Source organism: Centroberyx gerrardi, chromosome 11 (assembly GCF_048128805.1).
Source record: "Centroberyx gerrardi isolate f3 chromosome 11, fCenGer3.hap1.cur.20231027, whole genome shotgun sequence".
Taxonomy (NCBI): Eukaryota; Metazoa; Chordata; class Actinopteri; order Beryciformes; family Berycidae; genus Centroberyx; species Centroberyx gerrardi.
In genome coordinates this window covers 8,392,743-8,464,831 of record NC_136007.1, presented here as the reverse complement: position 1 = coordinate 8,464,831, position 72,089 = coordinate 8,392,743, and the positions used below count along the sequence as shown (strand labels likewise).

The 72,089-nt window shown below is 41.3% G+C and overlaps 2 protein-coding genes across 3 annotated transcripts in view; one reads left to right on the top strand and one right to left on the bottom strand.

Annotated features, from left to right (window-relative positions):
* stk32a (serine/threonine kinase 32A) overlaps positions 1-3,581 on the top strand; it is an 82,855-nt gene extending 79,274 nt beyond the window's left edge. The window contains exons 10-11 of the mRNA XM_071916322.2: positions 1,680-1,744; positions 3,464-3,581. Of these exons, the coding sequence (XP_071772423.1) occupies positions 1,680-1,744; positions 3,464-3,581 (183 nt within the window). The remainder of the gene's footprint in view (positions 1-1,679; positions 1,745-3,463) is intronic.
* Positions 3,582-20,661: 17,080 nt separating this feature from the next.
* Positions 20,662-67,566, bottom strand: dpysl3 (dihydropyrimidinase like 3). 2 transcript variants are annotated; one of them, XM_071916339.2, is made up of 14 exons: positions 67,413-67,566; positions 54,501-54,589; positions 52,396-52,580; positions 49,276-49,440; positions 48,360-48,421; positions 47,428-47,508; positions 46,180-46,248; positions 44,880-45,000; positions 42,740-42,896; positions 42,041-42,182; positions 40,397-40,567; positions 32,005-32,184; positions 27,489-27,663; positions 20,662-22,657 (listed from the first exon to the last, which is right to left on the bottom strand). In XM_071916339.2, the coding sequence occupies exons 1-14, from the start codon at positions 67,449-67,451 to the stop codon at positions 22,563-22,565; spliced, it is 1,731 nt and encodes a 576-aa protein (XP_071772440.1). In that variant the 5' UTR covers positions 67,452-67,566; the 3' UTR covers positions 20,662-22,562. The 2 variants fall into 2 exon arrangements, with proteins under 2 accessions (XP_071772440.1, XP_078142632.1); XM_078286506.1 differs by having other exon boundaries at positions 27,507-27,663.
* Between the last annotated feature and the right edge of the window lie 4,523 nt (positions 67,567-72,089).

Below are 72,089 nucleotides of genomic sequence, written 5' to 3'. Positions count from 1 at the left end.
AATGACAAGGACAGAAATAAAAAAAGGGGGTTGATGAAAGACTGTTTGAAGTACGACTAATCAAGTACGACCACTCAAAGAAGCTGTACGCTAAATTCAAAAAGTCATAAAAGGCACAATAAAACACAGTAAAAGTAGCACAGTGTAACATAATAAGAAAGTCATGAGCAAAGTCAGTGCTACTACATAGTTTCACCTCACAAAGAGAAGAAACATTATTTATAGTTATTCCACCAGATTCCAAAGTTGCCAAAGGTTATAGCGGAAGACCAGCCTCTGCAGTCACATTTTTAAGGTGAATGCAGGTGGAAAGACTCCTACTGGAGATGTCCCTTTATAATTACTACCTTCCTGGTACAGTGCCATCTGTTGTAATGCTGCACTAGGCAAGATTTTTATGTAAAAGCACACAAAATGGGGCTGCAACAGAGCTGAGCGTCCCATCCCCATCATTAGGACAGTGTAGACTCACCATATTTGCCTAAATAGATTTCAGTTGTTTTCAGTTTTCAGTTGCAGGTTTGGTCACTGGCAGGAAATCTTCTGGGCGCACGGGAAGTGACAAATCAAAACTTAAATGCTAAATATAAAGATCATTTTCTGAAGATCACTGAGCAAGCGCTCTGTCCAGACAAAGCTGGACTCACCAACCATGGTTGAACTAGCAGGGAATTTTTTTTTCCCACCATCTCCACCTCTATCAACCACAAAAAAGAAGAAATTTAGGCCTGAGGAGTGTGCAGTTTATTGATGTCACTTTATATGATTTTTGTGCCATTGAGACCTTCTAATTTTCAAAATTTCAAACAGTTACTTCTCTCTGCCAGTCACGAAAGGGTCATGTGAAGGAGGCACGACTAAAAACAGAAAGTTGCCTGACATTGAAAATGCTGTTGTGAAATAGTGGTCATTGTGGTGGAGGATGAGTTTATGCATTTGCCTTCAATGCTGATGACCTGGGTTCAATTCCCAGTTTGTACGTAGAAGATTTCTGTGAGAAATGTGAGGCAAGTTTTATTTTTTAGCAAAAAAGTAAAACTTTCACCCAAAGCCATCCTTTAGGTGAAAATGCTTTGTCCAATTCATCTTCACACAATTCATGTCCACAGCACGTAATCTGAGTTTCAGACTTTGTGCTCATTTCATAAAAGATTTATGAGATCATGTTGGTTTTTTTAAAGTAACTTCCAGCCTTAGCCAAAAAATAACAAAAAAAAAACGTGCCTGCTATGCTCCCTCTGATGTAACTACAATATGTGCGATGCACCACAATGTGTTTCTAGTGTCCACATGGGAACGCTCTAGCTAGGAAACATACTGTGCAGAATGTTCTTCTTTGTTCTCCATCAGCTTGTCCCTGGTTTCCAGGAGTGAGCAACTGATACAAGGAGAGTAGTGTATAGTCTACTGCTTATTGTACATCTTCCACTGTTCCTTTGCACTGTGTGTGAGGTCCTGTTGGCTCTGTGCGATGTCTGCCAGCATGTACTGTGAAATTCTGTAAGTTGTCGATATACTGTATTTCTGCACCAGTGTCACCAAAACAAATTCCTGTGTATTCGACGAATTAAGTGATTCTGATTCTGTAGCTGGAGATATGACGACTAAAGATCCTCCCTGATCTTGTTGCTTTTTCAGATGTTGCTGATGTTGTTCTGTCTGTGTTTTTGTTCCTCCAGAACGGCCAACTGCAGCAGCGTCTGGACAACGTTCAGAGAGACTTCATCGTCTTCAACAGAGAAAAGTGAGAACCTCCATTACCCGTCCCACACATGTCCCTTACACCCAATACATCTCATGTTATACTTTAACAAAGGGCATGGTAATGTGAAGTTACACCAAATATCATAACCGTGGAACGACTGCCCTTTCAGAAATGATCCCTCAGTTTGTCATCAGAATCAAACCGTTTTAAAAATGCAGTGCACTTCCTGGTGAAAATAATGTCAAATACTGTATACCCACATTTTAAAGAATGCTATGATTGGTCGACTCTATGCATGGTTAATGAGGTATCCTGTAGTCTGTTAGACAGAAGCCAGGGACAGTGTGGAAGTAAGAGAGGTGATGGCTGGCGAGAGCAACATAGTCTGGTGTAAAATGATAACAATGTGATTATATGCGGATTCTCACTTCTCTTGAACAGGCATATTATTTTTCATTAGACTAGTAAAGTGGAGAAGATCTGGTCTGTGTGTGTGTGGGTGTGTGATTAACTGTGACAGAAGGAGGGAGAGAGCGAGAGAGAGACCTCTGTGTCGATAATCCTTGGCTTATACTGGGTTGACATGTGGCATTTAAAATATTTCGGGATTTTCACAGTAGAATTTACTTTAGCGCTGCTTGTGCCTTGAGCATTAGATGTTGCCACTTTGTACAATTGCCCAAAAAAAAGGGGTGGTGCTCAGTATGTTCACACAGCCACACCCTTCAACCTGCTGAGAATTGGCTGAGCATAGAGAGAGAGACGTAAAGCAGTTATAACAAATTAGATGAACCATCAAAAACGGACTCCTTGCATTAGAAGTCTGAGAAGGCTTTTCTGTAAGTAATTAGAATTACAATAATTTAACTTAATCAAACGACATTACGGGAACGGCAGGGTGTCCCGGTGGTTAGAGAGGCTGTTCCATAACTGAAAGGTCCCAGGTTTGCGCTCAGTTAGTGTATGTCGCTCCAGATAAGAGCATCAGCTAAACGTCTAAAACATGAAGGTATTCAGTACATTGAATGATTCAAATAAGACTTATTTGAGTCAAGTAGTAATATCTCAGTTTAGGTCATTTAGTAACTGGCTTATTAATTTGTCCAGGACTTCTTACATGCTGCAATTCTTCTCTTATCTTACCTATGGCTCTTACAAAGTCCAATATGTTTTGCTGAAAAGCTTTCTGTACCATTCGTAAAAGTTCAACAGGGAAGTTAAGCAGTTTCTTGATCGACTGATGTAACAGCATCAACCCAGTGGCAACATCTTACATTTGCAGCTAAAGGTCTGAAAAATAATTAATCCAAAAAAAAGGTCTCCCCATATTGCATTTTTTTGGCATTTACAATGTACACAAACAATTATGTAAAATACCTTATCAGTTTCCTTCAAGGGTAATATGTGAAAATTACATTTTGTAAATAACTTAATAAATATAAAAATAAAAAAATAAATAATCACTGTGCCATGTCTTAGAAAACCTTTTAATTGTTGCATATTCAAATTACACTTTGTTTAAATTGTAGCAGTGTGTGATTATACACAAATTTGAATTGACTTTGCCATGCAGAGAGTACACAAGTAGATTGAGAATAAACAGAAGATAATGAAAAGAAAAATTGTCGACTGCCTGGGATATACTCCTTTCATTACAACTTTCACAGTGTTTTTATGGAGTTGTCATGGGCTTGTTATGTTCACTTTAGGCATTACATTCTCTTCAACCAAAGTAAGAGCATGTTTTTCACCCAACAGGTCAAGGAAAGCAGCAGTGGACTCCGAGTCTTCTGAGCTGTCGATGACTGAGAAGAACAAGGCTATCGAGGACGGGCAGAACAACAACGTCGAGCCGGCTGCCTACATATCAGGATAGGCCTAATGACTGTAGATCCCTACCTGCTCCAAAGTCACCTGCGCCAGCCCACAGCTTGTAGATCAGCACTTGACACCCAGTCTATCACTTTACACCTATTGTTCTATCAGCACAGGCACTCAGACTGATCACACACACACACGCACACACACAAAACACACAACTGTACACACCCATGCATCACCGCTCACCCACAATTACCACCTTATCCAGCGCTGCAGGGGTAAAAATGGATTCTTGGAGCAGCAGCCAAGCCACAACCCAGGCTTTCACCCCTCCCCTCTCACCCAGAAGAATGACTCTCAGTGGGGCATCGCTCATATCACGCTCCCCTGCATTGCTCTGGTGCTCCATAGTCGGCTGAACCTCCTCTCTCCCTGGGCAGTGAGCTGCAAACAGCAAACAGGAAGTCGCTCCGCTGCCAAAATTGAAGACAATGACACGGCCGCTCAGCTCTGACATGAGAAATGACAAATGAAGCTTGGCTGCAAATATGAGACTGATTCTCCAGCGCTGCGGCGAAGCGGACTTGTTGTGAATCGGCTGAGGGAGTCGGGATGGCGTTAACTTATTGGAAAACAAACACTTGGGTGGATGGTTCTGCATTTATGCGCGGATCTAGCTGACTTGAGATTAGAGCACGACACTAAGAGTAGACAACGTTAAAACTGAGAGGTTAGACATAAAATGAGATTAAAATGAGGCCTTTGTTTTTAAGACAGCAACCACAGATTCCTCTACTGAGATAGAAAATAAAGAGCTGAACTGTAGGCTTGAGCGTGAATGGCTCACTTTATCATAGCAGCAGAAACATGGTTGTAGTGGTCATTATGCTTAGCTTTGCTAGTCAAGCTAACAAAGATGATAGGATTGCAGCATTTTGTACTTTGTCCCAGCTCCGTCAGTTGCAGACTTAGGCGAACCATGCTGCAGGTTTTCTTCAAATGTGTATGCTTTAAGTTGGAGTTTACATTTACTGTCAAGTCGCACAGTAGATTGAGTTATAGTTAAACGATCAACAGCTTAAAACTCCTTTAAAAATCGATTTGTGGCATAACCTCAACGCTGTTTGCCTCAATCTGCAAATGATTGGCTATAGGGCTTCAAATAAAGGTTTATGGCTCTGAAACTGTAGGAAAGGTAGATAGATGGTAGATGTTATATGTTCTGCACTGAACCTTGCTTTGCACACGCTTCTTCATTAATTGTAGCATTTATGCACAGAGAGACAAAAAATTATAAAGCTGTGAGTGAATACTTTCTCCCGTAGGGATGGTTTCACAGACGTGGATTAAGCCGAGCCTCGGACGAGACAAGATTCATTTTTCAATTAAAGTCCGGATCGAAATTTGTCTTGCCTGATAATAATGCCAGTTCCCTTACTCTAATGTGTTGAATCCAACCAATTATATAGATGTGCCGCCAGAAAAGTCTGTACATTTGCATTTGCAGCAAATTACTCCCATAGAAGAAGAGGAGATTTGCATTCTGCTTCTGCTGCCACGTACTTGTGCAGATGGCATTCAAACAATAATGGGAAACTGTGCACCAGCTGGATGACACAGTGGAAAACTTTCTTCCTTATATCGATTTTCACTTTTTTTTTTCTCACTACATCTGGTTAAAAATTGTTAACGACCCAATTACGGTGGAAGTTATGGAGCTATATTTCCCCCAAAACAAATCATATGTAAACCGATGATTGTGAAATGGTTCAATCGTAAAAAAAACAACTAATTTGAACACCGGAAGTCAGTTCTGTAAATCTATAAACAGGATTGTAACCCATCGTTTACAAATGAAATCTATTTATACCTTCTGTTCTCATTTTGCAACTGTGTTTATACGTTTTACAGATTATTTCTTACGTTCAGACTGTGTGTACGTAGACAGCGTTTTCCTGGTTCTAACCTGGAAGTATTGCGTTTTTAATGTGGTTTCCACCTCGGCAGTTTCAAAATAAAAGTTCTGGTTTAACCGAGGCAAAAAGTTTAATTTTACATTGAAAAATCCCCAAATTTTCCTTTCCAGTTATGATTACTTCCTGTTGTAGTTTTTCCTCAGAGTTGTAGGCCAAAGGCGCCTTACGAGTGTTTCCAGAGTTGTAAAACACGATCTGTGTCTGTCTTTATAGACATAAATGGTGACACGGGTTACAATCCTGTTTATAGATTTACAGAACTGACTTTGTGTTTTCAAATCCCTTTTTTTTTTTACGCTTGAAGCATTTCACAATGTTGAATTTACGTACAATTGTTTTGGGGGAAATATAGCTCCATAGGAAGTGAAATGATACATCCTGACTTGGCTGAAACCACGTCTCAGAAACCAGCCCCTAAAGTCTGTAGAGGGGTGCCTTATACCTTAGATATGGCACACAGCTGGTTCCCCTAAATACAAGTAAGTAGATAGATACTGTAATGAAAAACCTGAGCTTTTTCCACATTCAATAAGTAAAATGTGATTTCTACTAATGCCTAGTCATTCTATTGACCTTACTGTATCTGCAATACAACTCAATCCTATCCAGTCTATGATACTTGTAACGATATTTAAAACTTTATTCACTCTATCAAATTCGTAACTGTTGGCACTTTTCTATTGAAAATTGGTACAAATGTTTTGACTTAACCTTTGTGTTGTTGTTGTTGTCATTGATGTAATTTCACAGATCCAAAGGTGGTTTCTTGTATAAGTTGTATGATATTGTGGGACAGTTAAACAGATGGATTAGTCCTGGTTATAGTATATGCTAATCAGACCTGTGATAAATAATATTTGCAAATAATTATTTTAATTTGTTCATATTTAATTGGAGTATCAGATGGGTGGAGTTTATTGCATCAGGGTACTAATTATATCATCTTATGTGGCAGACTCCACCCTTCTAGAAACTACTCCTAGAGGGATAAAACAAACACTTAACAATTATTTGCAAACAGCATTGGACCCAGGTCTGGTGCTAATATAATTTTCAATGGATATCTCCATTTAAAAGATAATTTAGTCTAGGAATAGACTTGTTCCATACCTGTGAATCTCATCCCTATAAGGTTTTGTTGTCCTTCAGTTGTCACTATGTGTGTTTCTTGTATTCAAATGTGATGGAGTTGCAGACTATAAAGGTGTGCCTTAAATAATGATTTTCTTTTTCTGATCCAATCTCATGACCACGCCTTGTGCTTTATTTCACCTTTATTTTCCATGTTATTTTAATTAGCATATTTGAGTAACTGAGGACCATCAGTAAACCGGGCCAAATAAGGGCATCTGTAATAGCAATAATGGCACTGACAATGATAAACTAAAAATAATACTGATGTAGGTAAGAAAGGGAATAACACTTCATGCTCAAACATGCTCAAAGAAAAAGGGGTCAAAATATGTAAACATAAGGAACACACAATAAAAAAGTGGGCAAATTCAATTAAGTTAAATTTAAGTAATAATTAAGTGATTAATAAGATGATACTGAATTAGTTAGAGTTCCTCAGGCAGGGCGTTTTACAGTCGAAGGGCCCTGATGGCAAAAATGCATCTTTTGAGTAACATTGACTCACTGGTTCTATTGTTAGATGTGACGCCATCACTCAGCTCATCAAATCTGTCGAGGCAAAGCACTGAGTCAATTAAGTCATTAAATGAGTCAATTTGTTGTGTGTGTGTGTGTGTGTGTGTGTGTGTGTGTGTGTGTGTGTGTGTGTGTGTGTCTGCATTTGTGTGCGTGTTGGCCCTTAGCTGTAACCTGGAAACATAAGGGAAATATGAAAACTGTTTTCTACGCCTTGAGGAATTATGCAATATGATACTTATCCACAAGAGTTCAAGCTTTCATTCGTTACCTTTTAAGGAACAACAACACAAATAACAAATTCCCGGACTGCGTAAGTCCCAAGTGAGAGTTATAGCAAGCCAAAATGAAACCTGGCAACTTCACATCAGCTATTTAACCCAGAAAATGAACAGCGGACCTCAATGCTGACAAGTGTTGGACATGGGAATTGGACTGTTGTATGTGGCATATAATGGTCATGGAAAAGTAATGGAATTAGATCAGCAAAGATGCAGGAACACAGCAGATAATAACCTCACTTTTAGTTGATTTAGCTGCCTTTCAAGACATTGATTGATTGTAATCTTCTTTCGACTTTGTGTGGCAGCTTTTGGATGCACACAGTGCTAATAAGCACACACACCACATCCCTGTGTTGTTATACATATACTTAACCTTTAAAATAACTGTTGTCTTAATGTGGTGTGGAGTGAAGTGACCCCTTTGACAAAGATCACACATTAATATCAACATCAACACATTATAATGCGGATACGTTGAAAGGGAAGTGTTCCTGAAGTGAAGAATTCAACAACGATTTAATTTTGTGTGTGTGTGTGTGTGTGCTGATTAGCCATCACCAACCTCAATGAGATGCTGCCCCCCAGTGTTAATTGACTAGTACAGTAGTATAGTCAGTTAACTAAAGAGTAAAATAAACACAATCCTTGCAGTAAGTTGATACCATTGGAAACACATTTTAGAAGTTCTGGAAACACAAAATTCTGTTTTTTTTTTATTTCCCTATGCACTTTAAGAAAGGAGATGAAATATTCTACAAATCTCTGTGTCTAGTATGAGACAACACACATTTGTGTTACTTTTCAGCACAGCACACGTTAACATATGTGTTATTAACATATGCACTAAAAATGATCTGAAGCGTGTGCTGTTCCAAAGCAGGCAAACAGATGTAATGAAAATCACAAATCCTTTCTAAGAGCGTCTCCTGTGTGTTTGGGGAAAGCAGTTTTATCTTGGCTCTAAGAACAACAGCAGCTATATCACTCCTGACAGCGACAGCCGGTGGGAGCTAAACAAAGGGAATGAGATTCAGTGGTACTTAAATGTCAAGCTGTGAGATAAAATATGGTGTTTACAAAAACAAACAAACCCTTTCAAATGTATTTATTTATTTGCATCTGTTCTTTTAAAGTCGAGGTTCAAGTTTTGCGTCATGCACGCATGTTTTAAGTGCAGGTAAGTCTTTCTTTCTGAATGTCAATGTTAAAATCACAGAACTTGAATGGATAGAACGGTCCTTCCACTGTTACTATGGTAATTTGGCTAGTACACCATAAGATGGCAACTATGGAAGTATAAGGGTTATTTGCTATGGTGAGTCTGGGCATTAAGGCCATAAAGTGTCATACTTGCTTGAGAGCTGTGCAGATGTGTCACAAAACTGAAAGCTGCTGTTTGTGACGAGGTTAATGTAGCTTTAGCAAAGATTGTGCTTCTCTCGCTAACTCTTCTTGTCAAAATCAGAATATTAGTAAACCTAGCTGGTAAGCATCATCAAGCAGACCCTTTAATTTAATATAGCCCCTTAAATGCTATAAAACTAACAAAGCTTAGCCTACTTTTAGTGGAGAAGAAAAGTTAGCATTTGCTAACTTCAAGCAGCTAACGGACATCGGCAGAAACAGATTAATTCAACTATAAACACTTCTACTAACTGTGCACAGATGTCAAAACTTTTGGCTGACTTAAAAAGACAGCAGCAACTTGTAAAAGAGCTCCACCTAGTGGAGGCATGACTGATGATTTAATTCAGCTGCAGTGCCAGTTTTCCGCTGCTTTGGTCCTTGATACAAAACCTCTCGCCTCAGCAACTTGCTGCAAGTTGGTTCGGAAGCTAGCCAAACGGTACACATAAATGGCCGCCGCTCTGACCATCCAGGAACGTTGATTTGAATGGGAAAGGCCGTTCTATCCATTCAAGTTCTGTGGTTTAAATGCAAAGTTTACAGCTAGTAGCAAACCGCAGACTTGGTATGAAATACCTGTGGTAAAAATTCAAAAATCCTAATGGAGCCAAAAGGAAAAGCCTCAAATACATTCTAAATCTGACAACTCAAGTAAATGGAGAAACCAGAATCACAACAGGCAAACACTTTTACAGAGCAGAACAAAGCATGGCCTCTACCCCAGCTTCAGTGGCTAACATCGTTTTTTGTAAAGCAGGACTTGTCCAAGAAACATAAGCCTTTTTGTTAACGTTCCCATGCCTTTATAATTGCAAATGCAACCATATTTTAGAGAAGCGGGTCAACACCACAGACCAGTGGACCTTAGAAGTGGTGTGTCACGCTGACAGGAGGAGAAAAGGAAAGAGAGTTTAGGTTTGATTTGTTTGTCTGGTCGGTTTTATGGCTGGGTTTTGGTTCTCTTTCCTGGCCCAGCCTCTCAAATCCCTCGGTCTCTAAACTTCCTCTAAATTATCTTCTGTTTTATTTGTGTTCATGCACCAGAATGCAAAGCTCATAAAACCAACTGAGGCGAGCTATTTTAAATGCTTCTTCCTTAGCTAATCACCATAAATTCTTTGTATGAATACAGGCTATAATTCAAGTTTATGTCGTCGATTGTATCCAGTCATTGTGTTAGAAACTCATACTACTACACCTCTTAGAAAAAAAAGTTTGGTATTTCACAGCTTATGTCATTGTAGGGAATTACAATGAAATGGTTCATATAATACACCATTCATTCTACGTGAACAATTTAATGCTCGGTAGTAAGTTTGCATAAATAACAATTTTCTGCCAGCCACTTGGTTTAACCAGGAGCAAACCAAAGGGTTTCTCCAGTACAGAACTACCAAATTATTAAAAACATTATTGCAACTATAAAAATTTAGCTTTTAACCAGATACTTAAGAATGAAAAAAAGATTAAGTGGTTTTGGGATTATTTAATACAGACACTAGAAAGTTCTCCAGACTGCTGTAACTTATAACACTAAAAAGGAGAGCAACTAAAAAGTTAATATTCATTGTTCCCTACAGGACACAGAAACCTATTCTCACCAATAAATGGCAGCTTACAGTGAGAGGTTTCATCTCTATCAAATATCCAAAGGTACTGTAGCCTGAGAGGCTTATCTAAGTAAAACAAATTATTAAGACGTAGTTAAGTGAAAGAAGTGAGTACTTTCTAACCTTACTATTACTCAAACAAAAGAAACTAAAAGACTAGGTTGACCTAGTACAAGCCGGGCCATTGATGTCTGGCCTCTTGGCTTTCGCACCCTAGTATAATATGTGTTCTGTACTGCCCTCTGCATTGTAGTGATATACTATAAGTGTGGCGGCCTGCAAAAACTGTTATGTGTCTAAAAGTAAAAAGTGAGAAAATGGCTTTAAACATTCCACAACATTCCATTTTCTCCAGTGGCGTTCCACCAAGTTAGTCTACAGGAGCGAGTAAGGAACAAACACAACTGCACTGAAAACAAATCCAACATGATTTGTTTTCCTCAACAACATTCTTGGTCACTTCCTTACAGCAATCTGAAATCATAGGATTGTCTGAAGTGTGTGTCTGTGGATGTCCTTTACACTTATTGGACACTTATCTATCTTTGCTTTAGTGGTGAGAAGACAAACAGGAAGAAGGCAACAATAGAATGGAGTAACCAGTGAGGCTATCTATATCGTCAAAGTGTATTCGTTGAAATGAAAAGGGATCAGTTATCTGTACCTTGTAGTAAAGCTTTTCATTAGTTTTTTAGTTGTTGACGTCAGTAACTGGTAGACTCGGCAAAAAAAATGTGCCAGAAATGGCAGCACCTGTTACTTTGTTTACACTGAAGCCCGTTTCATATGCTTAAGGAAAAATCGTTGCAATGTCAAACCAAATATGATTTAGTATTAGCACGATTACCACAATGATCAGGGTTTGTTTTTTATCATAGCTTATCTAGCCCAAAAAGAAAATAGATTAGGCTGTGTCAGTTTTAAATAGCCTGATTCGTGCCTACATAAATTCTACTTCCATGCCTAAAACTCACACAGTCACATTTCAGTCACATTTGTTGCAGAAAGTGTGAGTTTTGACCACATTGCTGCATGAAGCAATCTCAGCCGATTCCGTTTACATGAGATCGAAAATCAGCCCTAAAAGCCAAAAATATGTTGATCAAGACAACAAAATTCAGCCTATCTGTATCAATATAACAATCGGTAAAAGTTTACCATAACCTAACTGCTTGAAAAACGGAATAATCCATCTATTGCATCATATAGCTGTAATATTTTCTAATTAACCTGTTTCTCCTATTTTCCCCTTTCTACCTAATTAGCCAACAGCTCAACATCGACTGTACATGCACTATGAGAGCATGACTCGCTAACAGATATATTGGTGCATATATGTTTGACAAGTCTGTTTACTGTGTTAAACTGCCTTCCAGGGAGAACAGAAACTAGAATGGTCAGTGCTGTAGGAATTGTTTGCTAAACCTAAATTGATCAACCTCCAAACAAGGTCCAGTTTATTTTCTTCATTTTTGTGGTCAGGCGTCCCAATCCTTTTATGACCATTCCAACAAGTTGCACAGAGAACACATGTAGAGGGACATGGAAAACAAGTGTCCAATAACTTAAGTGCAAGTACTACGTGCACAAGTTATATGTCAAAACACTCCTACAGACCTGTACTTTCACTACACACCAAGTCTCTGGCTAACATTTTGTATAATGGTTTTAAATGCATTATGCATTCATCAAGTCTGTGTTTCTCACCCTTTAAAAGCAACACTTTTGTGTTTTTGAACACCACACTAATAGCTGTGCTTTTCTGGTTTGTTTCTGAAGGATACTTATGAGAAAATCTGAGCAAATCACCTGAGAGTAGGTCTGACCATATTGGAATAGTCGGGAGGAAATTAGAAAACAGATTGCTGAAAATAATGTCTCTGTAGTAGTTGTTTTCACCTGTGCCATCTGCGTTTGTGATGAGAATATTAGTATTAGTCAGTATAAGCACCTACAAACGTCACAGTGTTACAGTATGGCTGACTTTGAGGGCCTGCCATGATTTTTCTTATACAACTTGGGCCACCAAAGCAAAAGTAGGAGCTTACAAGGAACACCTAAAGGTAGCATTCTTCCTCGTCTTCTCACCCTCCTCCTCCTTCCTCCTGGGCCTCCTCCTCTTCCTCTTCTTCATCATATAGTTGAGGCAGACAAGATCCCTCTCAGCAGTACTGCTGCCCTCAACTGGAAATGAATAGGTATAACATTACTTATTCTTCACAGTGGAGTGAGAGCACAAAAAAAGGAAAAATAACAATCCATCTTGAATCTAATGTTACCCTTCTAACACTGTAGGTTGCTAAAATCAACACTTAAGCCCATCTTCATCTCTACAAACAAATCCACTGTTGATCAGTTAGATCTAGGCAGGGTCGCTCTCTGTAAAGTCCTTTGAGACATGCTTGGTGATGAAGGGCTATATAAATAAACTTGACTTGACTTATATAAACTGTGTGACCTACAGTATGTTACATTGGCAACTGCACAACACAGCACAGGCTCAACTATAAAACATACAGTTCACAGTATCCAGTATGCCTGATGTAACATGGATTATATAGAATATTAAAGACTATAATGAACGATCTAATCTGTATGCCATGGCCTGGGAGAATACTTGATTCCATTTTGCTGGAGGGTGTTCATTAAAAATCTGGACAGCTCAGACACAAGTTTGATCATCATTCTAAATGAATGCCAAAGCACGATTTGAACATCCTATTTAAACCATGAACTGATCAAAGAAAAGGGTAAAAACATTATTGTTAACTGTAAGTTTAGCTTTCACTATCTAACCTGAAGATTTGAATTGAAAGCTTGTGAGCGCAGTCTGGCATTTATTTTGAGACCAGACCGGATCAGTTAAGGCTCAGTTGATCACCGGGGTGAAGTTAGTTTGAAGTTTGATATTCACCGGTTGATGCGCCTTTCAATGTCAATAGCTCTGTGTCAATAGCATAATTTTTCTCAAATTAGGCTTTTTTGTAGATAGATAGATAGACAGACAGACAGAAAGACAGACAGAGTTGTAGCTAATTAAAAAAAACTCAAGAGAAGGGAACTGAAGACGAAGCAGATGATGGTTCACTTTGCACAGGCAGCTTCTGGTCTGGGTTTGTAGCAAGGCAGCAGGGCAGCAGGATCTCAATCTTAAAACACAGCTAGAGGGGGAGAGAGAAAACTGACATTACAATATCATAATAGACAGATAGACAGACAGACAGACAGACAGACAGACAGACAGACAGACAGATTTTAAAACTTGTGTTTTACAACCAACATGTAAACTTTGAGTAACTCACTTTTAAGAGAGCACAGCTTCTGGTCTGGGTTTGTAGCAAGACAGCAGGGCAGCAGGATCTCAATCTTAAAAACACAACTAGAGGGGGAGAGAGAAAACTAACATTACAATATTACAATAGATAAATAGACAGAAAGAAGAACAGGTAGACAGACAGACAGACAGACAGACAGACAGACAGATAGATAGATAGATAGATAGATAGATAGATAGATAGATAGACAATGAAGAGAAACGTTAGCAAACATAAAAAGCCCTATCTCGCCCCTCTAACTATTTAATAGAATAAAATAAAAATGTATTTGGCTAAGACTTAAATTATACTGTTACCGCCTAGTTTGTAAAGTTATATAGGGCCTGTAACTAAGAAAAAATCATCTATAGAATTCAGTGACTTGTCCGATGAAATTTCCATGTGAATCTAACCTCGTGAGCCAATATCCAAATTAGCTAATGATAGCTCAAATTAACCCTATAACAAATTTATACAGAACACAATACTTTACAATTGTTCATCATCACATTTCACAGCCATAATGGAGTTCACAATGAAGCATTATGACGTCACACGCCAGAACTCCAGATTTATAACCTATAGGCTTTACTGTCATTCTCTTCTGATGGTCAACTGAGAATCTGTTGACAAGAAGGCCTATACAATATCTGGTGAACTTTCAAATCCTTTTAATTAATTTAATTTAATTAATTAATTCCTGTTGTATAACAACAGGAATAAAAGAGCAGAGATGGAGGATGATGACAAGGACATTATAGAAGATCTCATAACCAGGTTTGCTGCCCTCAGCCTCAATGACGCAGATTCCAGTGATGTCCAACTCCAGTCAAAGTCCAGTTCTAGCTCTGTCCTGGGGGGACAGAGGGTGGAGAACGATGACATTGATGATGTTGAGGACATGGATTCACAGCCACATCCCAAAAACCCCACCACCGTATCAATGACAACAACCTCCTCCATATCACTGATCATTGGAGGAAACTTCCAAAACTCTGGCGCTCAGTCGAACTCCAGCTCCAGCTCTGTCTTGGGGGGACAGACAGTGAAGAACAATGATGTTCAGGGCATGGATTCACAGCCACATCCCAAAAACTTCACCACCCTATCAATGACAACAACCTCCCCCATATCACTGATCATTGGAGGAAACTTACAAAACTCTGGGGCTCAGTCAAACGCCAGCTCCAGCTCTGTCTTGAGGGGACAGACGGTGAAGAACGATGATGTTGAGAACATGGTTTTGCAGCCACATTCCCAGGACTCCATCATCCCACCAGTGACATCAACCTCCCCCATATCACCATTCACTGTAGGAAACTTACAAAACTCTGGGGCTCAGTCAAACTACAGCTCCAGCTCTGTCTTGGGGGGACAGACGGTGAAGAACGATGATTTTGAGAACATGGTTTTGCAGCCACTTCTCCAATACTGCAAAAAGCGCTTCCCCGCCATCAGCTTCTGTCCTGGGGAGGTGAAGAACGATGATGTTGAGGACGTGGATTTGCAGCCACATCCCCAGGACTCCATCGCCCCACCAGTGACATCAACCTCCCCCATATCACCGTTCACTGGAGGAAACTTCCAAAACTCTCGGGCTCAGTCAAACTCCAGCTCCAGCTGTGTCCTGAAGGAACAGAAGCCTTCAAGAAAGAGGAAATGGGAGACTTGCGAGGAAGAGCCAGGAGAGGTAGGCCTGCCTTCAAAGAGAAGAAAGACCATGCATTCAAGGGTCGGGTCAGCCTCAACCCCCTGCCTTCAGGACTCTGTCAAAAAACCTTCAAGAAATAGGCACTTGGAAGAGCTGGAGGATGAGTCACTTGAGCCATCAAAAAAAGGGAAGAGAACTGACTGAACAGTCCAAGTCAACAATCAGACTGATTAAGGAGAACAGCACCAGAAAACATCTCTTTACAACACCTGAGGATGTATTTTCTGTCCTTAAATAAACATCCAAAACAAAGACAAACCTGCATTTATTGTAGTCATTACATTATATAAATGTAGAGTCAAAATGGAGGAACCTCCTGTCTCTTCAGATAAGTTTTTCATAATGGATTGATGTTTGAACTCAGGTGCACTTGTAAGATTTCCCTACATGCAACAACCACAGTGTGTAGACAATCTCAGCAGTGCTGCTAAAACATCATAGAAGTGATCTCCAGGAAAGCACTGCATTGGCCTAATAGTATGCATGGATCACTGATTTTTGGATAAAAATATACAGCCTTTTCCTTTAGGCAAATGAGTGATTGTTTAAAACGACAGAACAGAGTGCAAAGATGCATCATCCCTCCAAGATTCATCAAAATTGGACCAGCAGTGGTAACCTAAAGGCCTAAAGTGGCCTAAAGGTTAGAGAAGCGAGCTTGTGACCGGAAGGTCGTCGGTTCAATCCCCCGGACCGGCAGGATAAATCTGGGTGGGGAAAGTGAAAAGCAGCGCTTGCCCCTCCCTCATTACCACCACTGAGGTGCCCTTGAGCAAGGCCCTTAATCCCAACCGCTCCAGTGGAGCTGCTCAGTGGCCAGCAGATTAGACTGTGGTTGTACTGATCAGCTTCCAGGTGTGAATGTGTGTGAATGTGATGAGGGCGTTCCTAAAAAAGAGAGCATTGCTCTCAGTGAAACTCCCCTGAATAAATAAAGGTTAAAAAAAAAATAAAAAAATAAAACGCCATGGGCTTTCTTTCGGGGCTTAAGCCCGGAATGTTTTGAGATTAAAAGTGCAAATCCGTACCACAAAGTTTTTTGATGAATCTTGGAGGGATGATGCATACCATATACCATTCTGTGTATATGCTTTTGCACAGGACTATAAGTCTGTCAACTGCAACACTGGTTAATTTGTGCATCTGTCAGTGTCCATTACTTTTTGGCCATGAGGGACTTTGTATTAGAATGATGAGGGCATTGTATTTTCAATAATCTTCAGTATATTTTGTATTACTATCTATATCCTAATCTTTGCTGCTGCAATGACTCAGTTTGCTCCCAAGGATTTGTGTTGAGTTGATCTTAATTGATCTTAATCTTAAACCTTATCTTAGTCAAACATAACCACGGAAGAGAAAGAACAGAAAGCAAGCTAACTAGGGCTATAGAACCTATAGCACCCATAACCTTACCCATAACCCATAAATTTGGTAGGAATAATATTTAAAGGACAGGAGGACAGACTCATATGTGATACAGTATCCATCAGGTCCTGCAGTGAAATCTGTGAAATGAGTCTTAAGTCCAGACTGGGTCAAGGTACTGTATATAAGCAGCAAAAGAAGGAAGAGTATGACACCATCAATATTTTCAACAAAAAAGACAATTTCAATTTTATTTTTTGATTAATGCATTTTGCACAGTAATTTATAACTGTTGTGTTCAAGCAGAGGACTATTGGTTATCGCTTAATGTCAATTTCTTATGATATCATTTGAATTAGGCCACGAAAATAGCCTGCAAACTTTAACACGTGAACAGATTCAACAACATATCCCGCTTTAAAGACAATAAAGCAGTCCTCGGTCAGTTGTCATTTTGCATTTCTATTCTTGGTTTACACTAAAATTAGTATTTATAGAACTAATTTATATTTACTTTTTTATTTATTTCTTGGTTCTCCCAGTTTTTAACTGGAGGTTTCCCCTGTCTCCTGTTTTTCCACCACTTTTACCTCTCTGTCTTTAGCTTTCTCTCTCTTTCCATTTATATTTCTTTCTCTCTCTCTCTCTCTCACTCTCTCTCTCTCTCTCGCTTTCTTTCTTTTCTAAAAAAAAATGTCTGTCTCAGGACATTACCTGTTAATGCATCCTCAGCATCTGACACGCACCGTGTGTTTTTCCCATTCACACACACATACACACACACACACACACACACACACACACACACACAGACAAATATGCCACAGCAGTTTTCTGACTGGAACCAACCATTTCCCCAGGTCATCTAAGAGACACATTCCCATCTGAGCTGAGCTGAGGCAGCACTTTCCCACATTAACGGCTGATCAGAGGAGGATTTACAGATGATGAATGCTTCCTCACTCAGCCGAGTCACAATCTGACTGCAGAATCACCACACATAAGAACAACAAGCCACATAACTTTCAGCAACTTTTTCTCTAAAAGCAATATTCCACTTAGTTTTAACATGGGGGTTATTTGGCACTTGACCGCCATGAAAACCATACTATAAACTACTCACCAAGATTGGATGCAGCTGGGACGAGTTTGTAGCGTTTGTAACATTTGAATTAGGCCACGAAAATAGCCTGCAAACTTTAACACGTTGGTGAACAGATTCAACAACATATCCCGCTTTAAAGACAATAAAGCAGTCCTTGGTCAGTTGTCATTTTGCATTTCTATTCTTGGTTTACACTAAAATTAGTATTTAAAAATAAATCAAGTCTCCCAAACAGGAACTATCTCTCCTAAATGGTATCCCTCCGCTATGTTCTCTTCTATCAATAAAATCTGTTCATGAACGTGTTAAAGCTACACTAAGTGATTTTTTCTGACCACAAGAGGGTGATAGAAACCGCAACACAGTTTGTAAACACACAGCAAAGCTACTGGGCGACGGAAGCCCTTAAGGACAAACCGTGCATAAAGGCTAATGGCTAAAATAAACGTACCTACGGAGTAATATCACTGGTTACCAGTCTAGCTTTGCCAGATTTTTCTCCCGCTGAAGGTTACATATCCCATAATGAAAAGTGAAGAGGTAGGTAGCAAGTTTACTAATTGAAAACGTTTACTCGCTCGCTTCATCGATTCCACCATTACCAGTGTTTTTTTCAAGAATGGGAGGGGTATAGCACAAAAAGGAAAAGCTACTGAATGGGTCGGGAGGAGCTACGACTCGGGCCGAATTTGACAACAAGCTTTAGGAAAGAGGTGAAAACAACAACACAGCTGGTCCGCGTGTGGCTATTTGTTTATATCATTACGTCTCACGAATCTCCACGTAGCACACGTTAGTTTCAGGATTGGTTATAAGGTCTAAAATCGCTTATTGCAGGTTTAAAGTCTTCTTTGATAGGAATATAATAGGACCGAACAATGACACCTATGGTACCTTCTGCAGTTTTATGTTCACATGACTGTCAATAACACTTGAATCTTTCTCACTGTCTAACTCATTCACTCTCACACACACACACACACACACACACACACACACACACACACATAAACACACACCACTGGTTTATTTTAAGGTTGCTGACTCACCTCCGTGTCCAGACCAAGTCTGTGTTTTACGATCCTAATCTTCGCAGCCTGTCATGATTACTGTACTCCAACAGTGATGTCATGAGACATTTACTGACCATTAAATAATGCAGTAGGGACCTTACAGCATTTTTACTGCTGGACCTCACAGTGTGGGTGAGAATGGGAAAATCTCCCCCGCTACACACACACACCAGGACTGCACTCAGTGGCCACTTTATTAGGTACGATCCTACCTAACTAGTATAAGGTAGGACCCTCATTTGTCTCCAGAACAAATGAGTCCTTTGAAGCATGGATTCAACAAGGTTCTGGAAAGGATCTTGGTCCGTGCCGACTCAATAGCATCGCACAGTTCCTACAGATTTTTCGGTAGCACCTTCATGCTTCAAACATCCTGTTCCACCTCCTCCTAAAGGTGCTCTATTGTGTTGAGATCTTAGGCCTGTGCAGGCCATTGGAGTAAACTGAAGTCATTGTCATGTTCCTGGAACTATTGTGAGAGGATGGCGCATTATCCTGCTGGAAGTATCCATTTGTTAAAGGGTAGACTGTGGCCATGAAAGGATGCACCTGGTCAGCAACACTGTTAAAGTACGCTGTGATGTTCAAATGATGATCCATTGGTACTAAGATGCCTAATGTGTGTCAAGAGAACTTTCCCCATGCCATTACACCATTAGCTGCAGCCTATGCTGTTGACACCAGGCAGAATCGCTCTATGGATCCATGTTGTTTAATCAAAATTCTGACCCTGCAATTAACATGTTGTGCGTGTAAGTCCCAGGATGTCGTCCGTCTCTGAGATGCTGGTGTATCTAGCACCAACAATCACACCCCGTTCAAAGTCGCTTAGATCATGCATCTTGCCTATTCTGACATTTAGTCAAACAGCAGCTGAACCTCTCAACCCGTCTGCATGGTTTATATACTGAGTCACAGCCTCATGACTCATTGTCTGGAGGAATGACCTGTTTGCCTAAACAGGGAGGTGTGCCTAATAAAGTGGACACTGTGTGTATAATGACCCAGAAAAGGTGTTGATATAGTGTTATAGAGTTGTTACAAAGTGAACTTTTATCACTTTGCTTAATAGATATGTAAGGGATTACGTTTGACGCTTGAGACGTTTGAGATTTCAGGTAAATTAGGTAGTATGTAGTGGGGTTTTGTAGGAATTATGGGATGACAAGATGACATGCAAAGTTCATGGTTTCAAATGAATGGTTCATGAATACCTGAGCTACCAGGACATCCTTTAACATCCTATTAACTTCTATCCACGGTACAAAAAAACAAAATGTCATAATGAATTCAGCCCAGTGAAGCTTGATATTTTTAAACTTAACATGTAAATGAAAAAGTGCAAAGTGAACTGATGAAACGGCACATTTTCTCATTTAGTTTTTGAGGATGCATTGTCGTAAATTTCATTTACTATTACAGGTTAATCTTACAATGAAACCTTGTAATTCCTGTGAGGTTAGGTTAGCTTTATCTGCAAGAATACTCTCCTAGTTGTTATTTAAACCAAAAAAAAAGAAAGACAAATAAAATAGAATTCCATTTCACTAATAAAAACTACTATGGAAAGCTTATTTTTTATTGTGTTGACCTTTGCTGCATATACTTGTATGGTTGAAACAAATGACAACAGTCAATCAGTTGCAACTCGTGTTTATTCAGGAAACAAATCATACCTCCACAACACACCTTATTTTTGACCTGCCTTCTCTGGGTTTTGATACAACAGTAAAAAAACAACATAAAAACAATAACAAAGGTCGTCAAACTAACATAAATACAATAAACCACCACTTGCGACTGCCTCAGATTCCACCGCACCACTGCCCAATAAAAATGCCATCTCCTTCTACCTCAACTCTTCCCTCCCTCCCTCACAACTGGTCAACTGGGACAGCGACAAAATAAAAGCCCCCCCCTTCTTCCTCAGTCTGAAATGCACCATAATCCTCTGCCTTGTCTGAAAATAGCTTACAGGCCAGAGACATAAGAAAGAAAGACCCCCCCACACACACACAATATTGTAGTGTTCAAATCCAGAGGACTTCAGGTAAATTGTACGGCAATATACTGTATGGGACTCACAACTTTTTGAGGGCTGATGTTGAATCAGCATTGATCAAGATTGCGTTCGAGGGGCATGTTGGGATGGCAAGGCAATGATCATCTTTCTCTTCTCCTCAAAAACGAGATCCCATATTGTCAGGAACTAAAAACTAAAGCCAGAGGTGAAGTACTGTTATCTCAAAGCAGGTTTTTGTTACTTTATCATTTCATTGCATTTCTTTTTTTTTGTCATTATTATCCTCATTTGCAAAGCTCACCGTTATGAGTTAGCTGCAAGTGACAGCTGAGCTTGGTCGTACGTCTTGTGAAAGGGTTCATCTTTTTTTCACTCCTTGCTCCCTCTCAAGATGATTTGCTAAAATGCATGACAGGAACAGGCAATAAGCTGGAAGCAAATGCAAAGGACGGTTTCTTACGATGTTCATTTTTTTTTCATACAGCCATGATGGAGTGCAGGAAACAAAAAACTGAAATAAACTTTTTGGAAAAAAAAGAACAGGAAAACTGATTCTAACATTTCTGCTGTTACGTGTTGACAAAATATTTTCAGCAGGTGTTTCTCTTTATTTTCCTTTTTTTAAACACAGGTAATTGCGCTATCAATAAGTCCTGGGGATGGTATTCGTCAAGGATCTCAGAGCAGGGGGGGGGGGGCGAAAGGATCATGGATCACGTCACCCATGTTAATGCGGCCCATGCAGGTCCATGTCCTACTGCAAATCAGCGCTCCTGCTCTGAGATTTGATAAACACCTTGGTTACCTTGGTCCAATAAACCCAAACAGGCTGCAACAACATCATTCACAAAGCTACGTTACATCTACCATATACACAATGCCACCTAGAGCTAATCAATGGTACTGCATGATATTACATTGCTAAATGAGGGAACTAGTATTATGTTTTGCTGACTATGGAGAGAGCAGGCTACTCAAAAGTGGGGTGACATTGAAAGCCAAACAGGATAAAAGAACCATAGCGTCGTTCTGAGAAAAGCGGTATTCATTTTCCTTTAGAGAACACAGTTGTTTTTTTTTGTCTTTCTTGGATGAATGTGACGGTGGGCAATTTCATACTTTTATTTACCCAATACCAAAGCAGTGTTAGAGCTTGATCCGGCTAATAAGGTGAACATGTTTTCATTGTATTTCAAGTGTAGGCTTTACTGAGAATAACTGAGACAAAGACTGATCATGTGTACCATATTTTGGCGTGACTTTACACTTATAAGCGATTCCAAACCATGGCAATACTCAGTGCTTTGGTCCAAGACTCACTAAATTCCCCAGGAAAAGGAATACTGTTCTCATCTGAGCAAGGTAGCATTGTGACAGGTAAGGCATGAGGATTCAGTGTTTTGCTCTTTTGACTTTTAACTAATCATGTTCTTCTGCATCTCCCTCCCTCCCTCCCTCCCTCCTCCACACTGGCTGATGTCATTTTCTGGATGCATCCCCTCTTCCTCCTGTTGTTTAACTGAGGGAAGTGATGTTGGAACGACCACCAGGGGGCACTACGATACGCCGGCCAGCAGGCCTGATGGGGATGTCATCTGGGGTGGGGGGACCTGGAGGGAGAAGGAGGGGGAGAGAGAGAGAGACGGAGAGTGAGGGAGGGAGGGAGAGAGAGAGAGAGAAAGGAGAAAGGGAAGTACAGAGAGAGAGAGAGAGAGAGAGAGCGAAGAGGCAGGAGGGAGAAAAAACAAGGGAAGAAAGAAGAAGAAGAGGACAAAAAAGAAGAAAGTCAGGGGAAAGAGTGAGAGAAAAAAAGAGACAAAGAGACACTTTTACAATGCTGCATTATGCCAAACTGGCTCGTAATGCTTGTGCTGGCCTGGGGAGAAACAAACACACAGAACACTTTTATTCATAAGTCAATAAAATGAACTGAGCTGTAGCAGGCTCTGTGTCAACCTGGGCAGGGAAGTGCTGAATACATGCAGCCAGATAGACTGTTTGTACACATGATCACAGGCAAGTGCAGACTGAGCCATAGTTTAGCCATAGCCATATCACTCAGGCAGGGCTACCAGGTTGGGCACGTAGTTTGCTATCCTCTTGTCACAGCAAAGCTAAATTCAAGCTAACGTTAGCCATTAGCTTATCTGCAACACACACATGCAAACACAAACAACACATGCAGAGGATAAGTGTGAAAAGAAATGGGAAAACGTGAAGGACAAATACAGATAGGATGGTTTTATACACTAATGTTTTTATATCCCTCGCCTTCCTGCACACGTCTGTGGTGACGTATTTAGCGCACATTTTCCTTGCAAATGAACTGAATTGAGTGTATGACCCATAAACCCTAATCTTTTCAAAATGTGACACAGGGTTTAGATGAGTTAATATTCGCCTGTTAAACAGGCTTTGAAAGAGCTATCCCAGCTCTGAGTCAGACCAATGTTAGGATATTGTCTGTAAGTATTTAAATAAGGTGTTTTGATTTGAGATAATTATTTCTGTGAATTAATTATTTGGTTGTATGCAAACCAAATGTAATGCTTCCCATTACACTTCAAAATTTCAAATGAGTTTTACTTTGCTGGTCCATACATCCACCATGGATGCAGAAAGTCATGCCGCCATAGAAATAGGGGACTAGTGTGGGTTTGCAGTGCTGGAAAGTAGTTTATGTTAAGCGGGGGTTGACGAAGACACAAACAAGATTTAGAGTCTCCATGGAAAGTTAAGGAAAATTTGACCTTGACCCCACGTGAGTGACCTATGGAATAAATCCTATAGGAGACCAGTGGGATTATCCCTTGGATTAAACAGACAGAGGAAGAGATTGACTTCCTCTATCCTTCTCCTCTGGATGCTTTGACTTGAGAATCTAGTGCTGGTATTATTTATAAATCGTTTCAGACTTGCTTTACATAGAACAGCTTTTGTGATCCTCCTTTCCTTTCCAAGGACTAAAGTTCTTACAAGACTTCCGCAAGCACACTATTATTGTCTATGGTATATAGTATGAGTGTGTAGATATGGTGGACATTGAGAGATTCCACAAACCATGTACTGTATGAACGCTGCTGAAACATTGATACCATCTGTCTGACAAAAGAAGCTATTGTTAGGTATGAAGGATGAGGATGAGTCAGGGAGTCTGCTACAACACACTATGAGTCTATAGATGTGAAGTATAATGAAGTAAGACTAGGATACACCACATCTAAGCCAAGGATAATTCATGTTTCCTTCCAGACAAGTAAATCAACTCTGCAGGTGACGACTCTGGGAAAACTTAAATAGATAGGAGACTGACTCATTCTGAGGAGGCACACACACACACACACACACACACACACGCATATGAGCATATACACAAGCTCACATGCATGAATACACACACATAAACACATCACCATCACAGCCTGGGAAACCAGGAGCAGCCTAGCCCCCCTCTAAATTCATGTACTCTAATGTGGAAATTCTTTCCAGTGGAAGTCACCATCTTTTTTCATCAATGATGTATCACACATCAGCTATGCTTGTAAAGACAGGTTGCTCAACGTGACCCAAGGCAAACACCATTTTGAAGGGTTTCGTTCCCAAATGAGATATCTTCCATTTGTGAAATGTCACACATGCTTTACAAAGTCGTTGCTGGCATGGAAGTTAAACTGGCTGTTAAATATCATATAAGTTATTTGCTATCTTGAGCCTGTTACTTACAAGGTACACTGCAAAAAATGTCCATCCTAACAAGTCAGCCTTCAAATCTTATTTTTCTTAAAACAAGAGAAAAATTCAATGCAGTTTCACAGATTTTCTAGAAATGAGTATCAATATCTTGAAACAAGTCAGAATAAGGCAGATTACTGTACTACTATCAAGAAAATTACTCTTGATTCTACACAATTCTTGAAACAAGTTGATTTGCATTGGATAAAGGCGAAATGATCTAATCCCACTGACAGATTTTAGGACTCAATAATAGACTAAATGACATGATTTTCTGCGGTGTAGTAAGCCTTTTAAAGGATGTATTCACTCACAGATTGCACATACTGCTGTAGTGAATACAGCTACGCTCTGTCTAGATGAAAGCGGTCGCTCTAATTGATAAAAGGTTACACATGGACACATTTAGACTGTCGTTCAGTGGGGACAGGATGACTAATGTAACTATGGCTGCTCTGTTTGATTAGAAAACAGTGGAAACACTGACTTTTTTTAAGCCGCTTGCATTTGTACTGCGCACAGAGTTTAATTGTTTGGCTGTCTGAGCAAAACAATTTCTCACACTAGTTTTGTAGATCTAATCTAATCCAACGCTGACCTTACACAAGGGCACAATCAGGCTGTCACTCAGCAGTTCTGCATAATGGAACAGATGTCTAATGTGAATTCATACTGTTATGATCTCTCACATTAGATAGGCTTTGTTAAATAAACCATGACTCAATATACCAGATGTCTGGACTGAAATCTTTACATTGTACATTTTAGGCCTTTTGCCAACACTCTTGTCCAGTGTGACTTACAATGAGTGCAACAGTAGAGTAAAGTTCAGTTACTACTGTAGATCACCAACATTACAAGCAAACCATAGTTAGCAGTGCAAAGGTCTGAGCCATAATGCCCTGATAATATTGCCCTCAATACTTTTATATTTAGTGCCCTCAATACTATTTGGCAATGTAGAGACCCTAAAATGGTCATGAACAAGAGAAGAGCTGAGAAAAGAAATAGAAAGTAAGACCTGATTTGTTTTGATGAGACCAGATTAGAGCGAGTAGAGGCGGAAGATATGTGAGAGGGGATTTGATTCGGGGTGAAAGCGATGTGAGGTACATCTTGAAGAGATAAGTTGTCAGCCTACAGTGACTCTACTGTTCTGACTGAGGTGGGAATGTTAGTTTATTAAGTTGTACATGTTGTGTGTTAAAGATCAGAAAGCATTTGGTGAATATATATGCGTATATATTGCCATCCAATATCCATCCCCATCACCTCTCTTCCTCTCACTCATAAAACATTCTTAATCTATACTAAGATGTAGTACTGTAAATACACCCAATAAAAAACGTATCACAAAAAAAGAAAGCATATTTGAATATATATCTGTGTTCTCATGGTGGTTTATGCTGGGGAAATGAAATATGAAATATAGTCTTCACAAAGAAAATCAGGTTCAGTACGCACAGAAAAATAGAAGTGATCATCAAGTCAGCCTGCATAGCACAGAAACAGTCAAATGCATAAGTTTGAGACTTGTGAATGTTAGTGTTTTATAATGCTGACTCATCTAGAGTTAAAATGTAGTTCACATCATAGAGGAGTTTGGGTCAAAAGTGCAATCTGTAAGCTATTAATTTTAGGTCTTTATCTGGCTCCACGTCAAAACATGTTAAAACAAACACAGGAAAACAGCCAACTTTAGCTCACTGTGAACATATGTACATTTAGCTTCAACTTGTCGATGTTGTGGCCCATTAAAACTCAAATGATCCAAATAGATCAAGTTTATGACATCCATAAACAAGTTATGAAAAAGCTTATATAAAGGCAACATCCTTAGAAAGTACCATGATGATATTGCACATACCGTGGGGAAACGCATGCCATACTGTGCACATAATGAAGTCAGAGCATAAAATAGGATAATCAGAGAGTATCAGATTTCTCCACAGGCTCAAGGCTTGAGTTGTTTAAACAGAGGCTTAATGCCAACGTAAGCATTGTGAATGCATCATGCATGAAGAGTAATAACATGCTAAAATCACATGACATGCACAGCATTAAAGCTGCACTAGGCAACTTTGCATGTTAGTGGCCCCAAATGGCAGCGAGAGGTAATTGTTTGATTTTTTTTTTACTTCATTACCCACAAATCATGTAATGTGGTATCAGTAAACTTCAAACAGCACGCTCATGTTCACCAACCTTTGATGTTTTATACCAAAAGGGCAAGAGAGGAAAAAGATCTAACGTTGGTGAGTCCAGCTTTTTCCGGACAGAGCGCTCGCTCACTGCTGTTTAGGAGACAGTTTTATATTTCAGGCTTAAGTTTTGATTCATCTCTTCCTGTGGGCAGACAAAATCTCCCACCAGTGTCCATACATGACACGAGAATTTAATTTGGACAAATAAGGAGAAACTATGGCATATCAATCAGGGAGGGATGGGACGCTCTCCTCTGTTGCAGCCCCACTTCATGATTTTGGGCGAAAAGACGGATGGAGTTAAACAAAAATCTTGCCTAGTGCAGCTTGAAGTAGTTTGCTGAGTTACATGTTCATCCCGGTGCTTTCTAAGATAGAGCGGTGCACGGGGGGGGGGGTGGGGGGGTTCAACAGACTGATGCACATGCATGTTCCTACCCGAAAACAGACAGATGAAAAGAAGGACAGGGAGACGGAGGGAATGTATTAAATCAGCTGAGCTCACCACGTGGTGCAGGGTTACCTGCTAGGCTAAATCCAGACTGGTGCAGGTTTCTGACGGGCTGTTTGGTCGGAGAGGTGCGTGCAGAGGCTGAGGGGGTACCGCCCCGGGACATGGGAGAGAATTCAGACACCGGGCCGTCGTACATGCCCCTGGGTACTGCCCTCAGGACTGCCAGCTGCAGGACAGACAGAGACAGAGACAGAGTCAGAGAGGTATAGGGAGAGAAGTATAGAGGCATAGAAAGAGGTAAAAAGAAGAAAGAGGTGGATAATAAGAAGGAGAAGAAGAATAAAGAGGTGGAGGAGAAGAAGAAAGCCAGCGGGGGTGAGAAAAAAAAGACAAAGAGACGCATTATAGTGTTTAGTATCACAAACCAAGCCAAGCCCACACCTGTTTATCATTACTTTCATACGCCTGTTTGTGTCTGAATGGAATATGCATATTTTGGGCAGCATTTTCCTGGAGGGAACCAGTTCCAGATTTACACACACACACACACACACATACATGCAAATATGCACATGTACACGCACACAAACACACACACTACTCTGCAGACTAGAGCAGAACAGGCACAGGCAAAACATGTTATTTTATCTTGTATCCAGACTTATCAAGTTTATTTTAGGATGTTTTTAGTGAAATCATCTTACTGCACTGGCAGATAATTTGACCGCTTTCAACAAATTTGACTTTCAGGATAATGTAACTTGTTTCAGGACTTTGGTAAAAGTGAAACTGTCTTGGAGAAAGTTCAAGATTTTCTTCATTGTTTGATTTCTTGAAAGGCATTTTGGCGTGTGTCAAGTGAAATTTATTGAAACCAGCAAGATTATCTGTCAGTGCAGTGAGCTTGACTAAAAATATCATGAAATACGATTGATAAGTCTGGAAACAAGATAAAATCACTGGACGGCTTGTCGTCTTTGCACCATACACACACGTTTGCATCCACACACACACGCACACACACACACACTGCGGGTTGAAACTGTATGTTCTTCCTCTGTCTGTCTGTCAGTGGTGTGACTCAGTGGAATCTTGGAAGCTGAGTTAAGAGTTAAAAGAGACATCTGTGAATGAAGAAAGCATAACAGTGTCTGCTACCAAGATAAACAGCACACTGTTACTACGGCCGGCACTGACAAACAACTCCATTTTCTCATCATTCAGCCAGCTGTGCATTGGGGAATTGCTGTACAATGAAATTTCTGGGCCCATAATGAAAGAAGACTCTAAGAAAACAGAGAGCAGGATCTGCTTTCAATTCAAGACGATATGAATCAAACGGGAAAATGGGGTCAATTAATTTTCACTACTGACATGTTAACAGAAGTTGTAGTTTGTAGATTAGCTAATGATAGAGCTGTAGTTTTAAATGATCTCTTAATACTTTTTATCTCACTCTGAAAGTTTATTCAGTGTTTGAATGTTGATGAAAATTCACCTCCCAATCTTAATAAAAAAGTCATACTGCAATAGAAAAGTTATTTTCAAGAGGCACTTATGGTAATCAGGGATTTTAAGTGCATTTTTTATATCAAATTATCTGTTCATTGTGATTCATCAAGGTTTGATTTGATGCCAGTTTTTCAATTCATCAACCAGACCCATTAACTTTGTTGTAAGACTCTCTTCAGTTTCATGCTTTCATTGCACAGATTATGCGGCTGTCATGTCTGACTATTTTCAGTTCAATCCGTTTGAATGGATTTTTATATTTTGGTTTTATTTACATAATGATCAACAACACTACAACTTCAGGGAGCTTTTTTTTTCTGTAACACTTAACGCATTGAGTTGCTTTTGATGGAAGTTTGAAGCATAGGCCGTTTATTTTAATTGAGGAAGCTGTGTAATGTGAGGAGCTGGCTTTACATTTTATATTTACATTTTAAATATTTACTTGACATATTGGCTGCTGCAGATATTAAGCCTATGCCATTTGTGACATTTATGACATTTATTTAAGTCTGTCTGACCTTTGGGCCACCTTGCTGCCCCGCCCCCCTCCCTGTTTTAAGAGTAACATTCCCCAGCAGCGTTCAGAATCAGATTAGTCTTGCGAGATGACAGTAAATCGCATTTGGGACCCATTTAAAGGTTAACTCTTCCCACACTGAGTCAAACCTTACAACAGCCCTTTACTGTATGCGGTGGGTCTCACTGGATACACTTTAGTTATGCCAAGTCACAGACTCATTGTATCCCGTCTAAAACCATGAAGGCCGTGACCGCCCTCACAGCATGGACCTTTTAACATTACAGTGTACAGTCCAGCCAAACGCCCCGTGGCTGAACCTTAGAGTCTGATGTCAGTCTTACCTCCCCCGCATCCCACTTTACCACCTCCATGCCTCCCTCCCCTCCTTCCCGCTTCTCTCTCCATCATCATAACCGCTAATTCTGCACTTTCTCCTTCATTCTTTCCCTGTCTTCCTAAAAAAAACATTACGCCTACCTATCCCTTCTCTTCTGTTTCTCTAATCTTCTCTCATTGCATGGTATGTGCCGTTTGGTGGCCACTATTATCCAAAGAGCCTTAAAATAATGTGAGTGCATACAGTTTCGGAGTGGGTGGCCCCAGTGGGAATTGAACTCCTAACCCTGGCTCTGTTTGTGCCATGCTCTGCACAGAAACACAGAATACGCTTTCTGGCTTCCTAACCTATTCAATTTTGGTTTATTTTTACTTTCATTTAAAGGGGCAATCCGTTTTTTTTGTTGTTGTATTTTGGTATCTTTTGTGGTAATAAGTCATTGCTGTGGTGGGAAAGGGGAAAGACCTACCGGACACCGGGTGTTTAGAATAAGCAGATGTAAAAGCTTTCATGAAATGGATATAAGTTAAATCGCTACTGTGTTATATCAACCGGCGATAGAGAAAACAGACATTTATTGATATGAAAATGTCTCTTTCAAGTGAGCCCCGGGCAAGTAGGCAGCGTATGAAATCTTTCACACAAAAACATGATGCAACATTTACATAAAACATTCAATCTCCATCCTCCTCTTTCCTCTCTCTATCGCCTCCCCTCCTACTTCACCTCTCTGTTCTCTTCCCAAAATCCTCCTCTGCTTATTTTTTTTCTCTCTGTCTCTCTCTCTCTCTCATTTGTCTGTTTGCCCTTCTCTGTCTCTCTATCTCTTTTTCTCCGATCCTCCTACAAAATAAATGAGCTCCCCCACGGTGCTGGTTAAAAAAAGACACATTTACTTGCAGTTTCTTGTTATCCTTATCTGCTTAATACATTCCCAGGGCTATTTTTTACCATGACTGTTCCAATTCAGTGGACAGCGTTGCTATTGTACCTCCCAAGCAAAAACAACCCAACAGGCAGGCGGACAGACAGATGGGAAAACGACCAGTCAGACAGAGCAACAGGCCAATCTCCTTCTGCCTCCCAATTCAATATGATTTGATTGATGTTATGGTCAGCAACGTTTCTGCTACTGCCAAAGAGAACAAGAAGATATTCTTTATCCACAGCACAGGGGTGAAAGAAGTCATATGCAAATAAACAACTCAACAATCTGTTAAAAAATCACTATACAGATATATGTTCAGCATGCCAACAATGTAGACTGGGTTGTACAGCGTTTTGACAGTTCTGAGGCACAACTGGGAGACAGAATGCAGTTAATTTTAAAAGACTAAATAGAACAAGAGGGGGAAAAAATGAGAACACACTGACTGGCTTTCCTGAGAGCCATTGGTTCTGCAAACTTTCATACATTTCAACACAATTTACAGATAGCATCATGGCAGTCCCACTGTTTAGCTTGCTCCACTGCTATTGGACTATTGCCCCATCCTCAGTAGGAATTGTTTGAAATAATGCAGGACCGATCCAAGGGGAGGGGGCATAGGATAGGCCAATGCTGATACTTAACTTACTATCAAGTGATTATTTCATGTGATACTCACAATAGTGTGAAAAGTAGTTTAATGATATTCAGTGTCTGGGTTAGGGTTCATCTGTAATCTTGAAATAGGGTTATGATTGGAGTTAGGCTAAGGTCTGGGTTTGGGTTACACTGCCAGTCTATAGAGCAAAAAACAAAAAGGCAAGTGACACTTTGTTGAGTATCTTCTTTTTGTCACTAGTTAGTTGAGTATCAACATTGGACTATCCAAATGAAGGGTTACCAGAATATCAAAATGAACCTCATATTTTCAAAGTTTCAAAATGAATTTTGGATTTCAAATTTTCAAAAGTGGCTTCATACAGTCTGTCAAATTATGAAGTTTAACTCCAAAATAAGATATCCACTGAAAGACCTGATTCAGCAAAATGATTGTTGCCATTAGAGTGAAACTACTGAATACTCATGCTTGATGTTATCAGCTACCTTGAGCTACAGACATACAAAACAATAGGATTTTCCCAGATTCATTCAAAATACTGAACAATGGAAACATTTGTTTTCCAAAATACAACATTTTGTAACGAAAGCTTCCATGTGAAGTAGAGAGTAACGCAAGTGTGTGAGAAGAACCTGCAGCATGTCTTACCTGCTTCCTGGCCTTAACACGCTTGTAGGCGAAGTCAGGGAAGGGAGAGCAGGGGATGAAGCGGCCCACGCCGGAGATGGCGTGCATGTTGCCGTCTTCCAGAACGATCTTCCCCTGGCAGATCACCACCAGAGGGGCGCCGCGCAGCTCCATGCCCTCAAACACGTTGTACTCAGCAGCCTGAAGAACAAACATGTGTGATAAGATAACATGAGATAAGTAAGTTAATTTAAGTTAATTTAAGATAAGATAAGTTAATACGATAAGATAAGATAAGATATGATAAGATAAGACAAGATAAGATGAGCTAAGATAAGATAAGGATAGTTAAGTTAAGTTACGATACGATAAGATAAGATAAGACAAGACAAGATAAGATGAGCTAAGATAAGATAAGGATAGTTAAGTTAATGCAATAAGATAAGATAAGATCAGATAAGATAAGATAAGATCAGATAAGATGAGCTAAGATAAGATAAGATAAGGATAGTTAAGTTAATACGATAAGGATAGTTAAGTTAATACGATAAGATAAGATAAGACAAGATAAGATGAGCTAAGATAAGATAAGATAAGATAAGACAAGATAAGATGAACTAAGATAAGATAAGATAAGGATAGTTAAGTTAATAAGATAAGATAAGGACAGATAAATAAGTTAAGATAAGATAAGGTAAGATAAGGATAGTTAATTTAAGTTAAGTTAAGATAAGATAAGATAAGGTTAGTTAAGTTAAGTAAGTTAAATTAAGATAAGATAAGGATAGATAAGATAAGATTAAACTTTATTGATCCCCGTAGGGAAATTAGGTTGTTGCAGCAGCAAAAGTAATAGTATCGTATTCACATTAACAATTCAACAGATGGCCAAAGAAGAAGTATATACACATACACACATATGTGCTCCCCCGCCCACACACACACACAGAGGAAGAGAGAGAACAGAACATTTTATCACACGTTAAGTCCTCCATATTCTGTTCTGTCAAACAAGCCCAAGTTTTTCAGCCAAATGTGTGACATGACTCATATCGTAGTGCCGCTGGATGAGGCAGCGCTTGAAATTCACAAGACAGGAAACAATGAAATTCACATTACAAATGATGAGCAGCTGCAGGACTTCTCTCTCTCTCTCTCTCTCTCTCTCTCTCTCTCATGGTTATTCTTTCCTTTCCCCCCCTCTACTCTGCTGCTCGCTCTCTCTTTCTCAGAAATCAATTCTCATTTTTCTTCTCCCTCTCCATCTTCTTTTCCTTCCTCCATCTCCTCTTTCTCCTTTCCATTCCCTCTCTCAATTTCTCTCTCTCTCTCTCTCTCTCTCTCTCTCTCTCTCTCTCTCAGTCTCTCTCTTTCTCCATCTGCCTCTAATGGCTCTTTATTGTGTCTACTGTACATCTTTGTTTTACAGCTCATACTTCGCCAGCATTACTGAACAGTGGATGCCACATTGCCAGTGTGTGTACAGCAGTGTGTGTGTTTATGTGACTGAGTGTGTGTGGGTATTTGTGGGTGACTCCCTAAATTCAAATAAAGTGCCTCTAGTGCCACTAAAGTAAATTTTGTTGTGGATGAATTACATTTATATTGGCCGTGAAGCGGAGTTGATCAATCTGCCACACTGTACAAAAAGACAGAGGGTTTATTGAGGCAACGTTGAAGGGAAAGTTCACAGTTTGAATAACAGTCAGTTCTACTGATTAGTAGCCAAGAAACCCTTGACAAAACTCAAAGTTATTGTAATAATTCCTCTAAATATTGCCTTTAAGTCCCCTAAGTTTATTCTTAGTATTACTACAGATTATGGACTTTAAGTTACACTATGTAAAATTTTCATGAAAAAATATTGCCTTATTTTCAATATAAGTAATGTGATTGGGTGTCTCCGTGATGCATGACACCCCCTGGTTTTGCTCATACTGTCATACTGTGTGTTGCTGAAACTGTGTCTGTAGGTCGTCGACGTCACCGAAGCGACAGGGAATTTGATTTATGGGAATTGGAGCCAAAAACCACTGGACAGTTACCACTCGTGGCCACAGGCGCCGCAAAACTGCAAAAACTGCAAAGTGGAGCTTTGAATGGAATGCCTTCCATGTGAGTTTTTGAGAAATGGTTTCAATCCCACTTGCTTTGCGTTACCATTGGTTAAGAATTGCTACCATTTTCTCAAAAAAAACGTTTTGGATTGTCCGGAGGTCGCCTGGGTATTAATAAATGGAAATGGCTTCTAAAAAGACCCTGAACCTTCCCTTCTAAGAGTCGTTAGAGCCATGATGGACAGACTGGATTCTTTGGTGGGTGGAACTGAGGAGATAATAAGGCGAGGATGGAGGGAAGGAGGGATAGTGGGAGGTAGAGAGAGGGAGAGGGGGATGGAAGAAGTGAAAACAAAGACAGAGGAGGAGATGAAGGGAAGGAGAGAGGGAGAAGGATGGATGGAGGGGTCGAGAATTACAGTGATACAGAATGACAGAGGGAGGGATGAGGATGGACGAAGAGAAAAGAAGAGACGGTGGAGGGTACGGGAGGAGGGAAAGGGATAGATGGAGGGGAGGAAAGGATGGATGGATGCATGGATGGAGTAGTTGATGAGAGAGGAGGAGGAGATGAAGGGAGGGAGGGATGGAAGAAGGGGAAAAAGAAGGCAAAAGGAGGGATGGGTGGAGGGAATACAGAGTCAGAAAGAGCCATAGAAGGAGGGAAGAAGCGGATGACAAAGGAAAAGATGGAGGCGAGGAGGAAGGAGAGAGAGGGGAGTAGACGAGAGCGAGGGAGAGATGGAGGGCCGTCTCCGCAGAGATGAGTCAATGTTCGGCTCGGTGTTAATTAGCAACATGTGGGGGGAACGAAGAAGAAAAATAAACTCCCCTTCTCTCTCTCTCGCTCTCTCTCTTAATCCCTCCTTCTCTCCGTCTCTCCCGTTCTTCATCATTCATCAGCTTGTTTCTTATACTTGTCTGTCTGGCATGTACAGTCCGGCAAAGACAAACAGCTGCCATCATCCAGCTGGGTCCTGATGACTCCATAGTGTCTCTCTCTCTCTCTCTCTCTCTTTTTTTCTCCGTATCCCTCTCTCTCTCCTTCTCTCACTCTCTCTCTCTCTCTCTACCTTGTTCTTTCACTGTATCTTTCTTTCTCTCCCCTTCTCTGTTTCACTGTTTCTCCCTCTACATCTTTTGATTACAGATCACTCCATAGTATCTCTCTCTCTCTCGTTCTTTCACTCTGTATCTTTCTTTCTCTTTCCTTCTCTGTTTCACTGTTTCTCCCTCTCTCCACCTCTTTTGATGACTCCATAGTATCTCTCTCTCTCCCTCTCTCCCTCTCTACCTCGTTCTCTCACTCTCTCCGTATCTGTCTTTCTCTCTCCTTCTCTGTTTCTCTCTCTCTACCTCTTTTGATGACTGACGACTCCGTAGTATCTCTCTCTTGTTCTCTCACTCTCTCCATAATCTCTCTTACTCTCTCCTTGATCTGTTTCTCCCTCTCTCTACCTCTTTTTCTCACCCGTCCTCTTTCTCTCTTCACCCCCTTCTCCCTCCTTCACTTGTTCCTGCTTGATTTATGTAATCCCCTCTCCTTTTTTTTTTTTTTTTCACCCCTATCCGCTATTCATCCCCTTCCAATTTCCCCCTCTGCCAACTTTCTTTTCTGGACATGTTCGTGATCTGCGATGGTTCCCCTCCCCTCATTCCATTGTTGCTCTTTTCCTCTGCGCACGGCCCTGTTTTCTGCTGCCGTCCAAATTCAGGCCAGAACAGGACATAACTAAGGCTTACCGCCTGCCAAACATGATGTCATGACCGAGCCCTGTGTGTAGGAGTGAGTGTGTGTGTGTGTGTGTGTGTGTGTGTGTGTGTGTCCGCCTGCTTGTGTCTATGTGTGAGAACGCTGTCCTTATATGCATATTATGTGTACACTGCAAAAACTGACATACTTGTTAAGTTATTTTATCTTGTATCCAGACTTATCAAGCTTATTTTAGGATTTTTTTTTTGTGAAATCATCTTACTGCACTGGCAGTATTGGACCAGCAAATTAGACTTTTTTGATGACTTTTTAGAGTTTTTTGGGGTAAAAGTCGAAACTGTCTTGGAGAACGTTTCTTGTGTCAAGATTTTCAGCATTGTTTTATGATGATTTCTTGAAAGAAGTCATATTTGGCATGTGTCAAGTGAAATGTATTGAAACCAGCAAGATTATCTGCCAGTGCAGTGTGATTTGACTAAAAATATCACAAAATAAGCTTTATAGCTCTGGAAACAAGTTAAAATCACTAGACAGCTTGTCATTTTTGCAGTGTACATCTATGTATTTATGTGTTAACAACAAGCAGTCCACACCAGATGTGTGGCTCACTGATGACAAAGTGAGACACTGCACCATCCCAGTTGTATTTACTATAAAGGGGAAGGCATCTCCCCAATGCAGGAGGCTGGTAAACAGGGCCGCTCCTGTTTGGCCGGGCATCAGAGTGTCCATTAAGGTGGATTTACGGCTGGGAGCTGCCGCCTTCTGCTCTTCTGCTCCGTTCTGTTCTGTTATTTTATCTGGAAGAGCTAACCGGCAGGAAATGAAAGGGTGACATCATTATGTAAGAACCCAGGGATCTCAGTGGATCTACTCCACATTTGGAGAAGGCGTATTATTAGTCCAATCCTCTCTCTCTCTCTCTCTCTTTCTGTCCTTCCCTTCCTCCCTCTTGAGACAGAGGAGTGCTCTTTCTCTGCTACCCAACAGCCACCACAGTGCCTTTGAGCAAGACAATTATAACTCACAAACTTTACTACACACAGGCTACATTTGCACATATATGTTATATATACATAGTGTATTTTTTGCATCTGTATTTATTCTTTATTCTTCTATTTTTTCTTATGTATTTGGATTTGTGCGTTGTCCTGTCTATGTGTGGTGTCTCAAGTATCTTGCTGCTGTAACAATTAGAATTTCCCTTTTCCTCTATCTATCTATCTATCTATCTATCTATCTATCTATCTATCTACACTGTGCCTACCACCATTCTCTAACATGCTTATGTAAAATGTATGTGTGTAAATCACAGTTGAGGTTGTAAATTGGTTGAATTAACAAATACTGTACATGCTAACAATGGCAATACTGATCCGTATTGCATTCTATATTATAGTCTCGCTCTCTCTATCTGCTATCCCCATTTCCCTCTCTTCTTCTCAACTGCTGTCAGTGTCCGCTGGGCTATTTTCCCCCCGAGTTCAATCCCCTCTTCCCTCACTGATGTATTTCTGTAAACAGGAAGTGCGCTAGGCTGGTAAAGCCTTAATTTCCTGTGCTGACACTTCCTCTGTTGCCAGAGCGACCGGTCTGGGCTCCTGAACTGTCTGTGCAGTCTTGGAGACTTCAGCACCCTCATCTGCCAGGGGATTATTATGTGTGTAATGTGTGTGTGTGTGTCTGTGTGTGTATGTGTATGTGCACATGGATGTGTGTGTGTCGGGGAACAGACTTTATTTAGGCTGACCAGAAGGAGTAAACTTCTGGTCAATCTCCAATCCTCTGCAGCGACACAGAACTTCTACTGTGTCAAACTTTTCAAAAGCCACACTGACATGTTTCCAGATATTGCTGCTGACACTCCCAGTGTTGCCGCTGTTGACGAGGAGAGCTCAAAAATGTCTATAAAGGCCAGCTGTATTTTTATTACAAGCTCGCAGAAGCCTTCATAACCCTGCTGCTGAAAGATTAGCAGGACATGCTAGCATCCAGCTAGTCAGCTGCGGGTGCCAGCTACTTGTTTTCATCACAGGGAGTCTGGGCCAGTCACTGCAAAACATAAAGTCCATCCAAACCAGTGGTTCCCAAACTAGGGTCCGGGGACCATCTGGGGTCCCTAGATGTTAGAGCCATGAGGGAATATATAAGGATGAATGTTTGGTTTCACTTATCTCCATACCTAACAATAAAAATCTTCTCAGAGATTCCTTATAGGACAAAACTTCTCAAATGGGGGTCTATTGTGTATCTATTTGGGGGTTCTTGACATGAAAATGCTTGGGAACCCCTGATCTAAACAAATTCAGTCAAATTCAGTGTTAAAATCTTTTTTTTTTTTAAAAGAGCAAAAACATCTGCAATGGGATAACACAATTTCACTTGTTTCTAATGCAGTTTCATTCGTTTCAGTTATTACAACTGAAATGTTGAACAATCCCCTGGTTTCAGAATATCGCTTGATTCAAGAAAATGTAATCGTATTGGAAACAAGTGAAATTATCTCACCACACTGGCAGATTCTTTTTCCCCACTTATTTTAGAAAAAACAGAATTAGCACTCAATAAAAAGATTCAATTGTTTAGTAGGAAGGACATTTTTTTTTTTACAATGCATGGTCCAGACTACCAATGATGAAAACTAGCTGGCACTGGCAGTGGAGAGGGGCCTACAGTTGTCAGGCCCGTCCAGGAGGAGTGCCAAAAAACATGCAAAGTATGTTCCGTTTTGGCAGTAACTGGGTATGCAGTAGAGTCTGTAGCAGTAGAAGCTGTGCATTGCACTTCTGGATGCTGGTGTATCTTGTAATGTTCGCACTACAGCTACCAGACCTGCATAAAATGGGATATTTTTATGTTTTTTAGCTTGCTTAAGTGGCAGATGGATTGGTTTTGCAATAGAGGGCAATACATTGAGTGCCATAAAGTTGAGACAATTACAGCAAATTATTTGAAAGTTAATTTATTATCCTGGTGCAGTAAACCCCACACGTCTGGTACTCCAAGTAGGGTAAAACTGACATCACAGTAGAAAATATTTGTATGTTTTGACCCCAAATTGGTAGCAGATGTAACTAGAGGGTTGTGATTTGTATCTTGATGATGTCTTTCAATTACTGTGAAATTATTTGGGTAAAAAGGATTTATTCAAATGTATGTAAATGTCTGCAAGAGTGGGTAGTAGTCCGGCTTGAACTCATAATGATTCAAAATCAGTGCAACATACTGCAATTGTCTATAAATGTGTAGAAAATGGTGAAGAGGAACAACCATGAGACTGCGAGGTGTAATGGAGGGTGTAACACACCGCCAGCTCTCATGGTTGTGATTCAAGCTGCATGTCGAATTAAGTTTCCCATGAAACCGAATGTCTAATCATGACCAGAGCTGTTTCCTACTCATGAGTCGAGTTGTTTTCCACCAAGCGATGTCTAAACATGTCCCAGATCTCTGGGGGTTTGCAAAGGTCTTTGATTCGTCGGCATTCAAATATAATCCTGTGCATTGATTGATGTAAACCCTGTATGGCTGCAATCATGAGAACATGAACAGAGCAGATCAAGGACAGATCATGCTGGATGATCTGGATGAGCAAAATATGTAGTATTTTATATGATGTAAGAAAATACCTATTAATTATTGTATACATAATAGAGTCCCTGTTGATAAACCATAGTTGGACTGGAAAAGGCGTTTTGGAAAGCGTATGCATCACTGACATTTATTGAAAAGGTTTTGGATGGATAATCCCACGTATTTGAATAATCCATATTTTTCACAAATCCATACTTCCGCCGTTTCTGAGGGTTTGGGATTTAGCGAGGCTCTACTTTACATCGAGAGCTGATTTGTGGGGCGAGCGCAGGGCGAGTCGTGTTAGTAAGTGGACATCCACTGAGACTTCATTTCCGTTCAGAGGAACTGAGAGATCTCTGGAAGCTGGTCAACAATGTGCTCTCTCTCTCTCTCTCTCTCTCTCTCTCTCTCTCTCTCTCTCCCTCTGCTTATCTCTCTCTCTCACACACACTTACACACATGGAGACATAGAGACACAGAAACACACACACATACAGTATACACACCACACATTGACATTTCATACTTACTCTTTCCCTAAAAATGAGGCCCCTCTCTATATCTCTCCCTCTTTTTCCGTCTGTCATTCTGTTTCTCTTTCTCTCTGCCTCTCTTTTTCTGGACCGACTTACACAAAGATTTCCGGCCCTGGCTTGGCTATATTCAGCCAATCATATTTCATCTGCACAAATAAATGTATGGGGTGATAATTCCACTTGGCATACCATGGTGAAATCTGGACCTAAAATAGTAACAGCCTTAGAGTTATCGTCTACAGTTATTCAAGAAAAAGACGGTGTACCTCTCCGCTGCGTTCAATCCCCCATACCAAGTTAGGTTCTCACTGCTTTAAATGTTGAACTCTTTATTAAGATTACTTTCTGCTTTATTGGACAGTAGAGAATGTGAAAAGAGGAGAGAGAAAGAGAGACTGCAAAAACACGCGCCAAAAGTCGTGAGTTGGATCCAAATCCAGTACGTAGTTGTCGCCGTAGTTTAATGAGCCTCCTGGTGGCTCACACCTCATCAAACCTTAGATCCTGAACTTTGACCTGCGCACACTTACCGAGTTGTGCGTCTTGGCAGTGATGGTGTGGACGGAGTCGGAGTCCCAGATGACCAGGTCGGCGTCGGAGCCCACGGCGATCCGGCCCTTACGCGGGTACAGGTTCAGGATCTTAGCAGCGTTGGTGCTGGTGACCGCCACAAACATGTTCTCGTCCATCTTGCCTGTAGTCTGGGAGGGGAAACAAGTGAAAAAGAGAAGAGTTCACATTTCAAATGATCAGGATGGGCAAGAGGATGAGGGATATGAGATATTGGAGAAATGTTACAGTGGCTCCTTTACACCGTCTTATATCCGCTTTGTGTCTGGATATGATTTAGCTGGTTAACATTTACACGTCATTAAAGGAAAAATCCACGCTAAAACACTTAAATGCAGGGCAACATCCATCACAGAAGAGGCAGAGATACCAATTTCAGATCTTCAGTGCATTTTGAGTGCATTTACACCTGGATTTTCTGGATTTTCTGCCTTTTTGCTCTATCTAGTAAGACTCACACTCAGGATGCATGTTAATACCAGGTATAAAGAGGGTGAATGTGAAATGTAGTGAGGATATTTAAAAAGGACTTTATTGGAGCGTGCACACACACACACACACACACACACGCACACACACATTCAGTCAAAGTTCGTTGTGAGCTGAGATTTTGTGTTCCTGCCCTAAGGGAAATGATTCAGCATTACTTTTTTCAGAACATCTACACTTCAGAGGCCGCGTCGCTGACAACTCCACAGCTGTCGAAAACTACAAACCCCTGCCTGTTAGCATTACCGAGACAACGTGATAACAGTGAGAAATAGAAAGAAGGAGGGAAAAAAAAACTGAGAGCATTGTGCTATATCCGAGGGTGAAGGAAAGGACAGATTTGGAGATAGACAGGAAAGGATAGAGCGAGGCTAAGAGAGAGACAGAGTAAAGGAAGCAAGAGAGAGGGAGGGAGAGAGTAAGAGAGGCAAACTGAGAGAGAAAGAGAAATAGCTGAAGAGAGCAACATAGAGGAGAACAGCAAGAAAAGAACAAGAATAGACAGATAAAAGGATTATAGAGACAAAGAAGAGCTTCCTTAAATAAAAACAGAAACCACAGAGATGAGACTGATTTAAATCTGGCTGCAGAGGAGCAGACTGAACATCACAGAACAGAAAAGCAAACTTGGATAAACTTAGATAGTTTATAACAAAACTAAAAAAGGAGAAGGCTTAGAAAATGGAAACTGGAAACAAAGACAGTAAATGAACAGCGTAGACTATAGTAACAATTGGTGTTGCATGATTCAGGTGTGGCCTCTACTTTGTTAGTTATAACTATACATATAGGCTTATCCAAATATGCTCTATTTACCAGCTGTTACCAGAAATCTGTGACTCAATATTTAAAAAGTACAGAATTAAATATGTCAGTACTATCTAGGTTGAAGTCTTAAGATAGCTAATAACCTCAATGATATTCCATAATGAGTATTATCTTCATGTCATGTCAGAAATGGAGAGGGTTTGGCCCTCTCCTTCTTCAAGGAGAAGAATTATGGGAGACGAGAGATGCATACACATATATACTGTATATATATGTTGCATTCCATTCCAATTCCACTTCCAAAGATGAAAAAAATGGAATAGAAAAAGCATGTAGCCAGTCCTCACCACAGCCTTATCCCAGATGAGGGCCATCCTCTCCTCCACACCATTGACCCCCTCAGGGATCTGGGTGAAATCGTCCTTGCCAATGGCCTTCTGGGCCACGCTGAAGGTACAGTGAGCACTGCCAGTCACATTCAGGTCTCCACTGGAGGGGGAGAGAGACAAGAGAGAAAGAGAGACGAGAGAGAGAGAGAGAGAGAGAGAGAGAGAGAGAGAGAGAGAGAGAGGAGTCACAAAGTATTACAATGGGACAGTAGTAATCATTTTGACCATTTTTGTTTATCCTTTACTTTTTACTTTAATTTCAGCTTGATACTAACATGTATATATACTCATATTATTTACTATATATATGGAGCACATATTTCATATTTAGTCATCCATCTAGTAAGCAATCGAGACTCTCAGTAACAACTGTAAGTTATAATTTTAAGTAAAAACTGTAATTAAAAGCATGGGTTTCCAGTATGAAAAAAACAGCTCACTGATTATTTCTATATGGTTTGGATAGGAATATTTATGAGTAAGGGACAAGTGCCTACATCACTTACATGTCTGCATTACCTCTTTGTGTGTATACAGTAGCTTTAGGTTGCTATGAGATATAACATGATGTCAATACGCCATGATAAACTGCTCAGTTTAGGACAAAAGGCTAAACAGGTCAGCAGCCTGAACAGCAGGGGGCAGCGTGGTACGTACCTGGCCAGCAGTGTGTTCAGATAGTCTGGGGTGGTGGGATCGGGGCTGAGGGGCGGTGATGTTACAAAAGAGGCCGCCTTGGCCCAGTTCTTGCTCCAATAGTGCGTCCCGTCAGTCCCAAGGCTGGCCGTGATTGGCTCCCCAAACACAACATTTCCTGGGAAAAGAAATCACAGTAGAAACCTGGTTGAGCGTCTAATCAAATCAACTCTCATTTGAATCACTTTCGGGAAATCAAAATCATCAAACTACGCACTTGTTGCATCAGTCAGGCCTGAATAACTTGTGGACAGTTTAATCTCGCTAAAAGGGTCGGGAATTTATCTGACACAGTGTTTGCAGGAGAGGAGCCATAACTAATGTTTGAAAAGCCAAACGTCACTCTTGGCCAGGAGGGATTCCACTTTGGCTCGATGGTCGTTTGGCTTGTGCATTTTATACAGAAATGTACTTTTACTTGATTTTATTGATTTGATTTTGTTTCTTTTTACTGTTCTTGCAGTTCTCATTGCTTTCATTTACTGTTGTTTTATTGGCACTGTTTTCTTCTTTTACTTGTTTCTTCCTTTTACTGTTCTTACAGTTGCCATTGCTTCTATTTACTGTTGTTTTATTGCTACTGTATCGTCATTTCATCATTTTTAGAGATATTTTATTATTATGATGGAAGTTATTATTGTTCCCCCCATGTGAGTGACAGACCAGTTTGATTCCTGTCAGTTACACTTAGTCTACAAGTCTTGTGTTGCTTTACGCATCTTTGCCCTCACATCTCACTGTTTCATATCTTTCCTGGCTAAGATGTGAAAGCTCAGGAATAGAGCCAAGCAGTAAAGCAGGGGCAACAGACAAGGGGCCAAACTTGCATTTGTACACCCATATACGCCATTTAGGGACATATACACACATGCACGCAAAAAACAAGGCCTTCTGAGGACAGCTCTCACGTCCTCAATGAAGACATCCAAACACACATTCTTCTTCCCTCCATTTTCTCCCACCCATTCTCAAAAGTTGTATATCTCTCACTCCATCACACCTAAGGAGCGCCTCACTTCCCCTCTGCTCTTTCCTTCCTGGGACTGTGAGCAACGGCAGAGGCTCAGCGTGACAGCTGAGCCACGGTAAAGGTCTGAATGACAAAGCTGGGGATTCCTCTGAAAATAGCCTCCTTTTTCATTATGTCTAGTTTGTGTACATCTGCGGCGTGGGGTCAGACAGTGAAATCATCTTATAAGGGCATAGGTGCACTGGGTATGTGCATTCCTAACGTGAGAGAAATGAGACAGAAACAAGACAACCATTGAGCTAAGGTCAAATACCAAAGGAGTACTCAGAGAGAAAAAGGGCGGCCTTAAAATACCATCGAATCTACAGGAGTATTAAAAGCAAGTAAGGTAACACATTCCAAAAATAGGACAAAAAGAGGAAAACATTTGAAACAAATAGATCTTACACACTTTTCCTGGACTATAAATTGTCTTCTGTGTCTTGTTTCTTTATTCTGTTTTCCTTATCATCTACTGATCTGAGTACCATAAAATTACAAATAATAGGCAAAATGAGGATACACACATAAGCCGATGCTAAAAGGAATACCGTGATAAGATGTGCTCAACAGTAAGTTTGGGGGCATTTTATTGAGCAACAGTGCATGTGAGATTATGCAAAGATAGATTGTACCCTCCACTAATCACACACAGTGTACTAAAGAGCCAGCGTGCAGCACAGCAAACTAGACAAACACTCGACAGCCAGAGGTAAGACTGAAATCTTCTTCATCTCAAGCTCTAAGCTGATCCGAGAGCTTATTGGCCGAAGAGACGATGCGCTCCTTCCATTCCAATTACAATCTGTTATTTGTAATGTCTGCTGTTGCTGATGCTCATGTTCACCTTTATGTGTAAAATATAACATGTACTCTCATATTATTGCTAGAATGTAAAACTCACTATGAGGTTATTACCTATCTTATGTACCTTTTCTGGCAATATAGCAACATTGTAGAGGATACAATCATTCACTTTTTTTTAAATATTGACATAATCTCCATTGGGTGACAACAGTTTTTCCCAAAATGGATATACTGGACAATACTGCATATTGCCTTTTGGGATGAGGTCTTGAAGCTGCTGTTTACCTTTCTTCCTGGCCTGTGAGATGATGTCGGCGGCGCTCTTGCTCATGACCCGGGTCACGTACAGAGGACAGTTGGTCTGGCTGGCGATGGTGATGGCACGAAACACCGCCTCCGCCTCCAGCTAGGGAGGGGACAGGACAGCGTGGTTAACTTGTGAATGCTTTTTACATTAGCTTTTTTTTTTTTTTCAAATAAACTTCTTCAAAATATCCTACCCGCAGCGGGATGACGTGTTTTTGGAGCCATATTGTATGAATAATTCATCTTTGACCAAAATGGCAGGTGGAACCATATAATTTCCACATCACAGACAAAGCTTTGGTTAGATGAGGCATTTATTGAATTACATTTGGTTAGGGTTGGTTTAAATTAAATGAGATGAGCAAACAAACACTAAAATAACAATTTGATGATGATGAGGGCAAACACATCTCACACACACACACATTTCCCTTTCTCTCTAATTGGGAAAATCCAAAATATGCAGAATACAGTCCATAATATGCACTGAAAGGAAATTACAAATTACAAGCAAATACTCCACCTGCACATCTTTAAACACATTTTAGAGACACATCACCATTAGAGAGTGCCTGGCATTCAATTGTCCTCACTGTTAAGTTAATAAAATGTCAGTTCCTATGTTCCCTTGTTTGTGAAAGCCAGGAGCAACAGAGAAAAAATATGTTTCGCTTTAAAAGGTACGTCGCCAATAGAAAGTTGAGGCTGCCTCCAGTTGTGATGACTGTCTCCAACATGCGTTTGTATTTTGCAAAATGACGCACACACTTTGGTTGCTTATTGTGCCCGGGTATACGAGCTCAACCTGGGTCCAATAACCAATAGATTAAAACCAACCTAGACACCAGACACTGATAAAACCACTCTTCCAACTTGGCCTCTGCTCAATTAAATTATGTTACCACACTCTTGGTACTTAGCACTCCACTTAACTGCATGACACTACGAGACGGGGATCCAAACTACTTCAGCCCACTGTATCAGAGAGTGGAAAACCCCAGTCAAACTAAAGGCAGACAAGTGGCTGAATTTAAAGTGTGGCTTTCATTTTGCTGTTTGTTGAAGTAAAATTAGCAGCAACAATTGGGGGAACCAGAGAATTTTCACTCCAGGTCTCTAATGGGTCTGAAACCAGATGTGTGTAACAAGAACAATGTGTGTGTGAAGATCGGTCCAGGAAATTCATCATGGATGATGTGAGTGGCAAAGTCTGTGTGCGTGTGTGTGTGTGTGTGTGTGTGTACTTATATGTATATGTATGTGTGTGTGTGTGTCTCACCTCCTCTGGCCTGCTCAGCACATGTCCCTCTGGTCCAGTGATACCCATCTGCAGCATGCGGGCCTGCTCCTGTTGGACAAAACACACTTATTAGTTAGCTCACAGATGCATGACTACACACACACACACACACACACACACGCAGACATTCAGACACACACATCCCGACAGTGAGTGCAAACTTGTGTCAAAACGACAGTGGAAAGTTCAGTTTGGTGCTCAGTGGTTTAAATATTCTTGCGCTGATGCAAAGGTTTGGTCGCAGTCCAGAAAGATATTCTGTTCCTGCCTCTTTCTGCCTGTGTGAAGAGTGTGTACGGAGATGCGAGCAGCACATCTGTGTCAGGCCACACACACAGAGGATTGTGGGAATCTCTGTGGGATCTCCGTACGGATCACGTGCACCGCCCGAACATTTCAACATTTAGCTTTAGTCGCGTAGAAAATGCATAGGAATGAATGGATCTCAGCCAAATGAGACAGAACGACTGGTCAGTTGCATGTGTTCTTCGCAAGTAAACGCCGTTTCCCTGCGTGTTGCGACACGCCGTCTCTACAGCGCTGACAACATTTGTCACACACGGGTATAAACAAGGCCTGAACCAGACACTCTACCCCAGCGGCTTTGAAGTCAATTCAGGTCACGATAGAATCTAGTGGTTCAGACAATTTTTTGGGGGGTTTAAAAGCTGATGAGAATCAGACTCGCTCAAAGTCCCAGTTTAAGATTAGATAGGAGAGCTGGGATTTGCGAGGAATCAGACTAAACACACACACACACACACACAGACACAGAGTGACAGAATCCAGGCGTAGTCTGGAGTTCTGACTAATACTAACCCTCTCAATCCACCAACTATTACTGTCCATTCACTTTCATTTGCCCACAGATACGGCACAGGCCTTTGTAAACTACACCCACACATTACTGTCCTACTGGAAACCCATTCTCCCTCTCATCAGTGACAGTGTGTTTAGTCTGTGGGAAAGAGGAGAACGCGTGACTAGGTGGTGGAGATGCACTGCGATAAAGCTCGACTGTAAAGCTGCACTGGAGTGAACTGAAACTGAAATAAATCAAACTAAATTAAAACAGCAGATCGGGGAGCTGGACATGAAGAAGAGCAATAAAAGAGAGGGCAGTAGAGGAGAAGAAGAAGGGGAAGGGAAAGGGAAGATAGGAGAGGAAATGGAGGGAGGAGGAGGGGTATCTGTCGACTGTCGGTTTATTTATCTCTTTTTTTTTACCTCGGCGATGATCTCTCCATTCTCGGCATGGACCTGAGCGATGCCTCCGTTCTCCGCCAGGAAGGTGAAGATCTCATAGAGCTGGAAGAGACACACACACACACACACACACACAGTGAAATTACAGTGATGTTGTTTTTCCACTCTAGCCCCAGTTGTTTACACAGGAAAATGGACACTCCTTTTTATCCTAGAGGTCACCGTGAAGCCTCGATTTAGAAGAAGCCCACAATTTACATGATGTCTGCCACGATGCACTGCAATTACCGTGTGTGGTCTCCAGAAACGGGTTAAACTCGTGTGGGATGAGCCGCCGTTATAATCTCGCTCCGCCGCAGGTCCTGAACGAGCCGCATGACATCAGTTTTTCAAGCTGCACCGTTTCGGTTGCATCATGTGTTTACCTCCGGTGACCGAGCGAATGAGTTACGGGCGAACGAGAAAAATCAAGAATCCCGCCTATGTTTTTATGACTGGAGTCTGTTGCTGTTTCACTGCAGAATTAGTTGGGAACATTGTACGTATTCCTCCTACAAAATGCTCAGTATACCCATGTTTTTAAGCTATAAACGTAAATCTTTATGATGACAATTCAGACTATACACCGTAGTAAGCCATATTTCGCTGATATAAGTTACCGGGATATTTTAAGGGGAAAAGCATCAATTATAGCTTTTCTGAAAATATACACTTATATTTTTGTTAATATTGGTGGTTCTTATGCCTTATGGTGATCACCAACTGGCGGTCATAGTTCACTCACTTTTTAAATATTATGCTTTATGGCTATCCAAGATCAAAATAAGTTGACTTCCCTGGTTAAACACCTAACAACACCTCTATGGTTTGATTCCTACTAGAGCCGCACTTTCTGTATATAAGCACATGCACAGTGTATGCACCCACCAAATTGCACATATTAGACATTGTACCTCGCTGTTGCTCATCTGGTAGTAGTCCTTGTAAGCCATGTAGACCTGGAACGAGTTAACACCTGTAAAAGAGGGAAACAACATGAAGAACAAAACAAGAAAAGCATGTGGAAAATGTGAGGATCATGCTTCCGGAATGTGATGAGTCCTAGAGAAGCTAAAGGTGGCTGTGAAAGTCAACTGAGCAAGCCAGGATGCGGTCATTCCAGATAAGGATGTGAGTTCAGTCTTATGTTGAAACATTGTTTGATTTCTGAGAATGGGGAGGAGAGGAAGTTTGCCCTATCAGTCACACAGTTTGTCTCTCTGTCACGCTGCCTGCCTGCCCAGCTCTCACAGCAGTCCTGTATAACTCAATGAGTAGCATAAACATTAACACTGCACTAACACATCTGACGCTGCTGCAATTAGGGCTTTGATTACCACCTATACTAAAAATGTTTGCACTCATGCTGCTGTAACACACTTAAAACAGAAGCATCCACCGAATGGTTGCATGCATTGTTGGGGAACAGTTTCACTACATCGATTTAAACAACTAGTTTAGTTACATTTCACAGTGGCTTGGTGGTAATTAAACTAAATTCTAAGTTGGATTGTGCTTTTTGTCATTTTATGATGTAGTTAACTACTGCAACTACCAAATGTTTTGGGCTATAAAAGGAAAAAAAACAGGGAATTGCATTTTTTCATCGTTTTATTATGATTATGATTTATTTTCATTGCTGCTTCTCATGTTTTGATTCAACCTCCTTTGACCCGCTGCCCCTGCAAACGACTTTTTCCAAGTAACTTCAGTTAACAGAACTATATTTCTCTTGACCGCAGCTGAAGAAACTGTGAGCTTGTAAACCTATACTTTCAAACTGGCTTCTCCAAAACTGGATATATGTTATGTTACACTACCATCACCCACCTTTCTCCTTGATGAGGGTGTCCACCTCCTGCTTCACGCTGTCGTTCCAGTGGGTGATGTCCACATGGAGGGAGTAGTCGCAGCAGGTCTTCTCATCGGCCCACTGCCTCCACTGGTCATAGGACTCCATCAGGCTGCTACCTGGCTCCGGGATCACATGGTCCACTGGAGGAGATGGAGGGGTGGAGGAGAGGGAAGGCGAGGAGGGGAAGACGGGTGGTAGTGGAAGGGAAGGGGGGAGGACAGGAGGAGAAGAGGGGGAAGGTATGGTGGAAAAAAAGGAGAAGAAAAGTTTGGCGGGAGGAAAGGATTTTAGGAAAGGTGGGAGGTTGCAAGGAGAGATGATGGGAGGTTTGGGAGGTAAGGAGGGAGGGGGAGAGGAAGAGGAGAAACAGGTGAAATGAAAGGAACAGACAGAAATCGGAGCGACAGAGAGGTGAGAGGAAGGGAGATACAGACAGAAGGAGAAAGGGGGATGTCAGGATGTGTCTGATGGCGTTTCCACTTTATTGTTTATCTTACATAACCTGTCTCTCTGTGTTCCTGCAGTGCTGAGCCAGCGGGGACCAGCCATGTCAGATGTCACATTACATTATACGTCTTTGTCTGGATGAGGGTGTCCTTGAAGAATTTGGGGCCACTTCAACAGCCATTTTCAGACTTTCACTCTTTTTTTCCCCTGTAACCAAGGTCGGCTTTGTAGGCTAATGCCTTTTGGGATCCTATCTAACTCAATGGGTAGAGCATGGTGCTAATGTGTATGGGGTAGGGGTTCAATTCCCACTGGGGCCACCCAGGCTAAAAATGTGTGCATTGGTACACTCTAAGGTGCTTTGGATGAAAGTATCTGGCAAATGGCATTATGCTAGGTCTTGTTTTATGTATTTTATACACTGATTGGACTTGGGAAAGCTGTGGAAATGTAGTGTAACCAGCAGCTTTATAAACTTTAGCTAAAATATAATTCAGAATAGTCCTATTAAAAGACACCTTGCTGTTGAAACAAACATCTTTCTAAGAATAATTTCATTGAATCGATATAACTCAGATGTGGGAAGCAAACTGTGTGTGTGTAGTTAGATTTAAGTTAATTCTGATATTCTCCACATAAAAACACAATTTCAATTCATAAGCAAAACATTATACCCCATTAGGGATGGGATGATATGCTTATCTCACGATATGATTTGATACATGATATCGGGTTCATGATTCGATACAACCATGATACGATGTAATAAATAAAAGCTCAATGACAAATTAGTATGACTGTGCAGAATTATGTTTATTTCTGAGCCACAAATCATTCTACTTCTTTTACTAGAATGTAAACAGCAATTCAAAAATGTCATTACAAAGTGCAAATAATATAATTTGGATGGAGAGCTTGTGAAATTGGGCAAACCGTCTCATTTGTGATTTCTACAGCAGAATAAAATGTAGCTAATATCATGATTCATTTTTCGGCCCCACAATACGTATTGTCGCATTTTTGTATTGCGATACATTGATTTTCGATATATGGTCCCATCCCTATACCCCATGCATCTTAATGAACATACAAATAACAAATAGGACAACAATGCACTCAAGGGGGCTGTGGCATGTGTGTATCTGCATGAATTATTTATATATTTTAATACAAACAATACATATTTGCATTTGCGCATGCCTGCATGTGTGTATGGGTGTGGATGTACAGGCTTTTTGCGTGTCTGTTTCCACTGAAATCAGTCCCGAGACAAAGTAAATCCTCAACCGTACACGCAACATTATCGCCATGCACAAAATATCCCGGCCCGTCTTACTCAGCTGTAGTAAAATGAGGCCGCCTGCTGGCTCGCCACCTGACTGGCTTCTTTATCTCATTAAAGACGACCCAATCTGCTTAGCCTGTTCTTTGCATGTTAATAGGATAGAGCTGGAAACGGCAGTCACTGAAAAGCCCTGTTGTTTACGCCGCTGACGGTCTGAACCACTGTTTTGTTCAAACACGACATGAACCGTTAGCCGAGACTGGGGCCGACACCCATGCATGCGAAAAACTGGCACACATGCACACAGGCAGATACCAAAACATGGTACACATATACACTTTCTCTCTCTCTCTCTCTCTCTCTCTCTCTCTCTCTCTCTCTTCCACACACACACACACACACACGCTGGAATATAATCCCTCTATGAATGGAGCCCATGAATAGACTTTACTACTGTAGCACGCCTGTTAGTGGATGTGTCTGTTTCCACACAGAGCCAGACTGGCAGACAAACAGCAGAGTCGCAGCCAGCTCAATAGGAGTTGATGGTATTAATGAGACCGTGGTATCTACCAGCTGTTAGGGCCTGGTCTCCCAGCTACATGGAGCACACAAAACACACACACACACACACACACACACACACACACACATACTGTACGTAGACAAGCATGCACAAACACTGGTGCTCTATTTCCATGGGAGCAGTGTTTCACCCTGTGCTAGCCCCCTCTCTCTCTCTCTCTGTCACACACACACACACACACACACACACACACGTCCAACCGCCCTCCACTCAGTCTTTTGTATGGTCCTCCTTTGGATTGCTGCCCATAACAGACCCAGAATTGCTCCCCATCCCTTCCTCTATTCCTGCTGGTGTCTCTGCCCTCCCCTCACTGCAAAAAAAATCTCCATCTTAACAAGCCATTTAGTCTATTAGTGAGTCCTAAAATTTAAATTTTCTTAAAACAAGTGAAAAAATCTGCCAGTGGGGGTCGATAATTTCACTTGTTTCCAACGCAAATCAACTTGTTTCAAGAATTTTGTAGAATCAAGTGTCATTTTCTTGATAGTAGTGCAGTGATCTGCCTTATTCTGACTTGTTTCCAGACACTGGCACTCATTTCTAGAAAAATTACTGAAACAAGTGAAACTGCATTGGAAGCAAGTGGAGTTATCTCACCATTCTCTCTCATTGGTAGATTTTTTTTCACTTGTTTTAAGAAAAATAAGATTTGAAGGCTTAATATGAGACAAAATGACTTGTTAGGATGGAATTTTTTTTCTTTTCAGCTTTAACATGCTTTGTCTACACCCAACTTTCATGATGTGGACTATTACAGTTTCCTCCACCCCTTACCGATCATGGTCGTCCCCCCAGCGAGAGCGGCCTTTGAGCCCTGGCCGAAGTCGTCCACGGTGGTGGTTCCACGGTAGGGCATCTGGAAGTGGGTGTGGATGTCGATCCCACCCGGGATCACCATCTTCCCGTTGGCCTCGATGGTCTTCACCCCACCGGGAACGATCAGGTTGTCTCCAATCTGCCTGTAAAGGGGAGCAGAGGGCGATGTTAGGGGTTCAGTGGTGTATGATTATATAAACAATGTTCTCAAGAACTGGCAAACTTGTTAAGTTATTTTATCTCATATCCAGATTTATCAAGCTTATTTTAGGATTTTTTTAGTTATATCAAATCATCTTACTGCACTGGCAGATAATTTGACCAGTGACATTTTTTTCAGGATAATGCAACTTGTTTCAGGACATTTACTTGGTAAAAGTGAAATTGGAGAAGGTTTCTGGTTTCAGGATTTTCTTCACTGTTTTATGATGATTTCTTGAAAGAAGTCATTTTCAACTAGCAACTAGACAGCTTTTGCATTTTTTGCAGTGCTCACATGTTTTGGTATCAGAAAATGGTGCTTTTTCTGGTCATATTACATGTAATATGTGTGACATGACTCAATGCCAATGACCTTAATGTATTCTCAAGGAATTTAAGATCAAATCAAGTGAACCCAGCAAGCATTTCATGGACAGTGACATGTCAAGTTCAACATCAACCCTAACAAGCACAAACAATTACAATATGATATTATGGCATGGTAAAAAATCAGAGTAACACAGGTTTAGGAACGGTTTTGCACTGATGTCAGAAAAATATTTAGGTCCCTGATTTCAGAAAACCATGCAGGTAGCGGCTACTGAGAACTACAGATGTCGCCTCAACTTTCATTTTGGCACTATAATTACACCGGTTTTCAATAATGGTGCAAGCCGTCGCATCAACATCTGTTCAGTGTCAAAATGTTGGCCGGGAGAAAGGAAGTCTGGTTTGAATGATACAAATATTAAAATTCTATGCAAAAATGTTCTGGAATTTAAAGTGACGCCAAAACAAAGTCAACCAATCTTGAAACGACACAATCTCTCCATCGCCACGACGCGTCAACACACTTCACCCCCGAGGGTTTGCTCAAACTGAGCAGACCGGCCAGACAGACCGACACGCAGAGGCCACAGTCTGGGTGAGTTTTCCAGCAGCCTGATGCTACCAACAGGCTTCTGGGTAATTGTTATGCAACGCCAACCTTCCTGTGGGTGCCTCTCCCTGAGCTGCCTCACTAAGAGGCAGCGGGGGGACAAAGGGGCTAATTGGTAAATCGAGTGGGAACAGGACCGGGAGAGAAAAAGAGTTGGGACGGAAAGAGTGAGAGAAAGAGAGAGTCAGAGTGATACAGAGAGGGGAATTCACCCAAACCAGCCCGGCCTCTTGTCTGGTGGGGCTGTAAAATACTCGCCCTGGCACAGAAGAATGGGGGACTATAGGGTGGGGGCGAGCACCCTGCCCTGCCTTTGATCCAATGGGCACTAGGGTGGGTGTGACCACCAGGACCAACTGCCATGCCATTGGTCCAGTGAGCAGCAGAAACAAGTCCTCTGTTTTTGGCCCAGTTCAGCCAGCAGGACACAGTGTGAATGAACGGGCAGTTTGCACAACACACATTTGAGAGGGAGATTTAATTAAATTTAGCTCGATTTAATTTAGATTGTACTGATTGCACTTCCTTAATGGTTCCTTACACCGAGAGCGATACTCCCCCTTTTGTGCACTTGTCTCAAGGCTTAAAAATCCTAATAAGTAAAGGGAATTTAATACATGAAATTAATATGAGATCATGGCTTTCACATGAATTCACCTGATTTGATGGAGAGAGCAGGTTGTCAAAACTTTGCACACATATCTCAGTGAGAATTTCTTTTCAGTGTCTTTTCAATTTTGTGCAATGGTGACCTGTGGTGTCATGGGAAAGACGCGGTGAAATCAGAAAGAGGAGAGGCAACGGATGAGATAAAAATGAGACTGGCTGAAAGTTTGAGTGAATGGATGAGGAGCAGAGAGGATGAAAGGAAATGGGAATAGATGAGAGCGGAGCAGAAAGAAGGAGAGTACTCAGGACTTACTTAATGAGGCCATCCTCCATGTAGATATCGGCACAGAAGGACTGGTCATCATTCACGATCCTCCCACCTTTGATCAGAAGCCTGTCGCTCTGCAGAGAAAGAGACGGGGGGGGGGGGGGAGGAAAGAGAGGGGAAGAGAAATGTTACGGCCCAACTCAATGTTCTGCCTGACAAAGACCCACTTTGGCTCGAAACGTTGTCGAGTAAAACCCAATAAGAGCGAAATCCAGTGTGCCGGGTACGCTTTACCGCAATCTTCTCTCAATTGCTTCTCCATTTCCCTGTAGTTACATTATCTGCCTGTTTTATTCGCCCGGCGGAGGTGAACAATATTTCATTCAGGGATGGGGAGAAACCGGGCCTGTTTGTCACTGCTGTCTCATGTAAACACTCATCACTCACAAACAGACAGTCGTTTCACAGTGACATGCTGATCTGTTGTAGCATTGGTCCTGAATAGTGGTTGGACTGTCTGTCTGCCTGCTAAACCACCTGCCTATTTCTATGTCTGTTTATCAGTCTATTTGTGTGTCCACCTGCCCAGCTATCACTGTGGTCTTGTGTAGCTCCATAGATAGAGTATGGCACCAACATTGTCAGGGTTAAGGGGTTCAATTCCCCCTGAAGCAACCCTTACTTTCATGGACTCATGGTACTGTAAAGTCCATGATAAATGTGTCCATCAAATGGTAAAGTTATCCATTCTGACCGCCCCGAGGCAGGGTGGTTAGGGTTAGGGTTTATCCCAGAGTGTGAAATTCATGAGATGCATTCCATACTCTGGGATTAATAGAGCATCACAATAATGATGCAATACAACTACTGCATACAGGCATGAAACTCTAGATATGGGAGCAAGCAATTTTGGGTTTGAATTCCTGAGAAGAGTGTTTATGATGTGGAAAAAACAAGACAAAGAGTGAAACAGCAACGCAACATTTAATTTTGTGGAAGTGTTCCTGCCGGGAATTGAACACCGGTCTCTCCCGACTGAGAGTTTGCAATTTAACAGTCTTAGAAAATCTCCTATTTAACTTTCATCCGTACAAATTTATTTTAAATGGAACCATCAATGTATTAACGTTACTATGATTTAACCTCCTTCGCTTGGATTCGCACAATATGGATGTTTCAGATACATGAAATCCTGACAAATGCACCACATTCACAGTGAAACCATTTTGGGTAAGACGTTTTATGAATTATGTGATTCATAATAGAGTGACTATTACTGTAACCGGTAATAGCTGCACCAAATGGTGGATATGTGAAGCATGTGATCATCATCATCATCATCGTCACAGTGGGGAGGGATTGACCTACTAGTTACAGAAACAGGTGCTGGTTCAAATACTGTCTGGGAAAAATCTGGGTGTGACAAGTGAATGACACACACACCCCACCACCTCAATATACGGTTGAGGTAACGCTGAGCAAGGCATCTAACCCCCCAACTCCGTCGGTGGAGTAGACAGTAGAAAGAAGTGGCTGTACTGGGCAACTCCCAGATGTGAATGTGTGTTACTCACTGAGTGTAAAGGAAGGCAACACTTAAAAAAGAGCAGGCATGTTCAGCAAATTTTCTCTGGTGGAATAAAGACAAAAAAATCCAAAGAAAACTAAACACGTCATCGTAATAATAGAGCAATACATCGTAAAAAATAAACAAAGGAGTCGGTGAGAAGCCATTCAGACACAGCAGCTTTCACAGTAACCCATATTCCTGGTGGTCTGCTTTAACGTGACCCAGACCAGTCACTCTGATCATACTTGGGTGGTTGACAGCTTGCTCTTGGAAGGGAAGCTGAAGCTGCTTTTAAGGACTGATCAAAGATTATCAACTTAACCACACTCATCCAGATTTTGATGAGTAACATTACCAGCTGATGATTTTGTTTATTTCAGTCAGTCGTAATCAATTTAGGCAACAGACTTAATAATAACATAGCAATTATTGATTAATGATCATATCGTGAGACAGGATTTCTCCGATACACATGAGAATACAACAGCCCCTATTACAGAATGTGAATCACACTTCCAGTAATATAACAGAAAGCAGATTTGGTGCGTCAAAACGAAACAACAAAGCGCTGTGTCCCTTCAACCTCACGTCTGATAATGTGGTCTGATCAGGGCGTTGCCATGACGCCACACAGCCAGACATCGGCTCTGCTGCCGCTGCACCACACACTGATTCTAGCAGGCCGTTGCCATGGTGACAGGTTAGCTGCAGGGGAAGGAGCGACTGGAGAGGAGGGGAGAGACTGGGCGCCTGGTCTTTGCTGACTTGTTGGATAGCTGGTTGAGAGAACAAGTGGCTGTGTAACAGGGTGGAGGGCTGAATGGCAGACTTGTTAGGGTGAGTAGTTGCTGGGTAGTTGATAGGTGACTGAGCAATTGGTTGAGTCACTGGCTGGATTTATGCGTAAATTGTTGGCTTAAGCGGCGGCCACACTGATCCATCAGAAAACAGGCAGAATTATTGACGGATATATTTCTGTCTGTTGGGCTGTTTTGGAACGTCAACATGGTGGGAGAGGCAGAAATACAGTAGCCTAAATCTTTGCTCATAACGGAGCTACTGCATAGAAAACAGAAGAAACAGACTATACAGTATAAATTAAATATGAAACTGACCTGGAAAACCTCTAGTCATCCCGTTCGCCGATACTCTTTCCAAAACAAACGTAGGAATGACTCTGATTGGCTAAACGAATGGTGACAAATCTGTCCGTCCTGAAAAAGGTGGCCTTAGGCTGCTGCTTGGTCCACTGGCTATATGGTGAGAAGTCTGTGTCTTCTGTGAGGTCGAAAGAGGAGGATTTCCTAACCAAAACCATTTCTAACCATTCCCAGTCAAAATTCAAAGGTAACCATACATCATCCTAAAGCAGCGAATGTCACCCTCCAACTTAACTGCACCTTTATCACACAAGTTATAGTATATAGCCTTGGTCCAAGATGGACTCCAACTTGAATGAGTCCCAAAGGTGTGATTGGGGCTTCAACAGAGAGCCAAAGTGTCTTGTGGGAATATACTGTACGCAGAACAAGTATGGACCCCGTTACACTTTCACGCTGTATAAAATGGCTTCAGTTCACAGTCCTGCTAGGAGCAGGAGAGAGACTTCCATATCCTCCCTTCAGCACATGTGTGCAGTGATTTACTGCCTGGCTGTGGAGCCAAGGTTTCATCAGTGGGACGATCTGCAGCCCCTCCTTCACACCTCAGAAAAAAAAGGAAAAGGCGTAATGCTGTATTGCATGTGGCTCAAATGATTCAGGCCCAATATCTGCTGATCTCACAAGCACACGCAACAAACAGTGGAAGGCTGCGCAGTTGGATGATGGGTGTGTGTGTGTGTGTGTGTATGTGTGTGAGTGTGTTCTTGTGTCTATGTGTAAGTGATGCTGATGGAGTATGGGGAAACGGGGCCAGAGCCTTCCCAGGCAACCACACCCTGGAGCAACACATTACAGCACACAGTCCTCACTGGTTGGAACACAGCACCAGCATAGATCATACTGCAGAGCAACGCTGTCCTAAAACTGTCGCTCATTAGCTCATAGTCGATGCCTTTCAAAGCAGCGCACTGTTTCACAGTTGTGTATTATCGCAGTATGTAAGCGGGGAAGAAAGAAGAAAGAAAGCAGGGAAGAAAGAAAATGGTGTGTGATACGTTACAACTTTATTTGTCCTCTCGGGGCGATTTATTTTGGGGTGACCTGGGGTTTGATTCCCTCCTATACTGAAAACATATGCACTCATTTTACCGCAATGTGCTTTGGATAAATGTGTCCACTAAATGTATGTTAAATGTATGTTATGTCCATGAGAAACAGCAAGGCAGAATGAAGGAGCGCAATAGAAAGTTGTGAAATTCGGTTTCAGTCTACTGGGATTTGAAGCAGCAACTTTACAGCTGCTGGTTGGCCTCTCCTAGTAAGTCTCCATAGTAAAGGCTATCTAAGTTTGAACTTGAATAGGATGTCCATAAACTTGTAACTTCATTGCATCACTTCCAGGTCGATATCCCCAAGTCTGAATATGAATTACACTGATGTGAGAGAAACACCAATGCTAGCTTACCAAGAAATAATGATAATATTTTAACAATATCAACACAATGGTCCCCATGTAGTTCACCGGCTAACAGAAAATAACAGCATCCAATACAGATGATATAGAATAGAGTAGTGGAGTACTAGAGTAATATACCCATCAAATTTACTAATATACGACTTGAAATACTGTTTGAGAATCCAGTACAGGCCATGTTTTATCAACTCCATTAGATGGAGTTGGAGAGTTTGGCCCTTGATTTACGGTGCTGCAGTACAGCGTATGGCTTAATGCATGGGTCCCTTACTGCAGTACCTTAACACACACACTCACACTCACATACACACACACGCGCACGCAATCATATTTCCTCTGTCAGTTTCTGCCCACAGCATGCTAGAGACCGCAATCACTGTAAGGATCAATAGCTTTTCCATTTCCACTGCCACTCAGCAACCGCCAGTCTGCAAAACGCCCAGCTGATTTCACTACTCATTCATTCACTGCATCTGCCCATTAAATACATAATGTACTTTGCGTGAATTGCATTTGGCATTGTTAACTGGAATCCCAAAACACAGCGGTACAGATCTTGTGAATTACAACAAGAATGTCCAAACTGTCAAAGCATCTCAAGGACACATACCTCAAATGAGTCTAATCTATCCCAAAATACAGTGGTAGCGCCGTTTTGCATTGCAAGACGGGCGACCGAACTGTCAAAAGCATTTCAAAGACACGCAATCCCAGACACATTTCTGCCATTATCACTTCTTAATCACACTTCATAAATCCAAATGCAGCCATAACATTTACTGTGGCTTTTCCCTGGAATCTCTGACAGAAACCCCCAAACTGTCGCATTCACCAACACTCATCTCATCCTGACCGCAAACAGCAATATGTTATACTTCAACATTTCATAGGAAATATACTAAGTGACAGCATTCCGTTTACCAATACAGCCACAGATATTTAGTCAGTGCAATGGCAAAAGAATGTATTGTTTCGGTATTTACCCTTCAGGGTTCTATCACATTTTTTCAAAGATGATTTTTGGCATTTCTGCTGTGTTGTGATGCATGCAACAAAGGTGGATTTGAAGCTGGGACATCGTGGGTAAGTGGTAAGCGCTCTAGCTAACCAAGCCACCAGGAGGCACCGCCATCAACTCTTTTCAAATTTGAATTGGTTAAATTTAAAGTTATTGTATTTGCAAAAAGCTATCCTAGTTTTTTGTACAGACAGTTTAGGATTAACTCTAGTGAACCCATCACAGCTGGACTTGGTCTTAATTGGCTCCCCCTCACTAAACAATTGCTAAACATTAAAAGAAATCTTGCAATCAAACAAGTTTGCAGCATTTGAGCTGACCCACCCTCCAGTTAGCAGGTTTTCTTCGGGACAAAGAAGAAAAAACATGAATTGTTTGAAGCTCCCTGATAAAGGCCAATGTCGAAAGTAGAGTGATGTAAGTGGTTTTAAATGCCCCTAGATGAGCCCATAAAATAAAGGCTTTTTAAAGTTGTTTTTCCCTTTTGTTTCATAGCAGGTTTTCTTTATTTGAATTAGAGGAATTGATATTATCAGCCAATCAGGTAACAGTATAGTGACAGTATAGTGTTCTGCCTGTGAGGATTCAGTCTTCAAATTCCTACACTTTCAACTAAACTACATTTATTTACAAAACATCGTGAAGGAGATTATTCTTGTCCTGAGCCATAGCATATTTGAAAATACAATCATGGAAACTGAATAATCTGGCACCTTTAAATCATCATAGAGCTGTGTAATTCTGTAGTGTCACATGGAAGCCAAACTCTTGTCTCTCTCCAGTCTCTTGGTCTGCACTATTATGTGGTCAGGGGTATGAACTCTACACCCGTTTTGTTTTACGACATTAACGAGACAGCAGCAGCCACATAATTAAAAGATGCCGCAGTCATCATGCTATTTGAATTTTTTGTTGCAGACCAGTGAATTCAACGGCGGCTTTGGCCTAGCGTTCCTTTAATTTTCTGTGGCGAGAACGATCTGATTTGTCACTGTGGCATTTACATGGCAGAGTCCTAAAGCCAAGAGACGTGACTGGACGCTCACTGCTGTTCCAAGATGGTGAGTCCAGGTGATTATGACATCATGGCGTCAGCAATTTGTGAATGACTTAATCATTTTTGAAATAATCTAGTCAGTGAAGCGGGTTTAACTCAGAGTACACAGCAAAATTATCAGAGTTAATTTAATTCTGAGTGTAAAAATCAACACTATGTCAATGTTTATACAAGTCCACACCCATCACAGTTAATTTAATTATTTTAGATAGTTTTGAACCACATCAGCTCTATGAGTGGACAAACAACTCTCTAATCAATCCAAATAATTGTCTGACCTGACCTAGCTGTGCATTGGACTTCTGAACGTGAATGAGATGCATTCAGAGATTCACCCCTTCAGCTGAATGGGACTGGAAGAGCCAAAATGAGTCAAACTTCTCATCAATATTTCTTACATCTCACCAGCCTGTCAGACTGTTTGAAAAACTAGCGATTTTCAGGGTTTCTGAGAATAAGCAGTTACAGTGGTGAGGGGATATTTCATTGGACAGCCACCAGTGCTTGTAGGGACAGAACCTGGCAGGATCCTGAATACTTATTCATCACTTAGCCATCCATTCTAAATCGACTGTCATATAAATCGCATTGCATCTTGCAATGCATCTTTTATCTTGATGCATCTTGCCTCAATGTGTCTCAGAAAAAACACCACAGAAATAAGTCTTACCAGTTTAGCAAGATGCCACAATCTGTCTTGATGTGCTGTGCATTTTTTGTCTTTTGACTACATCAGCACATCCATTCCGTGTAAAAAATGTCACTGAAATTGAAAACAATGGCACAATATTTGTATTTTTGTATTTTTTTTGTATTTGTACACTTTATTATCCCCGTGGGGAAATTTGTCCTCTGCATTTGACCCATCCTATACACACACTAGGAGCAGTGGGCAGCCGCAGTACAGCGCCCGGGGACCAACTCCAGTTCTTTTGCCAGTGGTCAGGGGCACTGACAGGAGTATTAACCCTAACATACATGTCTTTGATCAATATGTCACTGTACTTCAGTATCCCCTGCCTTTTACTGTCTCAAATCAATAAATAATGTGACCGATGATTACAAAATAACCCTATGCTTCTATTGCCTCATATAGTTAATTAAGATGTTTGTTTGATGTTTGTTTTTGGAAAACTATTTCATCATGCAAAGACAAAGATTTATATTAGCGTCAAACAGTGGGCAAACTCATTTCCACAAATAGAAATGTGGGTAAACTGATTTAGGTGGATTTTCCCTCCACTCCATCCCTGGTTAAGTGCATCATTCGGTCACGGATAAGTGCATTTACTCATGACATCATCGATGATCTCTATCCTGATTGTGATTTGGTCCGACCTTCCCAGGGTCACTGACCATGTCCTCGCCTGTCAATCATCTGACTGTTACAGCATCCAGTTTTTAGGAAGGAAAAAGATCGTATCGGATGTGCTGTCCACATAGAAGCCATTGGTAATAGTTAACTGTATCACCTCAAATACTGCAGACTTACACGAACGGAATGTTATTGGAACATCATATGTTATTATCCTGATGAAAATTAATGCATGGCAAGGGTGATAGTCACCAGGATTGAGTAGGCTTAGCAATTAGACGCCTTCCAAGAATGACAGAAAGGTTGACATGGAAAACCACTGAGTACAACATGAGGTGCCATTACAACATAACCACACAGCTAAATGTTCCAAGTGCAGTTTGGATGCTCATGGGCTGAAAATCTAATACAAAGAAGATGAAGTGACGTTTCACCAAAGCCCCGGTGAAGCAAGTGTCCAGTGACAAAAGGCTTTTAGCTGGTTTCACTTGTTTCACTAATGTGTGTGCGTGTGTGAGAGTGCATGTTTTAGGGGATGACACAAATTATGACCCTTTAGCAAGTGAGCACAGTATTTTATGACTCCCAGGATTACGGAAGTTTCTTACTCATCATTACTCCCTGAAGTGCACCTAAATGTGTGTGTGACTGTTACCACCTCTCAACAGTTTGGCCCTGGGTGAATAGTAGAGGATTCAGTGTTTCTGAGTCACAGATGACAGGATTTGTTCAGCTGTTTTAGATTCAACAAAGTAGAACATTTGGAGGATTAGCTTTAACGAAAACATCACTAACAAACATCAGTTTGGGACTGAGCCCTAACAAAGCTCAGTCCCAAACTGATGCTGAACTCAAACTCAGCCTTATGACACAAGATTGAATTTAAGGAAAATTAGAAAACTACATGGATGGTGTGCCAATGCTTGAATCCAAAATAATTCTACATTGAAAGCATGTGTTGCATATATTCATTCATTGTAGTTTAGGAAAGTGTGTGTTCCCAACTAAGGTAGAAAATGAAGCTGCTATCGTTTATGAAACATTATCACTGATTCCACTCCTGGTATCAAATTTTAGTAGTTCAAAAACTCTCAGATACTATTTTAGCCCTGTATCTGATTGCAGTGTCAGCTTCAGTGCCACCTTATTAAGAACTGCTCCTTCCTTCTAGCCATGACAGGCTCATCCATTAGATTTTCTGGAGGCAAAGCAAAGGGAAATTCAGAGGGAAGAGAAAAAGATAGCTTGGCATTCCCATATGTTCTCTGAAAAACAAAAATACAGCTCCTCCTACTGCACAGGAAACTGTCCCTTTCTGTGTTACACAATCCAGCAGTGATCAGAAATAGACTGCAGGATGTTGTTCTTGTCCTACCACGCTGATATACTGTGACAACGTTTTTCCACCTCCACCAGACTGAGGGGAGAAGCGCTCATAAACTGGGATGCGAATTATTAATAGCCGCTCCTCGGTGCTTAATAACTGGGAATCGTCCTGTTCTGTGTGTGTGTGTGTGTGCTGCTGGAAAACAGCGTGGCCAGAAGCAGGACAGAGGGGCCAAGAGGATAGAGAGTCCTCCATTAGCTGAGAGAGAGACCCTTGTGTGGGTGGAGAGAGAGGGCGTGCATGTGGAACAGCAGGGAGGCAGGCAGAGACCAGTGGAAGAGGAAAGTCATCCTGAATACGCACCAGTGCCTCTGCTTCAGCCCTGTTGCCTAGTGACCAAAAATATTTACTCTTCATCCAAAAAAGTGCATGGGATTTTTTTTTTTTTTTTTCACTCTGGAAAGATCAAAACAATGAGACTTATCAATCTAAATAAGTTGCCGCGGCTCCCGCCAGACACATTCACAGTGAGATCCTGCTCGTCTGGAATCTGGATCCCGTGATAAGCCGAGATGGCGTAACCGTGTAACCATGGCAGCAAAAACCCCCCGATCTGGTTCTGATTGGGCCAGACAGGTCGAATTATAAACTCTTTCAGTCAAGCGGCCTGAGGAGTGTGTATGTGTGTGTGTGTGTGGCTGAATGTGTGTGTGTGTCACATCACATCCCCGCAAGAAGAACCAAACACGGATCGTATTTTCCTGACATCACATCTGTATGTTGGTCGCCATGGTGAGTCGCGCAGCAACGTCTGGGTGGTCACAGTCAGCAGGGTGTTTTGTTTGCAGTCAAGCCCACTTCGCTGCGGCCCGCGTGGCTCTGGCACGGGCCGTCCCGCCGTGGCAGGGCCCTGTTCTGTGGCTGCGTCAATGGGGGGAAAGGGTTTCATTTCCTGGGCAGATCTGCCGTCTGCCTCCCCCCCCCCCCCCCCCCCCCCCCCTGCTTCTGCCCGCAGATGCTGGTTCCAGCTGGAGGGGATTATTGATGACATGTACCAGCGTGGAACAACACTGAGGCTACTGTGAGTGGATGAAGGAAGGGAAGAACCACACCTAGAAATCTGACAGAGCCGCTCTGGCAGCGAGCAGACGTGAGGAAACAGCTGGAACAGAGCGGGGATGCATGGAAACACAGTAGGAAAAGTCTGGGAGGGGAGGAGGAGGGCTATAAGCAGGTACAGGATTTGAGGTCCGGTTGTACTTGTGACTTTTAGACTCCGTTACACAGCAAATTCTCCAGTTCTGGCAATTATTTGGGCTTGACAAGTGTTGATTGGAGAGTAGTTTGTCCACTCATAGAGCTGATTGGCCTTTAGGGCGGCTGTTTAAAACTATTTATGTTAAATTCTGACAGGTGTGGAATTATATAAACACAGGCATATGGTTGATTTTTACACTGTCAGAGTTAAATCAACAGTGATGATAATGTCTCTCCACCAAGACATATTCATTTGTGCATTTATTGTACTTGGTGATTAAAGTGATCCTGTTTCTGATTTGGGTGTGTACTGTAGAAACACAGATCCAAAGTGTTTCCAATAGGTTTATAAAGGTCATAAAAAAAAGATTGGACTACCATGAAAGAGTCAATATTGAATTAGGTCATGAAGCACCATGAAAATTGAAGAATTTAAAGTGCAAGTCATCTACTCTCTGCCCTCTCTGAAGGACACGCAGGATAAGATACTTAAAAGGTTACAACCAAGAATGGAGCTTTAGGATTTTAGGCACTAAACCAATGAGTCTAGTTAGAGGTTAAAGACATTTAATTAAAGCTGCACTAGGACACGAAAACAGAAAATCTTTAGTGGTGACATCATCATGTACCAGGAGGCGATATAAAAATTCCAACCAATAAAGCCATCACAGATTTTTGAACAGTCCCGCCCCTCCGCCTTTCCCATCGAATAAATTGCCTGTCACTCCCTAACTGACGTCCCATTGGTTTACACTTTTGAATGACCCCTCCTCGCATTATGTCCCGCCCCTAATATCCTGTTTCAACCGGAAATACATCCCACTGAGGAAGCAAAATGCTCTGAAAATGCGGTTTTGTGGTGACTTTAAGTTCTGACTTGTCCATACCCGACACCAGAATTTCATTCGGGCAAATACAGTGAATTTACTGGGTCACATTTACGGTGGATGGGACACTCTTCTCTGCTGCAGCCCCATTTTGTGATCTAGGCTAACAAGATGGGTGTATTTTGACATAACAAAAATCTTGCCTAGTGCAGCTTTAACCCCCAAATTCTGCCCTCATTGAAGGCAATTTTGCACTGGAGCAAACACAAAGAAACCATCCAGGCTCTGTCTAGGCTGGCTGGTAAGATTTCCATCCCTAGTTCTAACTGTGTAAAACATGCACGGAAAATATTGACCCACTTTAGCTTATTATAGAAACATACCCTAGTTTAACAAGTAGCGACACCAAGAGACTAGGAGAACACTCCCCTATTTGATCTAACACAGTGTTATACACAGGCTGGAAGACCCCTACAGGCCGAAGCTGCACCAGTCTCGCCCAAAATCCCCCCTTTGGTATAATATCAGCCGAGTGGAGACAAAGGCTGTGTCTCCCAGAGCCGAGCAACACCCAGACTGCAGCCTGAGCAACAATGAAAACTGGCAGGCAGGCAGGCATTTCACACACACACACACACACACACACACACACACACACAAGACAGACAGACAAGGAGAGAGAGAGAGAGAGAGAGAGAGAGAGAGAGAGAGGGAGGGAGGATGCTGGTCGCTCTGCAGCAGTAACACACACCGCCCTCCACCCTCCACCCGGTGACACCCGGCTGCCCTGAATTCAACCTCGACCCCCGATGCACCGTCAGGGATCTCAGTCCAAACGCTTTCTCCTTCTAGTGATGCAGAAGATTCGCCTGTTTATAAAGCCAGCCGGCTTATCACAGCTCATCACAAATGGGCGTGGAGGATTTTTTTTTTCTTCCCCTCTCTCTCCCTCTCTCTCTCTCTCTCTCTCTCTCTCTCTCTCTCTCTCCTCTGCACCAGCAGCCCCGCAACATGTAGCCTACAGTCTGTCAGTCTAGTCTGCATGGACCAGATTTCATTTCTGAAAACTGAAATGAGCAAAGCGGTTTGCGCAAATTATGAGGTGATGTGCAGCAACAGCAGAATGCTCTTGCTTTTGCTCAATTATTTAGCAATTTCCAAAGCTCAGTATGGTGACAGCAGGCTATTGATTCGCTTATGCTATAATATACACTTTGAATTAACCCTGTCACCCAAATCAACGTGCATCAACATGAATATTCATATTCATATTCATAATAAAATTATCATTAGAATCCTCCATGCCATATGAGTTATCAATTAGACTCGAAATAAGCTTCAAAAAGAGCAAAGGGGTTGATCAAATTACAGCAAAATGAGGTAAGGCTTTGCAATCGCTTCACACACCCATCATGACAAATTAAAAATAAAATTATAGATAGGCTATCCTATAATGCATTTAGACGGCTATAATACACGTTTAGGGGAAAGGGGATATTATAGGAACATGAATGGATTATTATAGGGCTAGGCTACCATAGGAGATATAAAAATATGATTAAGTACGACAAGGTCACCATAAACTTACAACCACATGTACCGCAGACAGGGCAGAAATCCCTACAGGAATATTAAAGTGGGGTTTTTTTTATGGCCGAGCCGGCTCGGCACATGCATGGATCCCCCTCAACAAAGAGGATGCAGGACACCTTTAAGAAAACGCCTTGTTCTGTCTCCCTGCCTGCCTGCCTGCCTGTCACTATGGGAGCCAGTCATGCCATTTCATTGTGCATATTTTTTTTTTCCCCCAGCGGCTTCCTGCAGCCAAGTCTAACAATGGAAAGAAAAATAAATGCTCCCAAACTGAAAGCCCTGCTCGTATCTGTTCGTACAGACATTTCGCTGTGAGGCGGCTGCACGAAACGCACAAAAACCAAATGCAGTGATTTGCAAACGCCAGGCATCAAAGTTCTCATAGCCAGTGAGGCAGAAATAACTCGTGTACTTACTGTGATCTTTGGGATATTCTTTTTGCCTTGATAAGACATTTTTTTTGCGATTCCAGCTTTGAGCGAAGCTTTAAAAAAAAAGATATTCCCTCTGTCTGGATGCTGCAGCGGCCCTTGCTTGGATGGGAGCTTCAGGGAATGGTCGCCCCTCTGTCGGTGCGATGTAAAGTGCCTCGCAGAGAGCTATAGGAGCGTCTATGGTCCAGTCGCCCGGCCCCTCCCTCAATAGGCTCAATTAGAAAGCTGCAGTGTCACAATTTTCCCACCGGAGGGCGCAGTAAAGCAGCTGGTGCACAGGCTGCAAAGTCAGGCCGAACTCCAGCTGTCTGCATTACTGAGCTATCAAACATTTTTCTTGCACTTATAAATATCAAATTCACTGGGATTCATTATAGAGCTGTCAGAGATTGCCGTGCATTTATAGATATCAAATTCACTGGAATTCATTATAGAGCTATCAGAGATTTTTCTTGCGCTTACGAATATCAAATTTACTGGAATTCATTATTGAGCTAACATACATTTTTCTTAAACTTATGAATATCAAGTTCACTGGAATGTATTACTGATCTATGAGAGATTTTTCTTACACTTAAATAAATAAACAATAAATATGAAATTCATTGGAAATAGATGGTTTAAACAGTAACCTCATGGCTGAACAGCGTGTCTCTGGCCTATTCCAGGTCTGAGATTCACTGCCAGTAAATCAGTAAGGAGATTAATTGATCACAAGAGAAGGTGCAGTCCTTTGTAGCCAATAGGGAGCGAGCATGATTCTCTGCTATGATCCCTCAGGGACAGGGATCACCATTATCCTCATCCTCATCATTCTCACCATCATTACTCTCATCAACAAATGTCTGAAAATGATTTCCTCAAACATCCTCTCTATAGTAACTATAGACTATATGCAGTATAGTTATGAGGACTGAAAGTCAGTATTCTACTTTAAAGCCCTATACTGTGTTTGCAGTATTGTTCTTTATTGTTATGTACTGAATTAATAGATTTCATACATTTGGTCAGTTGCAAAGTCAACTTCCCTGGCCAATAACACAAGAAATATATGACCAAACTTAAGTTTTCAATATATTTTTAGGCATATTTGCATTTGTATTGTTTGTAAACACTGAAGAGAAACACACTTTCAATTAAATGTAAGTCATTTTCAGTTAAAATGACTTAACAAAAAAAAAAAAAAGATTGTTGCAAAAACATGATTCCACATATTCAAGTGAATCTGTACACCTAAGATTTACATGAATAAATTCTGAATTGGGGTTTCAAGTGAATTTGAAATATTATGAAGTTAGACTCAGTAAGAGTGTAAGTCTTTGTGTCGATGACTGGGCTAATTAATGCCCAGACTGGTTGGTGTGTTGTTTTCATGAAGACAGAGGAGGGGCAAGATGGAGTAACAGCTGTCACAGAGCCTGTCCCCCCCATTACACACCCTGCAGCCTGTCTACTCACCACGACACACACACACACACACACATACACACTCTCTCTCTCTCGCTCTCTCTCTCTGCATGTCCCCACCCAGCCATGTGTCTCTATTGTTTGGATCTAAGTGGATGCCCCTTCCACTCAGCCACTCGCCTCCTCCACCACTCCCTCCAACCCCCCCTCGACACTAATGCACCCATAATGAGGTCTGAGGTTGTGCATGTGAGCGTGCACGTGACTAAGGGTGTGCCTGTGTGGGGGCGTGTGCGCATGTGTGCCTGCATGTGTGTACGATACACAACCATAAAACTGGAATATCTTAATCCTATTCAGTACAGTATATACTTTGCATAGTTTTCAAAGAAATGTGGGTTTACAATTTAGAAATTTTGATATGTTTAAATGTTTAAATGTTTCATGACAAAATGACAGCAACCATAGCAACCATTCACCAAGCACTGATGTTTTGCTTTAGTATGAGTGTGCGTATTTGATAATATATCATAGGAAATATATCAAAATGAACATCAAACCGAATCAAAATGGTTTGTTTCATATAGTTTGATAAGTAATGTGGATTTAAATATTAGGAGTAGAAAATGTTTCATGACAAATATGACAACAGCCTTGTTATGAGTATCATATCTTGTATATCTCAACCTGCAAAATTTTGATTTAGATGATATCTAAGTGGTTTATGATAATGTGGATTTAAAATATAGGAGGTAGAAACCTTCACTGAGCAGACACTGATTTGCCTCCTGTGTGTTCAGTGTTTAGAATTATAAACTTGAATATCTCAAATAGCACATGGTTTCCTAGGGAATGTAGGTATGTAAATTAGGAGGAGATTAGGAAGGGATGTTTTCATAATGTCTAAATTCTTCATAACAACAAATATTTACCAGATGTTGATGGTTCACTTCCTGTTTATGTGTGTGGGAGTGTGTGACTGCATGTGTGCAAGACTTTTTTCTGTAGTCAATGATAAATCAAAGGCTACATAAATATATTATCTTCATTATATCTATGTATTCAAGTGTACATAGTTTCTCACCCTATAGATATATATATTTTATTTATTTGATTTGATTTATATGTTGTACAGTATATATATTTTCTTATGGTTAATAGGTTAAAAATGAAGAGGAGGAAAATGGTTCATGGGTAATGTTTACTTGGTTCAAATTTCATGACAACAGCCCTTTTTCTAGATGTCGACGACTGCTTTCTGTCTGTGTTGAGGGTGTTCAGCAATAACTAATTTACTACAGTTAATATCTCAAATATCTCATCTTATAAACCTCTTGACGTCCTATCTCACACTGTACAGTTTTCTCAGTAATGTGAAATGTTAGATATTAGGAGGAGAAACACTTAAATTAATATCTAAATATTTTATCGTTATGATAACGCCCATTTCCCAGGTAGTGACAGTTTTCCTGCAGCTTCAGGCGAGCAGGCGCAACATCTGCTGACATGTCCTTTCATGGCAGTGAGGTGGAAAGGCATTACCTCAGCATTCCCAGGCCTTGGAGAATGCATCAACAACACACTTTAGGTTGGCAGGCCTGTTTCCTCTGCACAACACATTAACAGACTGACATCTGACAGACGAGGCCGACAGATCAAGGATGCAGAAAGGACTTAGTCAGGTCGTTAAAGCTGCACTGGGCAACTTCGCACGTTGGCGTCTCCAAATGGCAGCGAGAGGGAACTGTTTGAAAAATGTGAACTTCAAAACCCAGAAATGATCTAAAGTGAGTCAGTAAACTGCACACAGCACGCTCATGTTTACCAACCCGGCCGGTCTGTGATGCTTTATATAAGGAAACCAAAGAGACGAGAGAGGAAAAAGATCTAACGTTTGTGAGTCCAGCTTTCTCTAAATGTTTTGGAGGAAGTTTTGGTGTTGAACTTTGGTAGTACCTCAGGTTGTGTAGCTACCTGGACATGATATAACCCCCAAATGCGTGATTCTCTGTTATCTGTTGCTCCGGGGCTCCGGTAGAGACGAATGGAGAATCGCGTTTTTCTCTCTCTCCATTCACTGACATTATATGGTGAAACAGGTCTCAAATCACACTTCTATAGCACATAAATGAACACAAACAAAGCAGATTCTGACAATAAAATGACTAAAAAACTAGTCATGTTGCTGAATTGTAGTTAAGTGAATCGCTTTCTTTATGTTTATTAAACCTTTCAGTTTGAACAAGTGGAACACCGAAATCCGGTCGGAGGAAACTTATGCCAATGGAACAAAGAAAATAGTACATTTATCAATAATTGTAAGATTCGCTGATTTTGGGATTATATCATGGCCTGGAAGTTACACAACCCAAGTTAGTACCACAGCTCAACATCACTTAAAGTTTCAATTCGTCACTTCCTGTGGGCAGAGAAGTGTCTGCTGACACCAGAATTAAATTTGGGGAAATAGGCCGAATCTACGGCATTTCCATTAGGGGGAGTGGACGCTCTTCTCCTATTCTCTAGCCTCACTTTGTGATTTAGGCTGATAAGATGGCTGTGTTTTTGCATAAAAATCTTGTCTAGTGAAGCTTTAATAACCGGCCTGAAGGACACCATCATAATTTACTAATGATACTAAGTCTAGTGCAGCGTGCGTGTGTTTGTTTGTATGTGTGCATGTATGCCAATGTGCATGTGCATATAGGTGTGTGTGTGTGACTTTATCGTCCCCGTAGGGAAAATTTCTTTGCAGTGAGAAACACACGTTGGCGTGGCAACAGGGAAACAGAATCAAGTATCAAGAGAGCACCGTAGTAAAAGTGAAAATTGCACAATATAATATCAAAATACACGCTACAGTATCCAAAAACCATGTTGCAATATCACATTATCGGAGCAGACACATTACAAGATAGAAAGTACTCTCTCTCTCTCTGACCCAGACCAGCTGGGGCGAGTCGATGAAGGTTATAGAGAGCATGTAATACAATAATATTACTTAAGGCTTTCATTTGTCGAGTAGTGCAATCGCCTGAGGTATGAGTGAGTGTTTTGACCTGTTCTTTTTAAAAGCAGGCGGTCAGAATATACGACCTGAGGGCAAATTCTGGAAAGAGTGGATATGTGGATGAGCGTGCATCTGAAGGTGCATGTGTGTGTGTGTGTGTGTGTGTGTGTGTGTGTGTAAATGTGCATGTGTGTGTGTAAAGAGCCCATCCCAGTCTGACCAGCATCCTGACAGTAAGAACA

Coding starts and splice junctions, on each gene's coding strand:
- dpysl3 (XM_071916339.2), bottom strand. CDS start 67,451: ATGTCTTATCAAGGCAAAAAGAATATCCCAAAGATCACA. Junction 42,183..42,739: donor CTGAACACACTGCTGGCCAG/GTACGTACCACG, acceptor CTCCCCCTCCAG/TGGAGACCTGAATGTGACTG. Junction 27,664..32,004: donor GTGTTAAGGCCAGGAAGCAG/GTAAGACATGCT, acceptor TCTGTCCTGCAG/CTGGCAGTCCTGAGGGCAGT.